Raw genomic sequence first — 51,681 nt, 5'->3', positions numbered from 1 at the left:
ATTCCGGAGGAGAAAACTGAGGCGCAGGGAGGTAAAGCAACTTGGCGGAGGCCACACAGCTTGGATTTTAATCCTGTGTTATCTGACCCCAGAGCCGCTCTTGACCACTTACGCTAATAATTAACGTTTGTATAATACTCAGGGCAGATCTAGTTTTGGTGAGGCCTGAAGCTTGTACAATTTGGAGCCCTCTTTAGGGAGAAGAATAAAGAATTAGGAGTACAAAATTAGATTCAGAGTCTGGGAGGGGCTCAAGCCTAACTTTACAGCTGAGGAAACATTTCACACGAAGACTCTCATGTCATCCTCCTGGTCTCCCTGTGAAGTCAGGATTGTCATCCTCATCTGATTTATAAGGGAACGTAAATGTCCAAGATCACGCAACTCAAGGAGGGCAGTTAGGACTGGCAGCCACTGGCCACAGCTGTGTCTTTAAGAGACAAACTCCAGGCAGATGTTGGTCAGACAGCCAGATATGCCTAAACAAAAGCAGCTGCGATAACAGTGTTCTCTGTGGTTTTGGGGAGTGGACACTCATCCCTGTCTGTCTGAGGACAGCATTTGTTCCAGAGCCACTCAGCCTCTCTCCACGGTCCACCTGTGGCCAAGAGCCTCCGGGGTTAGGAGGTATTGGAAGTCAAGGAACAGGAAGCTGACTTGGCTGGAAGTTGAACTTATCTTGCTCTCCTTATGATGGCTGCTGGCTCCTCCACCTTGTTCCAGGAGAAGAGGAGGCAGCCAGGGCCAGGAGCTCAGGGGCCAGGTGCACACTCAGTGTGGGCAGGGGTCCTGCCTATTTGAAAGCACTCTGATGACACAGAAGGGCTCCATGCCAGCGTTATCTCTTTGGCCATCCCCAACAGGAATGCCCAGCATGTCCGATCCCAGGGCTGGGAGCAGGAAAGGGAAGACAGTTTTTCCACTCCAGGGGAGTGTCCAGAGGGAATGTGGGAGCGGGAGCAGGGCGCCTGCTAGGGGGAGGGCCCAAGCTAAGGAATGTGGGGGAGTGTCAGACAGATCTGGGGGAGGTGGGATGGTGAAGGGAGACCTGGAGACTGGAAGGCCTGTGGGCGGGAGAGTTCATGCCGAGCACCCAAAATGCTCTGGTTTCAGGGAGAACATACACAGCCTCATCTCATCCTCAGTTGACTTCATCAGCTCTTCCCCATGGAGAAGGGACTCACCTAGAAATGTAGGCACAGAGAGAGAGAGACAGAGGCACAGGAATACCATGTGTAATGAGGCATCTGGGTCCAGTTTTTTAAAAAAAATATATTTTTTATTGATTTCAGAGAGGAAGAGAGAGGGAGAGAGAGATAGAAACGTCAGCGTTGAGAGAGAATCGTTGATTGGCTGCCTCCTGCACGCCCCACACTGGGAATTGAGCCTGCAACCCGGGCATATGCCCTTGACCAGAATCGAACCCAGGACCCTTCAAGTCCGCAGGCTGACGCTCTATCTGCTGAGCCAAACCTGCTGGGGCTGGGTACAGTTTTTGATGTTTGATTGCTGACAGCTCTTAAGCCATCACCTCTCCTTCCCCTTGCATCCCACACCTGGACAAGCTGACGAGAAAGCCTGGGTACTGACTGCGCTCCCTCCTTTGGCATCCATGGGAGGTTTGAACCATGCAGGCCCTGTCTGCCCACACAAACACTCACCCTGACCTCACTCCCAACCTCAGTAAAAATCCCGGGCCCGTCTCCTTTTTTGGCTCTCTCCAGCCATAGAAGACCTGCTCCCCCGGAGACCTCAGTCACGTAAATAAAACTTGTCACACCCTCTTGGGAGGTGTGTGGCGTCATCAGTCCTGACATTGATGGGGTCCATCTACCTCTGCAGTGACCACAACAACATGCCACTGTGGATTCTGCTGTAGGGTCAGGGAGGCTCCCTGGAGGAGGAGTGTCTGGACAAGGGAGAAGGAAAGGACTGGCAAGGGGGAGCTTGGAGTGGAGAAAACAGAAGAGGGGGGGCCTTGTTTGGGGTGAGGTTTTCCAGTTGCAACAGTGACGTCAAAGCTTTATAAAAGCACCTTTTGTTTACGCAGTGTTTGCCGTGTTCACACCAGCCTTCCTCTGCCTGCCCACCCCGCCCCCACCACCACCACACACACCATCTCTCTCTCTCCTGTCCACTTGTCTCTGGAGGCTCCCAGACCACACCACTCGCTCACTCACTCCTCCCAGGAAGGCCAGGGCGTGGACATGATGTACACCGGCAGTCAGTGGACAGATAGAGATGGAGTGGAATTGTGGTGCCGCCGGCATTGAATGCGGGCTACCTTCGGCCCTCTCACCTTGGCAGGTTACTTTCCCTCTTTGGGCCTCCGTTTCCCCATCCATGGAAGGAAGGGGCTGGAGAACATTTTTTGTTATTTCTCTGCTGGTATCCTTTGTGTCCCAAGGCTCCTAATATTTGTTGAACGAAGTGGAACAAATAACTGCCATTGAGCGAAGACTCAGGCCTCTCTCTCTGACTTGGATTGAAAATGGAAATCCTGAGCGGAGAGGGAGGAGCTGGGAAGCTTGAATGGGTTTATCAGATTTCCTTTCTCCAGTGACCCAGTTACAGGCCTGGGGTGGGTGGGGCAGGTGCCTAGTCCTGACAACTTCCCTGGCTCAGAATCTGTCAGACTCATTCACCGACAACCTACTATGTACAGGCCCAGAGCTGGGGACCCCCAGGGCTGTCAGAGATGAACCCAGGCATGGGGTGGGGGGAACCGAGGGGTTCTGAGAATAAATAGGCAGTAACCCAAAGAGGGGCCTGGTGTGCTGACCCCAAACACCAGTAACCTTCCCTGCTAGCCAACACTACTTCTCCCCCTCTCCCTCCTCCCCACCCTGTATTTCTAGTTCCTCCAACACTCTCCATGGTCCCCTCACTGCCATCCATGGCATGGCCTTGCTGCCCTGCCTGGGAGATGAGAGCTCTGGTGGGCTCTTCAGCATTCTCTATCTCATGCCAAGGTGGCCCCTTCAAGGTTGGGAGGCCATGTGATCACTCCATCTGAGCTGAGTCCCCAGCCCCCAGAGGCCTTGTCAATCCTGGGGGAAATGCCTTCTTACTGGCAAGGTTCTGTCCTCAGGTGGGAAATCTGGGCAGGGGGGCTTCATCCATGCCTCCTACTCCTACTAATTCCCTAGAGACCCTCCTGGGGGTGGAGGACCACGTGTGGTTGTCAGTGAAATGCTCCTATGTGTAAGTTGATTGGAACATGTGTCTGTGCATTCACACGTGTTTGCCTATGTGTCTCTGAATGTTTTATGCACATTTGAGTCCTGAAAGGGAACTGATATTTATCCATGTACGTTAGCATTCTCCTACTTGCTGATGACACTCGCCCAAGCTCCTTCAGGCTCCAGCCTTGATGTTCAACTCTTGCCAGCCCCTTGGCTGGCCACCCACGGGCCCCTCAGACTCTGAGTGTCCAGAAGGGGCTCGGCATCTGCTCCTTGTCCCCACAGCCGACTCTCCTGGAACAGCCTCTGAATCAGCACCTTGTCTCCAGCAGGATTCCACAAACACACCTCATCCACTTGGAAAATACCCACTTGTTCTTTTTTAAAAGTATATATACATACATATCCTATATAATAAAAGCGTAATATGCAAATCGACTGAACGGAGGAATGACAGGTTGGTGGGGGGTGGAGCTGGTGAGCAGGAGGCGCCAGGCCAGCCAAGGCACATGCCAGTAGTCAGAGGGAGGGGACAGCGATGGAGGTAGGGGTGGGGCCAGCCGCTCACCGGCCAGTGCTGTCCCCTGATCATTCACCCAATCGCCTCCCACAGAGGGAAGCCAGACTGCGGCTTAGGCCCACTCCGGGAGCAGGCCTAAGCCATCAGTCGGACATATCCTGAAGACTCCTGGACTGCAAGTGGGCGATGGCTGGGCTGAGGGACCCCCCCACCCCAGTGCACAAATTTTCATGCACCAGGCCTCTAATATATATATATACTTGTATTGATTTTTAGAGAGGAAGGGAGAGGGAGGGAAAGAGAGATAGAAACATCAATGAGAGAGAATCATTGATTGGCTGCCTCCTGCATGATTGGGAATTGAGCCCACAACCCAAGCATGTGCCCTGACTGGGAATTGAACCATGACTTCCTGGTTCATAGGTCGACATTCAACCACTGAGCCATGACAGCTGAACAATACCCACTGGTTCTTTAAAATCTTTCATGCGTCTTCACTTTCCTCCTTCACCCCTGGACCCTATACCACCCACACTCCACCTCACTCTTGCATGTAGTCCCTCTTGAACCTTCCAGGCCTTGCACTGACTTGCAGCTGGGCTGATTACAGCCTGCCAGGGCTGTGACCTTATACAAGTCCCTTCACCTCTCTTTGCCTCAGTGTCCTCACTGTAAATCGGACACCAAGGTACCAGACTCACAGGCCTGCTGAAAAAGAGTAGAACTGGGACCCAGTAGTTATGCTCATTGTTGATTACACCTGTATTTCCAGCACCCTCACACACAGTAGGTCTTCAACCACTGTGTATCCGGGACACCGTGTGTTCAGTTGGCTCTAAAAAAGGGAACTCAGTGGAGGTGAGTGAACGGCCAGCTCTGAGTTGTAAATAGCCTCTTGCTCCCGTCCCCTCCCCCACCGTGGGATCCTGTTGGGACAAATGTCTTGGCTCAGTGGGTTGAAAAGGAAAGTCAGAATTCTGAGGCATGAATCGCTGTGCCCACTGACTCACTTCCTCCTCCCCACCCGCTCCGGACGGGCCCGGGCCCTGAGTAACACAGGTTGTAGCTTCCTCCCAGCCTTCGTCCCTCATCCTGGCGCCCCCCAACCCCTCACTGTGGACCTCACCTCTGAGTATCCAGTAGCGGAAGGTGAATGGAATCAGTTACTGCTGATTTGAAACCTGCGTTCAAGCTGAGGAGTAGATTACAGGGCAGGCGGGGAGGCAGCGGGCGCGCTCTCGGATGGGCAAGGCAGTGCCCCCTTCTGGAACTTGATCTGAAGGGCAGCAGATCTCCCTTCTTTCCTGCCAGGATCACAGAAATTCTCATGAAATTGAGAATTTGGCCAACCCTCCAAAGCTTAAGGCTTCCCATTAAAACACAGGCAGTCCTACCTGGCAGGTAGCACCTGGGCACCCTGGGAGGGGCTGGGAGAATATTACAGCATCACCCACAGAAACCAGGCCCTGGGCTATGAATGACTCAGGAAGATGTAGGGTGAGGGCAGGGCGGGGAAGGGTGCTGAGGGAAGAGTGGGGACAAAGAATGATTTAGTAGAGGTGGGTGGCCCGGGCAGGGGTTCTAGACCAGCCTCAGGCACTGCCCTCTCCAGTTGACTGTCAGCACGATGGGTGCCATGAGGGAGATGTCAATCTCCTGCCAAACATACCCCCAGGTCTTGGCCTTTTCCCTCCAGGGGTCCCCTTCCCCACCTTGTCCAGGACCTCACCGGTTCCTCTGAGGAAAGGAGTCAGATGGGCCTTGGAGGGGGTGTAGGCCACCCCTTTAGTGGCAGAACTGCTCTGGGATAGTAGGAAGCAGTGAGGGTGCGGCCCGCCTCCGCTGCCCCTCAGAGAAGGGAACTGCGGGGACGGGACGGGGAGGGAACAGCCAGATGCACGGAGGGCACAGGGGGCAGGGAGATGCCAGGGCAGCGGGCACAGCTCGGCTGGCTGTACAGGCTGCCACCTTCCCAGGGTCCCTGGGTCCCTGGCAGGCGCTTTCTGCTCCAGGGTAACCCCTTTTTCTCACTCTGATAGAGCACTTGTCACAACTGGCCAGATGTCACTTATTGGCTCAACAAAGTTGTGCGCTCAGGGCCTCAGTTTCCCCACCTGTAAAACCAAGTTAAAAATTGCACCCTAACCTTAGAGTCATTGTGGGAGTAGATGAGAAGTGGCACAGTGCCTGCCACATAGCGATGGCTCGATCAGTGTTACTTTTTTATTGGAATGGGGGTGGGAGGGGCAGTGGCTATAGAGGGAGCCTCCACAGCCCTGTTTTCCAGGAAAAGCGAGCTCAGACCCCTCTTCCCACCCTGCCAATAGCTCCCACTACAGCGCCCCGCTTGGCGTGGAGGTCAGGGCTACGCATCAAATTGAATCTGGTTCTTGGAAAAACTGATGAGGTTCGCCGAGGGTTCCCTTCAGTCCCGTTCGCTGATATAGGCATGGGCATGTCTATCTCAGGGAAATGGACACCCAAGAGCTATTGGGGGGCGGGGGGGGATCAGCATCTGGGGAATTCTATCCTATCACCCTCACCACAAGCCTCCTCCGAGGTTCAGACTGGGACCCGGCACAGGAATGGGCAGACAGGGCAGAGTGGGCATCCTGGAAAACCTCCTGAAGGAGGAGAGTGGGAAGGGCTAGGCTGAGAAAAGGGATAACAGGTGATACCGGGAGTCTCGCTGTGCCAGGCCTCTTATGTAACGTGTGTCTTTTATTCTTCGTTCTGTGAGGTCAGTCTGTTATCCCCTTTCCCAGCAGAGGAAACAAAGGCCCAGATTGGCAACCTGACATGCCCGAGGTCACACAGCTGGTGGGGGAGTGGGATTCTCATCCTCATCCGGGTCTCTTGGGCTTCAGGGAGAGGACCCAGCGAAGAGGCAGCTAACACTGAGGATGGTGGGGAATTCCAGTCCCAGGCCAGCTGCCCACTCATCCAGGGAGGCTGTGGGTGGGGCGGAAACAGCCACCAGAAGCCAGGGGCACGCGGCAAACAAGGGTGCCAGGAAACGAACCCTACCCAAGGCCCTTCCTCCCGGCCCGCCCTGTGCCCCTGGCTGGCCGCTGGCCGCCTCCCATTCCCAGCGCTCCCTCCAAGGGAACGGAGACGTCCCTGGGGCCCAGAGGATGGCCCTGCACGGGGGAGGAAGCAGGAGTGTCTTAAAGGCCAGGAGGACCCTGCCAGGCCTAAGCCCCTGTCCCCGAGGAGAGAGACGGGGCAGGGTTCCAGGGTTCTTGTTCTGTGAACGTGTGTCAGATGGAGATGCAGCCGGCGTGGCGTCAGAACTGCCAGGCAGGCGGTGGAGAGACCTGGTCCTGACAGGGTCTCTGCCACCTTGTGACCCTGGAGGAGTCACCGAGCCTCCCACCCATCAGATCGAGTCGTTACCCTGGAATGTACGCCACCGCTTGGGTCCCTTCCAGCTCCAACAATGCAGTTCTATTAATTCTTTTACTCACTCGCTAACTTGTTATTTCAGCGAAACACATGGCAGAGCTCAGTAAATATATTTTGGTACCAAGGAAGCAGTGAGCAGGAGCGGTGGTGAAAAGCAAAGGTTGATGGGAGGGTAGTGTTTTGTTAAGATGGACTCAGATGGCCTCGGTTCAAATGTTCCCTCCATTACTTGCTAACTGTGTAACCTTGGGCAAGTTACTTAACCGTGTTGTACTTCAACTCCCTCAACTGTAAAATGGGGGTAATTAGAGTGCATACCGTGTGGCTAATATAAGAATTAAATGAGATAATACAAACGGCGTGCTTAGGAAAATGTTTGGTACACAGAAAGCTATTATGATTCCTTAGAGGAGAGTGGATTTCATCTGGCAAAGATGGATGGTGTGAGGGTGAGGGTGGGGGCGTCAGAACAATGCAAGTCTAAGAAACAGCAAGAGGCCAGTCCTGATAAATTGGGAAAAGGCAAGTTGGGGGCAGATGCTGAAAGACCTTGACCAGGCTAGAATGATCTTGTCAGTTGGCATTTCCCAATGGGTGTTCCATGAGATGCTACTGGATATTTTGTAAACATACAGGGGAGCTGAGGGGGAGGACTGAATATCCACATCCAAAAAAATAAAGTTGGATCCCTACCTCAGATCATACACAAAAATAAACTCAAAATGGATCTAAATACAAGTGCTAAACCTATACAATTCCTGGAAGAAAACGTAAGGCTGGTTCTTCGTGAACTTGGATTTGGCAATGGATTCTTAGATATAACACTAAAAGCGTAGCAACAAAAGAAAAAATAGATAAGCTGGATGCTATGTTCTGAATGTTTGTGTCCACCCCAAATTCTAATACCCAAGGTAATGGCTTTGGGAGGTTATTGGGTCATGAGGGCAAGGTTCTCATGATTGGGATGTGTGTTGTTATAAACAAGGCCCAGAACTCCTTAGCCCCTTCGTCACGTGAGGCTAGAACAAGAAGTCTGAAGCCCAGAAAAAGGCTCTCACCCAACCATGTTGGCACCTTGATCCTGGACTTCCAGCCTCCAGAACTGTTAGACATTCATTTCTGTTGTTTATAAGCTATAATTTTTATAGCAGTATGAATGAATGAAAACACTAAATTTAAAACTTTTGCGCTTCAAAAGACACCTTCAAAAAAGCTCACAGATAACCCATAGAAAAGAATAAAATACTTCTAGGTCCTATATCATATAAGGAATTTGCATCAAAAAATATAAAGAACGCTTACAACTCAATAATAAAAAAGACAAACAACCCAGTTTAAAAATGGACAAAGGATCTGAATAGACATTTCTCCAAAGAAGACATACAAATGGCCAATAAGTGCCCTAGCTGGTTTGGCTCAGTGCATAGAGTGTGGGCCTGTGACTGAAGGGTCCTGGGTTCAATTCCAGTCAAGGGCACATGCCTGGGTTGTGGGCTCCATCCCCAATGTGGGGCATGCAGGAAGCAGCCAATCAATGATTCTCTCTCATCATTGATGTTTCTATCTCTCTCTCCCTCTCCCTTCCTCCCTGAAATCAATAAAAATATATTAAAAAAACAAATGGCCAATAAGCACATGAAAAATGTTCAACTAATCATTACGGAAGTGCAAATCAGAACCACAGGGAGATACCCCTTCACACCCACAAAGATGGCTAGAACCAAAATCTCAGATATGTGTTGGTGAAGACATGGAAAAACTGAAGCCCTCACTCACTGTCGGTGGGAATGTAAAATGATGCAATTGCTTCAAAAAATAGTCTGGAATTTCCTCAAATCGTTAAACATAGAGTTATCATTTGACCCAGCAATTCCACTCCCCGGTGTATACCCAAAAGAATGAAAACATATAACCACACAGAAACTTGGACGTGAATATTTATAGCAGCATTATTCATAATAGCTCAAAAGTAAAACCAACCCAAATGTCCACTAACTGGTGAATGGGCGAACAAAATGTACAGATTCGCACAATAGACTATGATTTGGGCATAAAACGAAATAAAGTACGAATACACATTACAATATGGGTGAACCATGGAAGAACCCATTCACAAGAGGCTGCATATAGTATGATTCCATTTGTGTGAAATGTCTAGGACAGGCAAATACAAACAGAAAGTCCATCAGTAGTTGCCTGGGTTGAAAGAGAGAAATGAGGGGGCACAGGTTGGAAGTGATAGCTAACAGGTATAGGTTTTGGGGAGGGGGGTGATAAAAATGTCCTAAAATTGATTGTAGTAATGGTTGCATAACTGCATATACTAAAACCCACAGAATTGTACACTGTACATGAGTGAGTTGTATGGTATGTGAATGATATCTCAATAAAGCTGTGAAAAAGGAAATGCAAGGGGAGGGGTGTGGGTTTATCGTCAGATTCATTTGGGAAATGCTGGGTTACAGAGGGGATTGTTGGTTTTGGGACTTCTCTGGTCCAACATGCATTGGCAAACTCCTGGAGAGGATTAGAACGGTATTTCCCCAAATTTGGCCCATAGTTTGACCATAGAACCATCTGCAGATCCCTCACAAAACTCTTTTCACAGAGCGTAATTTGGCAAGTTTGGCTGTAAGCCATGGGGAGCCATTGAAGGTTCAAGCAGAGGAAGGGCCTGGCTCGAGCTGCACTTGGAAGGAAGACGGGCTGCAGTGGGGAGAATGAAAGGGGGGACGGTACCCTAGCAGCTCGGTGGCAGCAAGGTGGTTAAAAAAGCATTTGAATAGACATTTCTCCCAAGAACACATACAAATGGTCAAGGAGCCCTTGAAAAGATGATCAACGTCATTAGTCACCAGGGGGATGCAAATCAAAACCACAAGGAGATCACTTCATACCCACTAGGTGTGCAGACAGGGATGGCAGAGGTCTGGACCACCCTGCCCCCTCTCTCCATATTTTCTGGAAGGGGTGCTTCCCCTACTCCCTGGGCTCCATGACCTAAGGCCCAGGAACTCCCAGCCTCTATCCCTGACCCAGACAGGAGCCCTGGCCACCCTGGTGCTTCCGGAGAGGATGTTGGGGGCTTTCATCCTTCAGAACTATGTTTATGTCCCTCTTCCTGGAAGTGGGATGGGCACCAGCCAGCCCAGGCTGGAGGGGGGGGGTGGCACTAGACCTGTGGGCCCTTGAGAACCCAGTGGGGAGGGTAACAGTGGGTGGGAGCAGGTTGGCCTGATCAGGGCCAGGCAGGTTGAAGCAGGAGTCTGTACATATTTTCCACACATCCTTCCTCCCCCGGTCCATGAGAAACACACCGAGTTCAGGGCTGAGAGGACCTGGGGAAGTTGGCCTTTAAGTCTTATGTCTTAGTCATAATGGTTCACATTTGTTGAGTACTTTACTCTATGCTTTTTCCCATGCTACGTGTCCTGCGTGTATCGTCTCATCTGATCCTTAAAACAATCCTGTGAAGTAGGTGCCATTATTATTCCCACTTTAGAGCTGAGGAAACTGAGCCCCAGAGGATTTCGATAACTTGGCCCTGATATTACACAACAAGACAGAGACCCAAGGGACTCTCACGAAAGGAGGTGGATTATCCAGTTGTAGACCAGGGAGCGGGGTTGGAAAAGTGGGCCCCACTGCCTTCTTCCAGCCCCGACTCTAGCTTCCTGGCTCCACGGCCTCTCCCAAGGCCCTAGGAGTGGGCGCAGAAGGCCACTTCAGCCACCCCCCTGCAGCACGCGCTGGTGGTCCCCTCAAACTCCCAGCTTCCTGGAGTGGGAGCTGTTCAGACTTCCTTCAAAAGAGAGCCTTGTTGTCTGGATCAGAGGCTGTGGGAGAATGGACAATCAGGGAAGGTTGAGGGCTGCGTGTCCCCTGCAGGCTCCTGGTGGGGCAGGGAAGGGAACCCCCAAGGAGTTTCGGGGGATCCACCCAGAGCTGAGCCCTTTCAGACAGGGTGACAGCCAGTGGACAGGGCTCCAGGGAGGGCACAGAAGAGCAGGTTGAGGGCCATTGTTAACTCCCCAAAAGCCAGACAGGGTTTGTTTCCATCCCCTCCCAAGTAAAGGGGTCCCGGAAGGCCCAAAAGGCAAGGCTTGGGGTCCCCGGGCTGCATTGACACTAGAGGCGCTGGGGGGGGGGGGGGAAGGGGGGGCTGCAGTGGTGCTGCCCTGAGTAATGAAGAAGTGGTGTTCCCGTGGCCAGACTTGGCCGAGGGCCCAGCGGGCTGGACCCCGAGGTCTTTGATGCTGATCCCAGCGCGGAAGCAGAGTGAAGGACTTCATGGCCTCCTTCCCCCCCCCACCCCCCCATCCCACCACAAGCCTCTGTGGCTGCAGGAAAGAGCTGTGTGCGGAGGGGTGAGTACCATTCACTCCCCAAATATTTACGGACTGTGTTCCTAGCACTGGGCCTGGAGCCAAGGCCCTGGGGTCAGGCCCTGGCTGTGTCCATTACTCTTGTCTCGCTCAGGCAAGCAGGCCCTGGGCCTGGCTCCCCTGCATGGGGGATGGGCCCTGCAGAACAGTAGCCGCTGCCTGGGCTCCCTCCCACAGCCCACCCGCCTAACCGGAGTCTGGCTGCATCCCAAAGGCTCAAGCCTGCTCTCCCAGGAGAGACTGGGAAGCTGGGGGCGGGGAGGGGGCCTCCCAGGCTCCCAGGCTGGGGGTGGGGGCAATCACCCCTGTCCGCCTTCCCCTGGCTCAGATTATCCAGCCCCCCAAGAGCTGGACTCCCCCGGGGCCAGGCTGGGTCAGACAAGCTGCAGCCTGCCTTACATCCTGGGCGGGAAGCTGTCCCTGGAGGCAGAGCCGACAGGAAAAAATAATCAAGGAGCTTGACAGGGTGGGGGTTCTGCCCGGGGCCTGTCATTCCCTTGCTAGACAAGCAGCCACTTCCCAGAGCATGCTGTCCGGGGCGTCCCAGGCACAGCAACCCTCAGACCCCCGCCCCCCCCTCCAGAACCACCCCGGGCACAGAGAGGCTGGGGCGGCCCCCAGAAAGTTAAGATACCATCTGGGCCATGCACAGGACCCGCCCTGCATAGCTCCCTCCAGCTGGGCCGGGACATCGGCAGCCTGCCCCACTCCCCAGGCCCTTCTGGAGCTTCCTCCCTTGCCCCCTCTTCTGCCTCCATCACCTCACTTCTGTCCCCCCCCTCCCCGCCCCGTCCTGTCACCCTCTGTCTCTCTGTCCCCCTTCTCCTTGTCTTTCATCTCTGAACAGACAGGCTGGGGCAGGAAGGAATCCAGGTGCTGGCTCTCCCCCCAGAAGGGGTTTGGGGTTGGGGAGGGAGGAAGGGGTGAGAGCCCAGACCATGGGCCTTCCCTGTCCCTTCCAGTCCCACCCCCCCCCCCCACACACTCCCCCTAGCCCTAGGAGCAAGCTGCATCTCTCTCCCTCTTGGTGTGGTGTAAGTAGCTAAGCTTGCACTTCAGCCAAGCCTCTCCCAACCAGGTAAACACCTGCTCCTCTTTCTCCCAAGGCCACCCTTGCCCCACAGCAGCCCCTGAGGACAGCGGGGGAGCTGCCCCACCTACCTCCTGCTCATAGAATGTGGGGAGGGGCAGTTGGCCTAAGAGACTCCAGGCCTGGGGGCGGGGGTGGGTGGGGATGTAAAGGGCTCTGCTAAGGGATAGGCCGTCTGCCCAGTCATGGCCTCTCCTCTCCCAGACCTGGGCTTCCCCGGCTGGGACTGGTCCGGGGAGGAGGCAGGTCCTTCCACACCTTTAGGGGTTCCCAGCCAGGGCAGCAAGGGCAGGTCCACCCTAGAATGGGGCGTGTGGCGGGAAGTGTGGCTACTGAGGAGGGCAGAGCACCCCTGCAGCTCAGAAGTCAGTCAGGATGAAGTGGGGAAGAGGCAGAACAAACCCCTCCCACCCCACTGCTCAAGGTGGCCTGTGCTGAGGGAGGGTGGGGGATGGGGATGAAGATGGGGACAGCCTCTCAGATGAAGGCGTCTGGATGGCTTGCTAAAGAAGGTACCATTTGGAGACGGGCCTTGTTGAAGAGGGTCCTATCTCTCTTGTCGGCTATGTCCACCCGGGTGACCCCTTACCCCCACACCTGAAGCCTCCTTAACCACTGGGAGCAAAGCATGCTCCTTGCCCTCCTGCCAGCTCCCCCAGGGCACCGCCTCTGCTCCGCAGCCCCCACCTCCTCCACCTGCTTCCCAGCTGTGCACCGGGGTGTGTGATGGAGCCTCTGGGAGCCCATCTGTGCAACAGAGAGACCGAAGCGCTGCCCCTCGCGGTGTTCCTACCGATGGGCTGGGTTCTGCTGCAGACAACTCCCTGAGAGGTGAGATCCCACAGAGTGTCCCCCTGCGTCACCCTGGGCCCACGGGAAGCAGCAAAGACAGCAGAGGTTGGGGGTTCCAATTTGTGAGGGAAAATGCGATATTGCAGGTAAATGTCCCTCTCCCCCAGTGGCCGGGGTGGTGGGGGGCGGGGGGGCGGGGGGGACTGATGACCCTGGCCTTCAGTCTCGGCTTCTCCAAGCTCCCAGGTCCTCAGGGCCAGCTCTCTCCCTGGGGCCAGCAACCTGCATTTGACTTGTTTCTTTGGGGATCAGCGTCTTCCCCCCCCTCCCCACCCCCCCCGCCCCAGGAGAGGCCTGGAGTGGAGCTTGAGAAAGTGTCTCCTTCCAGCCTTTGACTATGAGTGAGGTGAGTCTCCTCGGCCTCCTCCAGCAGCCTTGGCCTTTGGCCACGTGTCTGGTGTCTGGCTGAGAGGGGCTGGGGTTCCACAGCCCTGCACCAGCCCAAGAAGGGGCTCCAGGGAGTTCACGGAGAGAGGTGGCCCTATACCGTGTCTAATCTCCCGCTCATTTCACATGAAACCCAAGGGTCGGTCACCCAGCACCCTGAATTCTCCAAAATTCCAGGCTCCCCCTTCTCCTCTTGCATTCAAACCCTGGGTGATTCCAGCTTTTGCCGAAATCTCCTAGCCTCTGCCTCTCACCTGCAGGCAGCCCAGGTGTGGAATGCAGCCCCCCTTCCTTCAATTCCTCCCTAAACACTATCCACTCGATGCAGAGAGCCTGGAGGATCATTCCTGAGGGATGGGGGTGATGCAGGAGGGAGGCGGCCTCCTGAACGTGAGATACCGCGGATCCTCAAGCACCGCAGTGGCCCTGTGCTCTCCCAGCCAGGTTTTCATCTCACCCTGGTTGCCCGCCATCTTGCCATCCAGTTGCTTCTCAGACCCCCTCTCTCTGTGCGTCTCTTCTCCACACCCCGCCCCTGTTTCACATCTTTCTTCAGGAACTCTCTCCTGAAACCCAGAGTGCCCCTGGGCTCCTAGCCAGAGCCACACTTCTCTTTATTTCATGTCCAGAGAGACCCAGGTAGAGCGCTCTCCCGCTCCCCAGAATGAATGGGAGTCTTTTCTTCCCACTCCACTTAGATGGAACACGGAGTCCCCAGAGAGCAAACGACTCGCCAAGGGCCTTACAGAGTGAGGAACAAAGCAGGAATAAGAACCTGGGACTTTTAACGGCCTGTTTAAGAGCTGTGAGACTCTGGGCAAGTTAATGAGTCTGTCTGTCTGTCTGTCTGGCCCACCGTCTTATTTCGTTTAACGTGAATGTTTTGTTGACGTGCCACAGACAGACAGAAAAGTGGTTGGGTTTTCACCAAAGGAACACATCTGTGTAAGCAGACCCAGATAGAAAAAGCAGTATCTCCAGTACCCCCCTCACCCCCCGTGCCTCCTCCCAATCTCTATTTTCCCAAAAAGAACTACCATCCTGACTTCTACCACCATAGAGTAGTTTTTCCTGCTGTTGGACTTTCTGTCAACAGAATCATACAATATGTGTTCTTTCGTATGTTCAACGTTGAGCTTGTGAGATTCTCTTTCTTTTTAAAAAATATTTTTATTGATTTCAGAGAGGAGGGGAGAGGGAGAGAGAAAGAAACATCAATGATGAAAGAGAATCATTGATCGACTGCTTCCTGCATGCCCCACATTGGGGATCGAGCCCGCAACCCGGGCATGTGCCCTGACTGGGAATTGAACCGTGACCTCCTGGTTCATAGGTAGACACTCAACCACTGGGCTATGCCAGCTGGGCATGAGATTCTTTCGTATGTTCAATGTTAAGTTTGTCAGATTCATCTGTGTTGTTTCTTGTAGCTGCTGTCTGCTCCTTCCCGTTGTACCAACATATGAATGTACCACCCCTTATTTATCTCTTCTGCTGCTGATGGACATCTGTTTTTTTCAGTTTGGGGCTGCTGACAATTGTGCTGTGGTGAGCGTGCTTGTGTGTGTCTTAGGAGCATACTGTCTGCTTTCCTGTTGGATACATGCCCAGACATGGGATTGCTGGGGCATGGGGATCGGATGTGTTCAGCTTTAGTTGATGTTTTCCGAAGTAAGTTGTGCCAACTTACATTCCCACCAGCTGGGTACAAGAGTGCTACATGCTTCACATCCCTGCCAATGTTTAGTAGTGTCAGTCTTTTTCATTTTAGCTCATTACAGGTTTTGCATTTCCTTGGTGACTGATGATATCACACACTTTGCCATATGTTTGCAGGTCATTTGGAAAGCCTTCTTTGTGAGGTGCCTGTTCAAGCCCTTCCTCTGTTTTCTATTGGGTTGTCCATCCTATTGATCTGTAAAGTTCTTTATATATTCCGGATACAAGCCCTTTGCATTGCAAATACCTTTATCAACTGTGTATCTCGCCTTTTACTTTCGTAATGGTGACTTTTGAAAAGCAGAAGTTCTTAGTTGTTGTTTATTATTATTATTATTGATGTTCAGAGAGAGAAACATGGATTTGTTGTTCCACTTATCCATGCATTCACTGGTTGACTTCTGTATGTGCCCTGACCGGGGATGAACCCACAACCTTGATGTATCAGGACCATGCTCTAACCAACTCAACTCTCTGGCCAGGACCAGAAGTTCTTAATTCTAATGGAGAATAATTCATCATGTGTGTGTTTTCTTTATGGTTAGTACTTTTTGAGTTCTGTTTAAGAAATCTTTGCCTACCTCAAAGCCATGAAGATATTCTGTTTTCTTCTAGTCATTTGTAATTTATATTTAGATCTAAATTTATCTGAATTTTATTTCTGGTATGGTATGAAGTAGGAATCAAGAGAACTATTTTCTGTATGAATATCCAAATGACCTGGCATCATTTATTGAAAAAAATAATTATTTTCCCAGTGCAGCACAGCAGTATAATCGGTGTCAAAAATCAAGCAGCCATGTTGGTGTGGCTCTGTTTCAGGGCTATTTTGTTCTTCCGGTCTGTCTTTGCACGAACACTACGCTGTCTTAATCTCTAAAGCTAGAAATCCTCCAGCCTTGCTCTTCCTCAAGAGTGTCTTGGCTATTCTTTTTTTTTTTTTTTTAAATATATATATATATTTATTGATTTTAGAGAGAAAGGGAGAGGGAGAGAGAGTTAGAAACATCAATGATGAGAGAGAATCATTGATCGGCTGCCGCCTGCACGTCCCCTACTGAGGATCGAGCCCGCAACCCCAGGCATGTGCCCTTGGCCGGAATCGAACCTGGGACCCTTCAGTCCGCAGGCCGACGCTCTATCCACTGAGCCAAACCAGCTAGGGCTGTCTTGGCTATTCTTGGTCTTTTGCATTTCCATATCAATTTTAGAATTTGTCTATTGTCACTATAAATTTTGAAAAATTTGTAAATTTGTCAACCTGTCAGTGCACACACATACCCACTCACATGCACACACATGTTCCTGCTAGAATTTTAACTTGGATTGCATTGAATCTATAGGTTGATTTGGGGAGGATTAACATCTTTACAATATTGAATCTCCCAATCCATGAACATGGTGTATTCTCTTTATTATGTAGGTATTTAAAATTATCTCTCAAGAATGTTTTGTAGTTTTCTGTGTATTGCGTGATCTTGCACTTTTTTAAGTTCAAGTTATTTCTAGGTAGGTATTTGATATTTTTATGGTGTATAAATGGTGTTGTCTTTTTAATTCCTTTCCTTAATTGTGCATTGGTAGCATATTGAAGATCACTTGATTTTTTATACAGGTCTTTTATCTAGTGACCTTGCTAAATTCACTTAGTTATTCTTTTTAAAAGAAATATTTGGACATTTTACTTTCTTTTGAACATAAATCACCCTTTGCAAGCTAGGGAACAGAATCAAACTAAGACAGTCTAGTCCCCTAGGGATCCAGGTCAAATCTTTTGATCTTCAGCAGAATGACATCATAACCAAGGTGCTAACAATGTGGTCATAAATTATAAATAACAACCACTTATCTACATTTTCCTTAAAAAAAAAAACAAACCAGCCAAAAATCTTGTCCTTAAAGGCATGATACACAGAACATCCTAATCTATAAAGGATAGAATTACCCAAATGTTATGGTACCCAACCTATTGGTGAACCAGATCAGAGTTTGAAAACTTGCTTTGAGGTTTAAAAAAAATTCCTGATTGTTCTTAGTAAGAAAGCAAGTAAAAAATAGTACAGAGCCAAAACCAGTTTGGCTCAGTGGATAGAGCGTCAGCCTGGGGACTGAAAGGTCCCAGGTTCGCCAAAACCGGTTTGGCTCAGTGGATAGAGCGTCAGCCTGCGGACTGAAAGGTCCCAGGTTCGATTCCAGTCAAGGGCATATAACTTGGTTGCGGGCACATCCCCAGTAGGAGGTGTGCAAGAGGCAACTGATCGATGTTTCTCTCTCATCGATGTTTCTGACTATCTATCCCTCTTCCTTCCTCTCTGTAAAAAATCAATAAAATATATTTAAAAAAAAAAAAAAAAAAAAAAAAAAAAAAAAAAAGAAAGGTCCCAGGTTCGATTCCGGTCAAGGGCACGTACCTTGGTTGCGGGCACATCCCCAGTGGAAGGTGTGCATGAGGCAGCTGATCGATGTTTCTCTCTCATTGATGTTTCTAACTCTCTATCCCTCTCCCTTCCTCTCTGTAAAATATCAATAAAATATATTTTAAAAAATAGTACAGATGTATCTACAATATTATTTGCTTTTGCCAAGATACTTAGATATTTTCAAAGTAAGTTACTTAGTAATAAGAAATTTGACATCCTGCATTCTTCCATTTGTCACAAGAACAAACTGACAATAAAGACTATTTAAAAGAAATGTGCAGCACTTCTAATTAACATTGCTATTCTTCCATGGTGTGTGCTCACGTGGTACAACTTGTCAGCTTTTTGTTGGGGCCAGGAGAGGAAAAACAGAGCATGCCCTAATTAGCTGATTGTAAGCTCAGTTAACATCTTTAGGATGATGGACTCATAAAATCTGGCCATTGTTCTGTGAAATGAAGGAAAACCGCAGAATTCCTTTGCCCTTAGCCATAGTTTCTGCTCAGCATCTTGAAGTTGAGCTCAGAACCACCTGACTCAGCAGCTCAGGGCTGAGGTGAGTGCTAGTCATCAAGGTCCGGAATGTCACTCATTGTAGGAGCAACCCTGGTAACTTTTGGATGCGTAGTAGGCGACGTGCAGGTGGTAAAATCCTGGCAGGAACACCAGGATGCCAATGGGCAGGACAGGAGCGGCTGGTCTGCTCCCTTTGAAATACAGTGGAACCTTGGTTCTCGAACTAAATTCATTTGGGAAGGCTGTTCGAGAAGCGATTGGTTCGAAAACTGAATCATTTCTTCCCACTAGAAATAATGTAAATTGAATTAATCTGTTGCAGACCCCCCAAATGATTCCCTGCTTTAACCTTTCTTATATACAGTACATGTCTAACGTACTGTTTAATCTATAAATCAACACTTCTTAAATTTATCGATCCACCCCTACTAGCCTTAACCGAATTTTCCATAATCACTGCCTCCGAAATGCTATCACCAGCTACCTGCTTTTTGTTTATCCGAGTCAACAACAATATTTCTACCTATTCAACTGCCTGTGATTGTTGCTTTGTGAGCACTTTCACGCCCTTAGCAACATTAGCACTCTTGATGGCCTCTTTATGTTTTAAAATTGGGCTAATTGTCGATTTTGCCAGCAACAAAAGCATTCTCTCCTTTGTTTGTTTCCTGAGAGACACTTTTTATCCTGCTGAGGTATCAGCAAGAAAGGGTTTTCAGGTTCAAAAACCAAAGCTTTGTTCGACAACCGAGACATTTTTTCCCATGAGCCACTAGGTTGAGAACCAAATTGTTCGAGGTGGGAGACTTTTGAAAACTGAGGTCTGACCGTACTTGACAGCCTTCACTTTCAGCTCCAGGGTGGCATCCTCATCGCACACAAACGTGGTGCGGGGATGCTCCTGGAAGGTAGACACGGTCCACATATGGTTCACGCCCACCTTGATGGCTTTGTACAGAGCAAAAACCTTGGGAGCCTTGTAATCCTTATGATAAGGATTGTCACCTCTCTCGTATCCGTGACAGCGCCCATGCCAGGGCCATCATGGGCATCTTGGAGAGATCTCCATCAAAGAACCTAGCATTGGCCAGTATGGTGTCCTTCACACGGGCCCTGGACACCAGACTGGAGCCCGGCTCATTGAAAGCAATGGGTCTGGGCCAGGGGTGGGCAAACTTTTTGACTCGAGGGCCACAATGGGTTCTTAAACTGGACCGGAGGGCCGGAACAAAAGCATGGATGGAGTGTTTGTGTGAACTAATATAAATTCAAAGTAAAGGAGCGGAGGGGAGAGCAAGAGAACCCTCCGCTCTTTCGGCTCCGCGGGCCGGATAGAACAGCCGAACGGGCCGGATCCGGTCCGCGGGCCGTAGTTTGCCCACGGCTGGTCTGGGCCGATGCCTCCAACAAACAGCTCAATCCCACCTGCAGCCTCAATCTTGTCTTCAAAGGCGTGGCTCTCAGTCTGCGGGTCAGCTGCATTCCCCCCAGAAGGTGGGTGTTTTCTGGGCGGATGTCAGTGTGCGAGAAGAAGCTGTTCCACATAAAAGAGTGGTGACTCTCTCCAGGAAGTACTCCTCAAATACGTTGAAGGTCTTCCCGTATTTGAGGGACAGGTCTCCATTCTTAGAGTACTCGGCTCACAACCAGCGCTCCGGTGGGAAGCCCCAGGATGAAGTACTTGTCAGGTCTTGGGTTAAACTGGATGATGCAGCTCCTGGTGTTTGGCGGCCCACTTGCTGGCCCAAGAATCCTGGTCCGGGATGATGAGCTTCTGATGGCAGATATCTCCCTCAGCAGCTGCAGCAACGACATGGGTCTCATGGCTGAGGGTGAACCCTTTGCAGATGTAACCTGCCAGCGGGAGGGAACCTATGATAATGAGAAAGGTGCCAATCAAAGACAGCACTGTAACCCTGGGCAGTGTTGGTTGAGCGTCATCCCATATATAGAAAGGTCACAGTTGGATTCTGGTCAGGGCACATGCCTGAGTTGCAGGCTCAGCCCCCAGTAGGGGGCCTGCTGGAGGAAGCTGATGGATGTTTCTCTCTCGTCCATGTTTCTCTCTCTCTCTCTAAAACATCAATAAAAACATTTATTTATTTTATTTTATTTTTTAATATATTTTATTGATTTTTTTACAGAGAGGAAGGGAGAGGGATAGAGAGCTAGAAACATCGATGAGAAACATCGATCAGCTGCCTCCTGCACACCTCCCACTGGGGATGTGCCCGCAACCAAGGTACATGCCCTTGACCGGAATCGAACCTGGGACCTTTCAGTCCACAGGCCGACGCTCTATCCACTGAGCCAAACTGGTTAGGGCAATAAAAACATTTAACAACAAAACACACACACACACACACACACACACACACACACACACACACACACACAGCACTGTAGCAAGCACCATGGCTTTATATGGGACCTTAGGAGGCTTTTCTTAAACTGAAGGTCAATGTAGCCATCATCTGAGTTGCAGGGGCTTGAGTATTTCATTTTTTTAAAATGTATTTCATTTTTAAAAAAATATATATTTTCTTGATTTTACAGAGAGGAAGGGAGAGGGATAGAGAGTTAGAAACATCAATCAGCTGCCTCCTGCACACCCCCTACCGAGGACTGAGCCCACAACCAAGGTACATGCCCTTGACCAGAATCGAGCCCAGGACCCTTTAGTCCATGGGCCGACGTTCTATCCACTGAGTCAAACTGGTCAGGGCGAGTATTTCATATTATTACTGGGGATCCCAGTAGCCAGGTTGGTATGAGATGGCATAACACATGGACACAGCTGACATAGCCACACCAAGTCACCTGTGTGCTGACAGCTCGCTCATGGCTGGAAACACAGATGCTCTTACCTAACTGCCACCCACCCCACCTAACTGCCACCCACCCCACCCTGCCCAGACAAGGTTAGTACTGGAAACCCACTCACTTGTTCGAATAGTTTATATCTTTTTTAAAATTTTCTCTGTGTACCCTTATGCCATATTGACAGTTTTATTTCTTCCTTTACAATTCTCCTCATGTTTTTTTCTGGCCTTAGTGCTCTGTCTGGGGCTTCCATTGTAGGGCTGGACAGATGTAATAGAGAGATCCCTGTCCAGTTCCTGATCTCAGTAGGAACGCTTTCCATATTTCACCATTAAGCTGGATGTTGAATCTGTGTGTGTGTGTGTGTGTGTGTGTGTGTGTGTGTGTGTGTGTGTGTCTACTCTTCATAGTACTACTTTTTTTTTTTGGACACACTTTTCTGATAAGAGAATGGTCTGAGGAGCACTGGGGCGAAGGGAACCCCTGGGGTGGCCTGCTCCTCACTCAGAAGACAAAACAGACTTGTCTCCAAAGGGGGACACCTCCCTGATGATTCCTCTCCACGTCCTCCATCAAAACCTGGTCAAAACTTCAGTCTAGTCTGGGGACTCAGTGGGCAGTTCTCTTTGGCTCTGGAGCATGAGGCCAGCAGTCTATTCCTGCCATTTCCTAGGGGCACTGAGACTCAGATCAGGATAATAACTAACTTCAGGTCACACAGCAAGTTAGCGGCTGAGTCAGAATTAGAACTCACGTTTCCTGGAGCCTAGTCCTTCTTTAGCCACCTCTCTAGGGTCAGGATTTGGGAGGTGGCCAGAGGGCAAAGCAATGTGCACATATGTGTTTTAGGAACAAGACAGCTTTGTCCAGGAGAGAAACAAAGATGGCGGCATAGGTAAACACCTAAACTGCTGCCTCGCACAACAATATCAAAACTACAAATAAAAGACAAAATGGACACCATCCAGAACCACAGGAAAGCTGGCTGAGTGGAAATTCTACAACTAGGAGAAAAGAGGAAAGCACACTGAGACGCAGAGGAGTTGCAAAAGGCTGAGGTACAGAGACTCGCACACGGAGAGGATGGGCGGCTGTGTGCACGGGCGGCTGAGTGCGCGGCTGGCTTTCTAAAGCGGGAGGGAGACTGAAGCTCCCGACTGCACTGAACTCCAGTTCCGGGCAAGTTTCAGGGAGACTGAAGCTCCCGACTGCATTGAACTCCAGTTCCGGGCAAGTTTCTGGGAACCCCAACTCATTTGGGGAGAAACTGGACTGCCTGGCAGTGGGCGAAACTCGAGGGCGGCTTTCTCTCAGAGGTGCTTGCAGCGATTACCGAGGGACACTGAGACCCAGGGGCCTCATAGGGCAGGGCTGACAGGAAACCAAGGCTGTCTGCTCCGCCCTGAAACTCCGCCCCATCCAAGCTGAGCACAGAGGCTTTTGCAATTTTGCAAGTCTTGTCTCATAAGAGTGTCTCCAGCACAGAAGTTCTCCCAGCGTAGACACAGCTGATCCTCACAGCCAACTGGCCTGGAGGTCAATTCCTCCCAGTGATACCAACAACAATCAAGACTTAACTACTACAAGGCTGAGCACACAGTCCACAAAGGCGTGCACCAAGAGTGTCTACCTCAGGTAACTGGGGAGGCTGAGCCACTGTGCCCTATAGGACACCTACCACACAAAGCTACTCTACCAACTCAGGGATGCAGCAAAAATGCAGAGACAAAGAAACAGATCACAAATGAAAGAAATGGAGGAAAGCAAACGACTGGATATAGAGTTCAAAACCACAGTTATAAGGTTTTTCAAGAATTTCCTAGAAAAGGCCGATAAATTTAGCGAGACCCTTGAGGATATGAAAAAGGACCAACTAGAAATTAAACATACACTGACTGAAATAAAAAATATTATACAGAGACCTAACAGCAGACTAGAGGATCGCAAGAATCAAGTCAAAGATTTGAAATACAAAGAAGCAAAAAACACTCAGCCAGAAAAGCAAAAAGAAAAAAGAATCCAAAAATTTGAAGATAGTGTAAGGAGCCTCTGGGACAATCTCAAGCGTACCAACATCCGAATTATGGGGGTGCCAGAATAAGAGAGAGAGCAAGATACTGAAAACCTATTTGAAGAAATAATGACTGAAAACTTCCCCCACCTGGTGAAAGAAATAGACTTACAAGTCCAGGCAGCGCACAGAACCCCAAACAAAAGGAATCCAAAGAGGACCACACCAAGACACATCATAATTAAAATGCCAAGAGCAAAAGACAAAGAGAGAATATTAAAAGCAGCAAAAGCAAAACAGTTAATTACCTACAAGGGAGCACCCATACGATTGTCAGCTGATTTCTCAACAGAAACTATGCAGGCCAGACGGGAGTGGCAAGAAATATTCAAAGTGATGAATAGCAAGAACCTACAACCAAGATTACTCTACCCAGCAAAGCTGTCATTCAGAATTGAAGGGCAGATAAAGAGCTTCACAGATAAGAAAAAGCTAAAGGAGTTCATCAACACCAAACCAGTATTATATGAAATGCTGAAAGGTACTCTTTAAGAAGAGGAAGAAGAAGAAAAAGGTAAAGATAAAAATTATGAACAACAAATACATGTCTATCAAGTGAATCTAAAAATCAAGTGAATAAAAAATCTGATGAACAGAATAAACTGGTGAATATAATAGAATCAGGGGCATAGAAAGGGAGTGGACTGACAATTCTCAGGGGGAAAGGGGTGTGGGGGATGCAGGAAGAGACTGGACAAAAAGCGTACACCTATGGATGATGACGGGGGGGGGAGGGGAGCTAAGGGCAGAGGGTGGGATGGGAACCAGGTGGAGGGGAGCTATGGGGGGGGGGGAAAGAGTAACAATTGTAATAATCTAAACAATAAAGATTTATTAAATAAATAAAAAAAGACAGCTTTGTCCAAGTACTGGGCCCAAGATCCACAGTTTCTATGTAAAGAAGGTGGGCAGACAGCCCCTCATTCAGCCAGACAGGAAGGGGGCTCAGGGCTCATGGAGGTGGGAGGCAGGTGGAGGAGCTGGCCCTCACTTCTCATCCTGTGCCATTTAGAAGAAGGCTTTGGGAAACTTTCTCCAGGTAGGACCCAGACCACCTGTCTGTGCGGGCCTTAGAGGTCAAGGACTTGGACCCCAGGACCTCAGGGCTCCAGGGGGTGGGAGAAACCCATGGCCAGAGAGGGCAAATCTGGACTCGTGCACAATGCACAGGACGGTGATGCCGAACCGGGGGCAGAACAAACCCAGAGTTCTTGGATGCCTAGAATAGAGACAAAGTCCTGGCCGAGAACCCTGGCCTGGTCCCCTCACTTCCTACCACAAATTCTAGGGGTGACAGAGAGGAGAGGGCTCAGAGAGCAAAGAGAAAACGGAGGGAAAAGAAGAACAGAACAGACCAGAAAAGGTAAGAGTAGAGATTTAGACATGAGTCCAAGGTGCAAGGGCCTGGGAGGTCCATGGAGGAAACTGAGTCGGTGGCCTGGGTCTGAACTAGGGAGAAACAAGCAAATTGAGACACAGGATATCCAAGTCAAGCAGCACTCTCCTCTCTGGCCACCCCTCCCCCACTCAGGGGGAATGTTTGGAATGTGATGAGCTGATAAGATCGGGACTCCTACTCCACCTGGCACAGAGCACTGGCGGTGGGTTCCCCTTTATTGGAAGAGATGGGGCTGGTATGAGGAAGTTTTCAATGGCCATACCCTAATGGAGGACTTCATGGAAGGACTGAGGGAGGGGTGCTCCTCTTGCAGGGCCAGTGGGCCAGCTGCCAGGGCCATGGTCATGGCCAGATGCTTTCCAGCCAGCTGTACTGTGAGTCAGAAGGCACGGCCCGGGTTGAGGGAAGGTGCTCCTGGTTGCCAGGGAAGCTGGGACAGGAGGAGAGGCGAGAGGGAAGGAAGGCAGAGCTAGGGCTCCATGGCTGCTGGCCAAGGAAACCATCTAGGGGGCCCTTCTAAAGAGGGACCCCAGGAGGTGCTGCCCCGCTGCTGGGTCTGGAGTCAGTGCATAAGAAGCAGACTGGTCCTTGTTGAGGTGGGTCCACGGGGTCCTCTGGTTCAATCCAAGGCAGTTACTTGGGCGTATGGACACTCTCAGGTGTGTCCTTAGCACCCAGCTTCCCCTTCCCTCCTTCCTGTGGCTCCGTGGGGCTTCCCCCTGCAGACCTCGAAGCCTTTGCAGAGCTGCTTTCCCTCACCTCCTCTGAGAGCTTCAGCCACGTTTGTTGAGACCTACAACCTTCCAGCCACTGTGCCAGGTCCCGGGGCTTTGATGAGCAAGGTGGCATACCTGCCCTCCTGAGGTTCTATCAGCCAAGGCGGTGAACACTGGCACTGGGAGCTCAGAGGAAGGGGAGGGGGAGGAGCAAGGCTTGAGGAAGGCAGGAGGGGTACAGCAACCTCAAGCTGGGACCCAGGTCTGCACCAGGTGCCCACTTTCTGCTCCCTGGATGAACATTTCTGAGACAGATTGCCAGAATAAAGGGAAAGGGGGGCGGGGGTGGGGGCTGGTGGTTTGAGGTTGGGCCTGTTTGGAGGAGCAGCAGAGATAGAGAAAACCTCAGCCCCAGGGACTACTATGCAGCTGCACTTGTGACCTGCTGTGGGCAACCTGAGACCGGGTGGGAGAAGATCCAAACCTGGCTCTCACTCCAGAACAGAGGGCAAGGGCACCATCCCACGTGGCTGCCGTGGGAACAGGCCCAGGCCAGGCCTGCCCCGCAGACATTGATCAGTGGTTACGGACCCTGGCCTGGGCGTATGACTGGCGGCTGAGTAGAGAGTTGTGCTAAGGGCCGTTTCTGTTTTCTCCTCACACCCAGCACAATGCCTGCTGGCACATATTAGGAGTCCAAAGTGCTTGGGGAATAAAAGCCATGAATGAATAAATGATGAATAAACAAATTCATCAGCCAATCTGAGTTCCCAACAGCCTGAGTCCCCATCTGTTAGAAATGGGCAGGCCTGCCACCTGGTGGCAATTGAGATAACTGCAGCCCACATTTAGGGCCCAGTATCACCCTTCTCCCCAGGGCCAATCCCCTGGATTGTAACCATTAAGACAGATCCAAAAAAAGCAGTGGCGCATATATACAACGGAATATTAGTTGGCCATAAAAGGGAATAAAATCTTACCATTTGCAACAGCATAGATGAATATAAAGGGTACTGCGCTAAGTAAGTCAGACAAAGACAAATAACACGTGATTTCACTTATATGTGGAATCTAAAGAACAAAACAAACAAATAAGAAACAGACTCATAGATACAGAGAGCAGACTGATGGTTGCCAGAAGGAGGGCTATTAGGGGGGCTGAGTAAAAAAGGTGAAGAGCATAAGAAAAACTTATTGATAGATACAAAATAGTCATGGGGATATAAAGTACAGCATAGGGAATATAGTCAATAATACTGAAGTAACTATGTATAGTGCCAGGCAGGTACTTGAACATATTGGAGGAATAACTTGGTAAAGTACATGGTTGTCTAACCATTACACTGTACCCCTGAAACTAATCCTATATAACGAATGCCTAATATGCAAATCGACCAAATGGCAGAACAACTGGTTGCTATGATGCACACTGACCACCAGGGGGGCAGACGCTCAATGCAGGAGCTGCCCCCAGCCCGCAGGCCCCAGGCCAGCCAAGGCAGGTGCCAGTCCCCCCCCTCCCCCCATCGTCCTGCCAGTCACCCCACAGATTGGCCCTGATTGCCAGCCAGGCCTAGGGACCCTACCCTTGCACGAATTTTGTGCACTGGACCTGTAGTATAAAATAATACTGAATGTTAAAAAAAAAAAAGACTGGTCCACAGGCTGCCTTCACTGCTCCCCCCCCCCCCCCCCCACTCCTGTCTCTAGGCCATACCACCTTATTTTCCAGCACATTCAGGCAGTTTTCTCTTATTTTTTAAAACCTCAAGGAAAGAGATACCTCCCTCACCTTTGCTCCTTGGAAAATCCTACCTGTAGTCTCACCTTTAAGTTTTTCTCCTTGGGCAGAGCAGCAGGGGCCAGAGCCTGCAGGACCAAAACTGCTGATATGGGTTTGAAGGTGAAGGTGAAGGTAAAGGTGAGGTGATGAGAAGCATGGAAGGTCTTTGAGCTGGGGCATAGCTACAGATGCAGGACAGGCTGAGGGAGGCCTGGTGCAGGACTCTGAGGCCAGGGCAGGTAGGGTAGTGAGGGGGGGAGGGACAGGGGATTGAGAGGTATCTGGGAGGCAGGATCAATAACACTTGGGGGATTGACTGATTGTGGCTGATGAGAAGGTAGTGAATTGAGTAACTGGTGGTGCTGTTGCTGAGAAGGGGAGCAGTGGAGGAGAATGTTTAGGGATGAAGGTGGCAAGTTCAATTTTCAACAGATAGTGTTTGAGCTGCCTGTCGGATGTCCAAGTTAGAACATCCAGAAAAACACCAGGATTGCCAGCCCTGGACTCAGCAGCAGGTCTGTGCCGGAGCTGTGGATTTAAAGGCCATAGGATGGAAGTGATTGTGCAGGAAACACGTGAACTGCAAGTAGGGTCCCAGGACTGCTGAGGGCAAGTGCTGGAGAAGAAGCAGGAATCAAACCTGGTCTCTGCCTTTGAGAAACTCCCTGTCCAACCAACCGGTACGAAAGACAGCTCAGTAGATAATCCTATATAATAAAGAGCTAATATGCTAATTAGACTGAACAGCTGAACAACTGTCCGGACGACCTTCTGGACGAATGCGGGGCTATAAGGGCCAAGCCCCTTGCACGAATTTCGTGCATCGGGCCTCTAGTCTCGATATAATATGTTAAGTGATAAAATGGATGCATGTTTGTTTGGCTCCAGGGATCTGGCCAAAAACAATTTAGCAGAATGCACTTTGGCTCCCAGCCAAGGGAGTAATGGACAGCTGAGGAAGCTTTTGCCTGCACAGCATCTATTCCCTCTTCTGGTAAGAGCCACGTCTCCACTCTCTCAACTTGTGTTTGAGGGAGCGGCCCCCTCCAGCCTCCCTCGCTGCAGTGAGTGCAGGACCCAGGCTTAGCCATCCCTTTAGACACAGCAAGTAGTGCAGGGACAGGCATGTGACCCAAGGGCACCGGCTGAGACTCGCCCCCAGGCCTGTCTGGGGATATGCTTTCCTGGCTAAGACTGCTGGATGAGGAGCATGTCAGCACAGGCTGGGTGGGTGGGGGCCCAGGAAGCAGACGGAGACAGAGTGGACCTGGTGACATCATTTGAATTCTGTGAAGTGAGCCAGGAGCCCTGGGTTTCATTAGGCAATGAAACCCCTCACGCACTGTGACGGACTTTCAGAGGGCCAATCTGGGACACAGCCATACCAGACACACCCCCAGATATACACTGAGTGGCCAGATTATTATGATCTCTGAACGCATAATAATATGGCCACTCAGTGTGTGTGTGTGTGTGTGTGTAGTAGAGGCCCAGTGTATGAATTCGTGCATAGGTGGGGTCCAGCCAGCCTGGCCAGGGGAAGGGGACATGGACAGTTGGCCGGCCTGCCTGCTGGTCGAACTCCTGATCGAGGGGACAATTTGCATATTATCCTTTTATTATATAGGATATACACTGAGTGGCCAGATTATTATGCATTCAGAGATCGTAATAATCTGACCACTCAGTGTAATGTAGCTGTTTCACAATTTTAACATAGAAATATGAAAACAGGTACTTATTTGAAATTATATACTATTCTCTATTACTTTTCTGGTCCATAAATGCTACTACTTAAACAAAAGAACAATAAGAGGCAATGAGTACTAATGGATAGTAGGACTAATTAAACAAATATATGTGTGAGAAAAATATAACAATATCTTTGTAACATCTCTTTTTGTCCTCTGATATGATTTTATACATTTATTTTAACTCTTTTTTAAAATTTATTTTTAATTATAGCTGATATGCAACATTATATATTCATTTTAGATGTACTTCAGAGTGATTCTACATGTCTTAACTCCTTAAAGTTCTTTATTGGATATTTAAATTCTGTGAGCTATGTCATTTTGTGTTCTTAAGATACATAAATATAAGACTATTAAAAAAGAGAGCACAAATCAAACAGATAGTACCCACATTTAATTTTAAAAAAGAGCAATGACCCGTTTCTTTCTGTCCCATGACATGGAAGGATAATTTGACTCTGTTTTCTATCCCAATAATACTCTGAACTGCCTGCCAGCAGCCTTAGAACGGCCTGCTTCCCTCTTTTTAAAAAAAAATATGGTTTTATTGATTTTTAGAGAGAGAGGAAGGGAGAGGGATAGAAACATCGACAACAGAGAAACATCATCTATCAGTGGCCTCCTGCCTGCAGCCCAGGCATGTGTCCCGACCAGGAATCGAACTGGTGACCTTTTAGTTCCTGGGTTGACACTCAACCGCTGAGCTGCACCAGCCAGGCCAGCCTGCTTTCCTCTTACGCAGACAATCAAACTTACCACTCATTTTGACCTACAGCTCTGCTCTTGTCAAGCCCACATGATCCCGAATCCTGTGTCAGTCCAGTGCGATGACATAGAACTAAATAGCCTTTGGACAAAAACGTGTGAGCATGGAATACTTAGGAGTTTACTCATGGCAACAGCAGGTCTTCCGACTTGTGGGAATTAGGGCTCTTCAAACATCTCTGGCCACCTGTAGCTACAGGCCAGCTGCTGATCCATCTGGTCCTTTGCATCTAGAAGTTCATCATGTACCAGGGGTCCTCAAACTTTTTAAACAGGGGGCCAGTTCACTGTCCCTCAGACCGTTGGAGGGCCAGACTATAGTTTAAAAAAAAAAAACTATGAACAAATTCCTATGAGCACTGCGGGCCCGGGACGAGTCGGCTGCTAAGCAGGACAGGCAGCGGCACCCGGCGGGCCAGATAAATGTCCTCGGCGGGCCACATGTGGCCCTCAGGCCGTAGTTTGAGGACGCCTGAGACTGTCGATGGCTGAAACACCCATCATTTTAAATACTAGGATGTCATCGGAAGTTTAACTTCTTTCTCAGGGAAAATGGTTTTAAAGCCCAGAGGTAGTCTGAACTGGTTTTGAAATGGAAGTTGGAATAGGTGAGAGTTAATTTTATGTGTCAGCTGACTTGGGTCATGGGGTGCTCACTTGATTGGCTAAACATTATTCTGGGTGTGTCTGGGAGGGATTCCTGAATGAGATTAACATTTGGATAGGTAGACTGAGGAAAGCAGATTGCCCTCCCCAATGTGAGGGGTGAATAGAGGCAGGAGGGGGACTCATCAGTCCCCTGGAGGCCTGAGTATCGGACTTGAACTAGAACTTATACTATGGGCTCTCCAGGGTCTCAGGTCTTGGGGCTCAGGTCTTGGAACTATCCCGTCCAATTGGTTCTGTTTCTCTGGAAAACCCAGGCTAACATAGATTTAAAATAAAATAGTTTCAGTAAAGAAATTAAGAAAGTCTTACTTAGCTTGGCTGTCCTTTTCTGTTAACTTTTTTGTTTGTTTGTTTGAGTTCTGAAACAGTCTTATTTCCAAAATACGTCTTCTTTTTTCTGCATGTGTCTGTCACAGGCTACCCATGACACTGAACAAATCAGATGTCAGCCCATCCTTTTCTAGGCTCCTTATGGCCTCTCCAAAGATCATCAAAGAGTTTTGGAAAAATAGCATACGCATTCCTGTTTTATGATACCGCCTCTCTCCATTCCCATCTTTAATGTACTTCCACATTAGAGAAGGGCATTCTTTTGATCTCACCCTTTAAAAATAGGGTTTTACAGCAGGTCGACATTTGACATCTCTGCCAGGGACAGCAACACCGAGGGTCATCTTGTCGGCACATGGCTGAGGAGGACGTCCTTCCGTTTACAGAAAGCCGATAATCGCGTTGAGTGCTTCTGCACATGCTGAGGAAACTGGAAAGTGACTAAAAACAATCATTACGAAAGCCTCCGTGTCACGGAGAAGCGCGGCGTCTCCGTTTCGCAGCACGGTGCACAGGATGTGCAGGTCATTTAGCCGATAAGATCGTTTCTGTTTGTTCATAAGAAGTTTATGGACTGAAAGGAATTTGCTAAAATTTGCATTTGTCCTGTCTGCTGAATCCGCACCCTAGGTGAGCAAGATTAATTTGCATTGGGATAAGATATCAACAACCCATGTTTTTAGTTTTATTACTTTTTAAAATTGATTTTTAGAGGGAGGGAGGGAGAGAGAGAAACATCCATTTGTTGTTCCACTTACTTATGCATCCATTGGTTGATTCTTGGATGTGCCCTGACCGGGAATCGGACCCCCGCCCCCTCCCTCCAGGGTTTAACATCCTGTGTAGTGTTTGCTGTGGATGTGTGAAAATCTTCATAGAAACCAAGGTGACTATTTGAAACTCCATTTTCCCCCAAAAAAATCGAAGTACCTAAGAGCTAGGGAGAACATCTTGTTGCCATGATTTGGACTTGATATACTGAAGTAGCATGACTGCTGGTTAGAAGGAACAAAAATGCGCTCTGCACTGTCGGAGGCCACGACATGTGTCATAAAAACGTCTTCCTTTGTTCTCCCACAGGACACTGCAGCCTCGACCCGTGAATCACACAGTGTGACTTCACTCCGTTTCAGAGAGCAATCCAGGGAACAGTATGGTGACACGTGCTTCTTCGTGTGGTACGCCCAGGCGAATCCAGCGGCCACTGTTTTGGACTGAGGATTGGCGTTGTTTGGGGCGGTAGAAAACTTTCTGGTTGAATGAGAAGTGCTTGCCTGGCTCACCTGAATTTGTGAGATTCCCTATATGTGCATCTCCATATGCGCTTCAGAGCCCCTTGGTCATTGTGCTCAGGCCCCACGTCTTTCCGGCACATTGCGCAGGCCTCTGTTGTGGTTCTTTACCGCCCCAACCCAGTGCCGAGGTCCTGTCATCTGCCGTTCAAATAACAGTCATGCCCTAACCGGTTTGGCTCAGTGGATAGAGCATCGGCCTGCGGACTGAAAGGTCCCAGGTTCGATTCCGGTCAAGGGCATGTACCTTGGTTGCAGGCACATCCCCAGTAGGAGGTGTGCAGGAGGCAGCTGATTGATGTTTCTCTCTCATCAACATTTCTAACTCTCTATCCCTCTCCCTTCCTCTCTGTAAAAAATCAATAAAATACATTTAAAAACAAAACAAAACAAAAAACAAATAATAGTCATTTTGCCCTTTTGTCCATGCGATGTTACTGGGACTGTATTATATTGTAATCATTCTCACTTTCATGATCTGAGCTCTTAGAAAACATGCTCACAATATTCGCGTTAAAAACTGGACCAGCACCCTCTCAAACCACAGGCCAGGTCAAAGCGAACTGTTAAGGCTCAGATTGCAGTCACTGAGGTTGCACACTTAGGTCTGTCACTCGGGGTGTTATGATAACAGTGGGCCACATAGCACAGTTGACAGCATTAGCGTCCTGTCCATGCTTGGTTGTAGTTACACGTATGTATTTCTCTTGCTCTTTTCTTTTTTGTTAGAAATTGTAAGTGATATTGTATTTTTAATTTCAGTTTTCACATGTTCATTGCTAGCATACAGAAGTACAATTGACTTAAGAACATTTTTTTTATTTTTCAATTACAGTTGGCAGACTATTACATCTCTGCTCAAAAGTATGCAGGGGCCCCTCGTCTCAGAGTAAAATTCAGAATCTTTATACTATCCCCAAGACCCTACATAATCTCCCTACCCCTGCCACATCACCACTCTAACTTCATCTTCTGCCCTCTCCCCCACTCTTTCTCCAGCCACACAGGCCTCCTTGCTGCTCTTCAACCACATTAGTAAGTCATACCCACGAGAAATTCAAACTCAGTTACTAAGGAAGGAGTGTTGAAGCCTCCAACTATAATAGTGTTTCTTTTCCACAGTTCAAATACTTTTTGCTTCAGATAGTTTGACATTTTTATTAGGTACACATACATAAACAATTGTTGTGCCTTCTTAGAAAACTAAATCCTTTATAATTATACTAGAGGCCCAGTACATGAAAATTCATGCACTGGAGGGGGGTCCCTCAGCCCAGCCTGCCCCCTCTCACAGTCCGGGAGCCCTCAGGGGCGGGAGGCGACCCAGAGATCAGGGGAAGGCGATGCCCCATCACACCTTTGCTGCTGCCACTGCCGGCAGCACAAGCCTCAGCCAGCCCTGGTTACCTGAGCCTCGGGCAGCCCTGGGCGGCTGGGCAGCCAACATCTGAAGCTTGCCTGCACCTCAGGCGTTGGCTGGGCAGCCACCATCCAAGGCTTGCCTGTGCCTCGGGCCGGCCCTGGGCAGCTGGGGGGCTGAGGGGACTGGGGGACTCCAGAGGCAGGCACCCCAGTGGGGCTGAGGGGACTGGGTGCTGCCATCTTGTGGCTGTGGGTGCCACCATCTTTGAGGGCGGAGCAGTCAATTAGTATATTCCCTTCTAATTGGCTGTGGGCACCGCCATCTTTGCGATGGCGTGAGGGCCAATTAGCATATTCCCTCTTTATTAGATAGCATAAGCCCCTCTTTATCCCTGATAATTTTCCTTGTTCTAAAGTCTGCTTTGTCTGAAATTAATATAATTACTCCATCTTTCTTTTGATTCATGTCAGCAGGTATATATTTTTCCATTCCTTTGTTTTTAATCCATTGTATCTTTGTAGTTAAAGTGGGTTTCGTGTAAACAACATAGAGGTGGCTTTTGTTTTGTTTTTGCATCTGCTCTGTCAGTCACTGTCATTTCACTGGTATATTCATACCATTCACATTGACTAGTAAGTGATTATTGACACAGTTGCGTTAGTATCCACCACATCTGTGGCCATTTTCTACTCATTGCCTTTATTTCCTATTTCCTTTTTCTGTCCCCACTTTTTCTGCATTCTCTGGCTTTAGTTGAATGCTTCTTATGATCCCATTTTCTCTCCTCCCTTATCATACCAAGTATACTTCTATTTCTATAGTGCCCTCGGTGGTCCAGATCTGTCTCCTGCTTCTACAGTGTTTGGACGGAACAGACCCAGGGACGCCCCTTCTTCCAGCCTCCGACCTCTCTCCAGCCTCTGATCCAGTCACCACCTCCAGAACCACCTCCAGAACCACCTCCGAGACCAGCCAACACACCGGGGTTTTTCTACCTTAATTCCTTATTGCCGAACAACCATGAGCTCCCAAAGTCGTCGGAATTATTCCACCGAGGAGGAAGCTGCGGTCAACGGCCTGGCCAACCTGCATCCGCGGGCGCCCACACCTACCTCTCTCTGGGCTTCTACTTCGACAGCGACGATGTGGCTCTCGAGGGCCTGGGCCGCTTCTCCTGCGAGTTGGCGGAGAAGAAGGTCAAGGGCGTTGAGCGTCTTTTAAAGGACGTGCTGAAGCCAAGGTGAGTGGGCAAAACTCAGGACGCCATGGCAGCCGCCTGGCCTTGGAGAGGAGCCTGACCCAGGCCCTTTGGAGCTGCAGGCCCTGGTTCTGCCCGCGCAGACCCTCAGCTCCGTGACTTCCTGGAGAACCACTTCCGGGGTGAGGAGGTGAAACTCATCAAGAAGATGGGCGACACCTGACTCACCTCCGCAGGTGCCGGCCCCCAGGCTGGGCTGGGCCAGTATCTCTTCCAGAGGCTCCCCCTCACGCACGACTAGGAGCCTTTGGAGCCCAGAGGCCTTGGAGGGGCCCCTCGGCATCCCCCTGGTGCCTGGCTCCCACCTGAGCCTCTCCCCGGAACTACCAGCCATTCTTTTAACCACCCTGGAGCCCTCTGCACTGGACCAGATGGGAACAATAAAACTTTCTGCAGAAAAATAAAAATTTTTTTAAAGTATTTTTAGTGGTTGCCTCAGAGTTGTGATGTATATTCAAACTGATGTAAAGTCATTTTCAAATAACACCATTCTGCTTTATGGCTAGTACAGGTGCCTTCTGACAGAGTATTCCCTTCTCCTCCCTCCTGATAGCCTGGCTGTCATTTATTTCACTTATCCATAAGCTGTTCACGTATCCAGTATGTTGTTCTATTACTATATGAACGGTTTTCTATTAGATCGATTAAGAATAAAAAATAAGATATTTTATTTTACCTTTATTTATTCCTTCTCTGATGTTTTACTTTTCTTTATATGGAACTGAGTTTTTTTGTTTGTTTGTTTGTTTGTTTGTTTTTTATCTATATCATTTTCCTTCTCTTTGAAGAACTTTTTTAAAACATTTTTTTTCCCAGGCGGGTCTACTAGCAACAAATTCTCTCGGGTTTTTTATTTCTGTTCACTTTTGAAGGATAATTTCACTGGATACAGAAATCAATGGTGTAGTTGTTTTCCTTTCAATACTTTAACAAATTCACTTTGTTCTTGCTTGCATGGTTTCTGATGAGTCTGATATAATTCTTATATTTGTTCCTCTTTATATAAGGTGGCTCTTGCCCCTCTGGCTTCATTCAAGATTTCCCCTTTTCTTTGTTTTCCTACATTTTGAATACATTCTAACCTCCCACTCTCCGACCCCAAGAACACGCCCTGTATGATCTCCTTGCTGGCCACCTCTGACCTCCATGGGGACCTTCAGCCTGGACCTCTACTCTACTCCTCCACCTGTCACTCCACTCTTCCCTGCCTTCCTTCCTGCTTGGCTTACACTCCCCTAGAAACCACCTGAGCAACCTTTGCTAATGTCTGTTCCTCCCTCGCCTGCCAAGCAAACGTCCACCCTAGTCAACCCAACTGTCTGTCCACAGCTGGCCACTGAGCCCGACTGGAGAGCACCCACCACCTGGTATGGCCTCTACCATGCCTCCTGGGGTCCCTACAACCTTAGAGTCCTCCACCACAGAAAGGGTTGTCACCCCCAGAGATTCATCCATGTCCCTGGTATGTCCTCTTCTGGTCACCATGGCAGCAGGCTTGCCTGCCTTTCTCCATTCTCCTTGAACCTCTGGTGCCACCTGCTCCCCTCTCCTCAGCTGTGAACTTCACACCTACTTTATGAACCCACCCAGGAATCTCCTAACATCAGGAACAATTCTATTTACTCTGACATGTTTCAAACATCCCAGAAACACAGAGAGCACTCATGTGTCCAGTACCCAACTCGATCAAATTACCTTCTGACCCCAAACCTGCAAACAAACCTGCCCGCCCCATAGAGGGTAACAGAATGCCCAGGTTCAAATCTCAAATCTACCGTTTACTTATTTGCTTGGTGACTTGGTTTCCCCTTCTGTCAAAAGACAGAAAGGGCCAAAACCGGTTTGGCTCAGTGGATAGAGCGTCAGCCTGCCGACTGAAAGGTCCCAGGTTCGATTCCGGTCAAGGGCATGTACCTTGGTTGTGGGCACATCCCCAGTAGGGGGTATGCAGGAGGCAGCTGATCGATGTTTCTCTCTCATCGATGTTTCTAACTCTCTATCTCTCTCCCTTCCTCTCTGTAAAAAAAATCAATAAAATATATTTTTTTAAAAAAAGACAGAAAGGAGAGTGCCCACTCCATACGGTAGTGTGAGGAGTGAATGAACTCATCTGTGCAGAATGTTTCAAGCAGCCCCTGGCACATAGCGAGCGCTCGATGAAAGCCAGTATTGATGGTCTCATCTTCCCTCCTGACTCAACAGAAGGAGAGAATCTGCTGCAAGGCTAACCCCTTGCGCTGCTTCCAGATCCTTCCCCTCCCACCTACTGAGGGGTGGCCCTCTTGATGAACCCTCCCTCCTGGCTGCTGTCATTGACATCTAAACAGGTTTGCTCCCATTTAAAACACACACACACACACACCCCTCTCAATGCCAATGCCCTCCAGGCACCACCCTCTCTGCTCCCTCGGGCTTTGCCTGCACTTGTTCTCTCCTTTTCCTCCCCTCCTTCTCCCTCCCACTCGCCCCTCAGCCAGTGTAAACAGCCTCCCAGCTTCCCCTCCGCCTCCCCGTGCCACCAAATGTGTCATCCAGTGAGCACAACTGAGTCTTCATTGTGCTCAGACCACACGTCCACACAGGATTTGACCTTGCTGACTACTCTCTCCTTTAAAAAAATATTTTTTATTTATTTCAGAGAGGAAGGGAGAGGGGGAGAGAGATAGAAAGATCAACGATGAGAGAGAATCATTGATTGGCTGCCTCCTGCACGCCCACACTGGGGATCTAGCCCACAATCAGGCATGTGCCCTGACCAGGAATCGAACCGTGACCTCCTGGTTCATAGGTCAACACTCAACCACTGAGTCATGCTGGCCAGTCCCTTCTTCTTGAAATACTCACCCAGCCCCCTCTCCAACACAGGGCCACCTCTCGGCGCTGCCTCACACCTCTCTGGCCGCTCTCTCACAGGTGCTGCCCTGGGACCCTCCTTGGCCCTCTGTTCTCTCCCTCCCTTCCGGGGCCATCTCACCCACACCCATGGCTTCACTTACCGTAGGATGTCCATGACCCCCACGTTACAGCTCCAATCCCAGTCTTCACTGATCTTTCAGATCCATGTAGCCAGCTTCTGCTGGACAGCTCCTCCCAGATGCTTCAAAGACACGAACGCAAACACAATCGAAACTGAGCTTCTGGCACATCCACTTTGGAGAACTATTTGGCAGTATCTTCTAAAGTTTAACACACGCACATCCCGTGGCCCGCAGTCCCACTCTTAGGTACCCGACAGCAGTGTGTACATACGTGCGCCAAAAGACATAGACAAGGATGCTCACAGCAACAGCATTCATGATACCCCACACAGGAAACTACCCAAATGCCCATCAACAGTAGAACGGGTAAATAAGTGGTGGAATATTCATATGACGGAGTACCCATTGATGGTTCTGAAAGTGAACGGTCTACAAATATATTCAAGGATACAGATAAATGTCACAAACTTGATGTTGAGCAAAAGAAGCTAGACATGAAGGTGTACATGCTGCATGCTTTCATTCACAAAAGTCAGGACATGGACCCAGGGAGCCAGGAGTTAAGACTGTTTACCCTGCCCTAACCGGTTTGGCTCAGTGGATAGAGCGTCAGACTGCGGACTCAGGGGTCCCGGGTTCGATTCCAGTCAAGGGCATGTACCTTGGTTGCGGGCACATACCTGATAGGGAGTGTGCAGGAGGCAGCTGATCGATGTTTCTCTCTCATCGATGTTTCTAACTCTCTGTCCCTCTCCCTTCCTCTCTGTAAAAAATCAATAAAATATATTTTTTAAAAAAAGACTGTTTCCCCTTGGGGAGCAGTTACTGGAGGGAGCAGGTGGGGGCTCTGAGTGCTGGTAACACTGTTTCTCAACCTGGCACTCACCCTGGGTGCAGGCACACGGCTGTGTGTGGCTTCTGATGATGATTTCTGCACTTCTCTTCATGGATGTTATACCCAAATGAAAAGCTAAAAAAAAACACAGGACACATCTTCTCCATCAAGCACCCTCTCACCCCAGTGTTCTCTCTCAGAGAAGGTTCCAACTTTCCACGTAGTTGCCCAAATCAGAAGTTGGGGTTATTCTCAGCTGTTCCCCTCTCCTTATTACTAACATCCAAGTGCCATCACCAGACCACCTTCCATCTCTTAAATTCACTCCTCCCCCCGCCACTGCCTCCTCCTTAACCCACACCCAACTCCCCTCTTGCTTGGCCTCTGCAGTGTGTACAGCCTCTCAGCCTCCAATCTTGTCACCTCTGGTTCATCCCCACACAGCAGCTAGACCAGCCGTGGGCAAACTACGGCCCGTTCGGCTGTTCTATCCAGCCCGGGGAACCGAAAGAGCGGAGGGTTCTCTTGCTCTCCCCTCCGCTCCTTCACCAGCAGCAGTGTTAACATGGCAACGTCGGGAAACACAGCCGAAGCTCCTTCTTCTGAGTGGGCGGATTTATATCCACCCATTCAGTAGAAGGAACAACCTCTCAATCTTCCAGAGGCTCCTTGTAATGCCCGCGGACGTGTCCCCCGACATCACCCTGGGAATGCGGAGACACGTTATCGTGGTGATGTAGGGAGACACGCCCCTGGAGAGCACAGTATCAGAGCATTAGCTAAAAAGGAGACCAACAACACTGTTCCCACTGAAGTTGATGTTTTAAAGACCAAAAACCTTTCAACCCAGTCTACATTGCCATCTACATCTACGTCCCGGGCATAATTTGGAAGTTGCACTAAAGAAAATGTTTAATTTACTGTTTACACATTTTGTTCTTTTCTATTTGTTTTAGTTTTAAATTATTTTATTATATTTAAGTTTAATTTGAAAGGCTTTTGTACCTTTCCTTTGTTAGGCAATTTTATTTTGCCTTTGCCATCTTCAATATAAGGTATGTTATTGTGCTATGATTCCTCCATTTTTTGAAGTTTCAAATTATAATAATTAGTGTTTACATTCTTCTTGTTAAAATGTTTGAAATGAATAAAACTATTGAAATAAAAAAAAAGACCGTACCCTTTTATGTAATGATGTTTACTTTGAATTTATATTAGTTCACACAAACACTCCATCCATGCTTTTGTTCCGGCCCTCCGGTCCAGTTTAAGAACCCACTGTGGCCCTCGAGTCAAAAAGTTTGCCCACCCCTGAGCTAGACGGACCCTTCTAGAATGAAAATGCAGTCACGTCTCTCCCCTGGTTGGAAATGTCCAGCGCCTTCCCACGCCCTCTAGATCAAGCATGTCAAACTCGTGGCCTGTGGGCCACATGCTTCATTTATTTGGCCCGTGTTAGCCTTTGAGTTTGACGTACTTGTTCTAGATGACAAAGCCCATTCTCCTGCTCGTGGGTTCCAGGCCACTCCAGCTTTACCCCTGGCCACCACCCCCCAAGCTATGCCCCAGGCAGTCCTGTACCTGTGACTAGAAACCCTCTCCTCCCTCTCATCCCTGCTTTTTTTAAAAAATATTTTATTATTATTATTGATTTCAGAGAGGAGGGGAGAGGGAAAAAGAGATAGAAACATCAATGATGAGAGAAAATCGTTGATCAGCTGCCTCCTGCACCCCCCACACCAGGAATCAAGCCTGCAACCTGGGCATATGCCCTGGCCAGGAATCAAACCATGACCTCCTGGTTCATAGGTCCATGCTCAACCACGGAGCCACACCGCCTGGGCCCTCGCCCCTGGCTGCTGTCAAGTCCCATATGGCCTTCAGGTCTCAGCTCAGATAGCCTCCTGCCTCCATGAAGGGTTGGAGCCCCCCTTTGGCTGTCACAGCAGTGTGCGCCACCCCCATCTGAGCCCTTTGACCTCGAGCTCCATGGTGGGGCACATTGTGTCTGCCTTGCTCATCACTCCATCCTTGGCACCCAGCACAGTAGAGGCTCAGAAAGTATGTGTCGAATGGATGAAGGACCCCAGAAGGATGTCCAGGCTGCAAAGGATCGGAGGCCTGGATGTACCTCCAAGGGAGCCGGCAAGAAAGTAGAGGGGGTTCTCCCTGAGAGACAGAAGTCCTGGAATTTAGAATCAGAGAACAGCAGAGCTTGAAGGGACCTCAGAGGACACGTTGATTTACAAATGAGAAACCTAAGGGAAGGAGCCCTGGATAGACAAGGGTGGGTGGGAGAAGGGAGAGGTGGCAGCTGCAGAGTAAGTCAAGGTAATGATGAAAAGTGAATATTTAGTGCGGATAGGGCTCCTAAAATAAGTAAAATTAATAGTCCTTCTGGGTATGAAGTGGAGCTGGCCTCTGGCCTTCTCACACAGACCACTAGATGGCGCCAGATCCCCAGGAAATGGAGGGAGCAAGGGCTGGTCCGTCCACCCTCTAGGTTCATCCTTCCTGAGTTCCTCCCTGGCACTCTGTGAGCCCAGTTGTTGTGGCCGTGCCCAGGTGGCATGACACTTGGTCTCTAGGAAACAGCTCACTTCAACAGGGTACCTTTCCTCATGCCAGGTAGAGGGTGGGTAATGGACCAGCCCTGACCTTTCTCCCTCCTGCCAGCCCCCTAGAGGCCGCTGACAGGCTGCCCTGCATCACCCCGCCACCAGGGGCAGCAGTCTGATCAGGCTGACACCTGCTCTTCTTGTTGGTCCAGACAAGATGCAGTGGGTGGCACTGGTCCCACTACATCCTCCAGGAACCTCACCACCCTGAACCAGCAGGTGCCCGCCCAGCGGCTGGTGGCTCCAGTATTGCTGGCCTGACAGGCCCCGTTCAGGCCATCGTGGCCTCGTCTGGGAATCTGCTCCTGCTCCTACCCGGGAGTGGGGCAGTTCGATGGCAGTGCTGCTCTGTGCCTCCCCCTTTCCTGACCCTGCAGCCTACCCAGCCAGGATGATTCAGCTGCTCTCCAGTATGAGGGAGTCTCGCTTATTCATTCAACACACGTCTATTCGCACTGAGGTTGTGGGTGCCAAGACCTGCCTTAGAGCACACAGTGCAATGGGGGACCAGATGCTAACCTCACATTACCAACTGCTCACTAAGGTCCCTAATGGTGACATTTTAGTCCATTTCTAGACCTTTTAGCTTTTCAGAGCAAAAGGGAGCATAGAAATTAGTCTAATGTAACCCGCCACCAACATCACGACTGTTTCATCATTCCTGGACTCCCAGTCCAGTGCTCATTCATTCATTTTACTCGGGAGCCACAGGTAGGAGAGGGAGTGAGGAGGGGAAAGGAGTGAGCTTCTATGAGGACCTCAAGAGGAAGGTAGACACCCTGCCATCTCTGAATCATCTGGCCTTCTTCCTGTAGGTTGCTGAAAGAATGAATGAATGAATGAATGAATGAATGAATGAATGAATTGATGGACGAATGAATGAATGCTAGAGAAGGGGCTTGTCTGACGCTGTCCCTTCTCTGTAGGGAGCTGGGGCTCCAAAGCAGGCCCTGCCTGCCTCTTCTCCTTCCCCCTCCCCTCCCATCCTGGGAGGGGAACCGGCCTGCCCAGTGCCCTTCCTGCCCCCGACGCCGTGGGCTCTCTTGGCACCCTCTTGGCAACAGAACAGAGGGCATCCAGAGCGGGTGGCAACTCGCCTCGCCACGGGCTCGGAGCGGCGGGCGATAGGCGCTGGGGGGACGCGGAGATAGACAGACAGATAGCGCTCCCCTTTCCTGGCCCCCGCCCCCACCTTTCCCATGCCGAGGCCTCCCCGGAGCCGCTCAGACCTGGCGGGCACCCCTGCCCCTCGGCACGCGGACTATGACCCTCAGTCTCTGCCAACTGCAGCTCTCAAAGCCCTTGGAACCCCTGGCAGCCTGCCCGGGGAGTCTGAGTTTGGAAAGGCGCACAGATCCCGCTGCACAATTCTCTGCCAGACTGAGTCCACAGGAGCGACCCCCTCCCCGGGCTTGGGAAGGCTGCAGAGCCCAGGCGTGACCACAAGGTGGCGCGCTGGCACTGCCTGTCCCGGGATGGTTGCGAAGATTCAAATATTCTGCTAGGAACTGAGATTTATGGGAACTCATTCTCATCCCAAAGAAAGGCAGGAGCAGAATTGGGGGTGGAATGGAGAAATGGGCTAGGCGTTGAGAACAAGTTGGATGACCTGAAGGGCTGGCCCTGGGTGCCAAACAAGACTAGGATCTGGGGAGGTCCCCAGGTGGGGGAGCCTCTTCTTTAGGACCTTTTGGGGTTGGGAACGGGGTTCAAAAAAGCATCATGGTTCCCAGGTACCGGGTATTGGGAAGGGACTGAGAGTTTTATACACCTCTGCACACAACCACACATTCACATACAGACACGCCATCCCAGGGCCCTCCACTCCCACAGCTCACACACACACACTCACATACACCTCAGCATACTGAAGAATACAGGAAACCCTCACATTGCACACCCCAAGTACACCTGTCCCATACACCTGATCTCTAAAAATGCCCACAAGCCCCAGTGCTGTCCCAAATGCACAGACTCTGCCCCCAAACTTATGGAAACACAGAGAGCCAGCCTGTGTGTCACCCAACTTCCTGCGGACCCCAGGTCCCCTGCTCCTGGTGATCTCTGAAGCTGCACACACATGTTCAGAGAGGGCTCTAATATCACCACAGCGCCGTAAGCCCCTACTTCCACACACACCTGCCTCCCTCCGCCCTCTCCCTCCCACTCTCCCAGGGCTGAAGTATGACTGTGTAAGCTCAAGGCACATTTGCCTGATGGACCCCTTCCTCCATTAAAAAAAAAAAAAAGCTTTAAAATTACATTTTATGACTGCATGGTTGTAAAAGCAATATATATTAATATCATATATTCAAACATTTTCTTCAACCTAAATTTTCTTTTTCCTTTCTTTTGACTTTAAAAGAAATTAAAACATTTTCATGGGCCCTGGATCTTTCCCATTTGGGCAGGTTTGTCTGCCTGTCATTTGTGCCCCCCCACACACACACACCCATCCCTTTAGACCACCTCCCTCCACAAGCACCCAATGGGCAAATCCCCCCGCTTCCTCACCGCACCTGAGCCCCCCTTCCACCCCCCAGCTAGGGAAAGGGACACACTGATAGATTCTGGGGTCTCTTCACAAACACCCTACCCCCACTCCTGCCTTCAGAGACACTGGGGTTTATCAGGGCTGGGGGAGAAAGCCACAAGAGGAGGAGCGGGCGGGGGGGGGGGGCGGGCTGTGTGTGTGTGTGTGTGTGTGTGTGTGTGTGTGTGTGTGTGTGTGTGTGTGTTGGTAACAACAAAGAATGGAGGGGAGAGGAGAGCAGCAAACGCAAGAGCACTAGAGCGTGTTTTGCCTCGAAGGCAAGACTTGCAGCCAATCAGCGCGCTGGAGCCTCCCTCGGCGACTCCTCCGAGTCTATAACCGGCTGGCCGGGCGGAGCTGGCGGCATTGGACTGTGGCTGGGGACGCGGCGAGAGGCGCGCAGCGACCGTCCGAAGGCCGGCGCTAGTCTCAGCGCCCCTCGGCCTCCCCTCCCCCGAGACGCTGCCGGACCCTCCTCCCGCCCGGCGAACACACCCCCCGCCTCGGCTCCTCCGCCTCCCCGCGCTCCCGCCGGCGGCCGAGGCCAGCCCCGGAGTGGCGCGGCTCCCGCCACGATGAGTGGCTCCTTCGATCGCAAGCTCAGCAGCATCCTCACCGACATCTCCAGCTCGCTGAGTTGCCATGCGGGCTCCAAGGACTCACCGACCCTGCCCGAGTCTTCCGTCACGGACCTGGGCTACTACAGTGCTCCCCAGCACGACTACTACTCGGGCCAGCCCTACGGCCAGACGGTGAACCCCTACACCTACCACCACCAGTTCAATCTCAACGGGCTTGCCAGCACGGGCGCTTACTCGCCCAAGTCGGAATACACCTACGGAACCTCCTACCGGCAGTATGGAGGGTACAGGGAGCAGCCGCTGCCCGCCCAGGACCCAGGTGAGGACCCAGGGATCGCGGGAGAGGGGAGACACTGGAAGGTTCTCCCGGGGAAGCAAGGCGGGGAACTGGAGCAGAGATCTAGAGACGCGTCGGCGATCCGACAGGTACCGCCGGCGGCTAGAGAAGGTGGGCGAGGCGACCCCAAGAGGAGGCAGACGACTTTCCAGTCCCGGGACCGCGCGCGTCTGGGGCGCGCTGCTCGCTCCGCGCCCGGGTCTCGGAGGAAGATCGGGGAGAGTTCGGGGAGAACGAAAGGGGGCTGTGGATGGTCGGGGAGCCTCCTAATGGAGGTGCTTTCGCGGGGACCTCAGCGGACAGGCCTCCATCTGGCTGCAGAGGACTTGGGAGTAGGCATCGGGGACAGGAGGCTCCAGGGACGCTCTGGATTTGGGCTGGGAGACGGGGAATGGTGAGGGGCACATGCAGAGAGAGGCACCCCAGAATTACGGGGAAACAGAGGGGAGCAGCGACCGAGAGAAGTGGAGGAGCTGAAAAAGAGAAAGGTGAAGACAAAGTGAGAGAAAGCACAGAAGAAAGGAAGGGAGGACAGGACGGAAAAAGGAGGGAGGGAGGGAGGGAGGGCGAGAGGAAGGAGTTTGTACTATGCTTGTAACTTTTCAGAAAATCGAAAATTATCCTAAAATAAAAATTAAAAAAAAAAAAAGAATAGGGAAGAAGGGACGGGAAAGAGGAAAGAAGCGAGACAGCAAGATAGGGAGAGAAGGGAGGCGAGCCGGGAAGGCGCCGTGAGCAAAGCCTTGGCGGTCCTGGCCCGGGAGGTGCGGGCGCCGGGGACTCTGCTCCGAGCCGGGCGCTGGGCGCTGGGAGCGCCGCGTCTAGGGCGGCCGCCGGTCGGCTCTGCGGCCGCCGCTCCCTCCCCGGGCGCCGGCGGCGGAGCGCGCAGCCTGGAAATCCCGGGGGAGTTAGTGGGCCCGAGGGTGGGGCTTCCCGCGGGGCCCGGGAGGTGGCCGGGGCCGCAGGCCGAGACTAAGCCACCCCCCGCCCGGTGCGTTGCTCGCAGTGTCGGTGAAAGAGGAGCCGGAAGCCGAGGTGCGCATGGTGAACGGGAAGCCCAAGAAGGTCCGCAAGCCGCGCACCATCTACTCCAGCTACCAGCTGGCCGCCCTGCAGCGCCGCTTCCAGAAGGCCCAGTACCTGGCGCTGCCCGAGCGCGCCGAGCTGGCCGCGCAGCTGGGCCTCACGCAGACACAGGTCAGTCTGGGGGAGCTCTAGGGTTGCGGGGCTTCGGTGGGGCCGCGCGGGACCCCGGACTCCCCAGGCACTACCGAGCCTGGACGGCCTTTTAAATTCCCTGCAGCCCCTTGCAGCCCTTGCCTGTGGATAGAGGGGCCCCCCAAATCTCCACTTCTGTCCGAAGTTTCCAATTAGCACGTGTACAGGCATGAGTGTTTGAGAACCTGTGCGACTGTGTATGTCTGTGGCCAGGAGAGGTGTCCTCCTTCCTCTCTACTCCAGAACCCCAAGCTCCCACAGTCCCCCCGACAGTGCTGGCCCCTCGCTTGAGAGGAGTCCACATGTGTCTTCTCAGCAGGCCAGCATGTGTGCAGAGGTATACATACATATGCACACGCATGTACAATATTGGCACACGGGCTCTTGTGTCTGGGTACACGTGGGAATGCTCCCATAAGGAGGGTGACCTGTCCAGGGTCATGGCGTCCGTGGAGGGGGGGCTGAGGACGTGACTGTGCACACTGGTGAGTGCACGTACAAAAATGCATACTTGCTTCAAAACACCGCATTGCCGCTCATCCTCCCAGCGCTCCACCCTTCCTCTGCCTGGAGCGGAGAGGAGAGATTCCCTCCAGAGGGGGACAGGGACGCGAGGTGGGAGCCCCGCCCTCAGCCTGTCGCTAAAGCCCCCAGCGGCCTGTCACTGCTCAGGGGAGGAGTGGTGGCTGCCTGGCTCCCTGCAGGTGTGGACAGGCTGGCCTGGGCTGCGGCTGCCTGCGTGGGGCCCCGTCCGCCCGCCCGCTGGGAATCTGGGTCACCCAGTGAGAAGCTGATTCATTGTTTGTACCAGTCATGGGGTGGGGAGCTGCAGGGGGAGGGGGAGGTACCCCGGGGGGAAATGTGGGGAAGCGTGGCTCACCTGCTCCCCAGTCCCCAGGTCACCCCCACTAGACAGCCCCGGAGGTCTCCTCCATGCCTGGGTGTGTGAACACGGTGCTCACGTCTGTGGGTGTTTATCTGGGAGTAGTATCTGCGTGTGTGTGTGCGTGTGTATCTTTATAGTCTGGTGTCTGCATGTGAAGTGGTGAGTGGGTATGTTCCTGCACATGGAGATGCTTGTGTGGGTGTGTGTTTGTCTCTGTATCTGTGTGCCTCTGGGTTTCTAACGTGAACCAAAGGCCACAAACTGCCCATCGCCCACCTGGGTGCCTCTTATTGGGCGTTTGCTGTATACCAGGCTGCTCTGAGTTCTTCTGTCTTAACTTATGTGAGCATCACCATGACCCCAGGAGGTAGGTGATCGTGCTTGGACCACCCCACTTTCAGACAAGAACCAGGGAGGTTATGTGACTTGCCCAAGGTCACACATGTAGTCAGTGGCCGAGTGGAATTTGGACCCAGGCGGTTGCAAGTTCCTGGCACAGCTCTGTCCCGGGGAGAAGGAAAGGTGGTGGCCTGGGAGTCAGGGTGCCAGGGTTTTGCCTGGGTCCTGATGTGTGGCGTGGGGACTGGCCTTGCCCACTCTAAGCTGGATTTCGCACGGGGTTTTCACTCAGCATTCTGAGAGGCTAACGAGCTCCTTCTCTCTTCTCGGGTGCAGGTGAAAATCTGGTTTCAGAACCGCCGCTCCAAATTCAAGAAGCTCTACAAGAACGGGGAGGTGCCCCTGGAGCACAGCCCCAACAACAGCGACTCCATGGCCTGCAACTCGCCACCGTCACCCGCGCTCTGGGACACGTCCTCCCACTCCACTCCGGCCCCTGCCCGAAGCCAGCTGCCCCCGCCGCTCCCATACAGTGCCTCCCCCAGCTACCTGGACGACCCCACCAACTCCTGGTACCATGCACAGAACCTGAGTGGACCCCACTTACAGCAGCAGCCGCCTCAGCCGGCCACCCTGCACCATGCCTCCCCGGGGCCCCCGCCCAACCCTGGGGCTGTGTACTGAGCACCCACCTGGCCTGAACCTCCCACGAAGGACTCCTGGGACCAGACAGAAGGCGTCTCTGTCCTAGCCGACACTCAGGAATCACCGAGGAGCACACGGGGAAAGGGAACGCCCCTTCCCCGGCCCTTGTCCCTTCCTCCAGGGACCCAAGAGCTCCAGATGAAATTTGCATGGGCCAAGGATGTCCCCTGAACCTCTCTCCCCCTGCCTAGACACTGGGGTGCCCTTCCAGATGTTGGGGCACTCCACTCCAGCTGGGACAGTTGTTCTCCTTCTGTCCCAGGAGCCTGGATTGGCGTTAATGGCTTTCACCTTCCAGCCTCTAACACTGAGTACTTGTTTCCCAGACTGGAGACCGTGGGGCCTGGGGGCCTGGGGAGTGCTTGCCGGTCGGGCCTGGTCTGGGACACCAGGCCTTGTGGATGCTGGGACCTGCCAGGTCTGGTTCCTCCTAAGTGAACTGTGGCTCCCTCCTCCTGAGGATCCCCGCTGCCCAAGACACATTGGACATGGAGACTGGGACTCAGGGTGGGACCCCAACCAGCCCCCGCCCCGCACTTGCAGCCCTCGTTTACGATTTGAGGGTTAAAGCAAAGAGAGTGTGTGTGTGTGGGGGGGGGGGGTGGATATTTTAATATTTGTGGCATCAGAGGGAAGAACTCCAGGAGTCATCTCTCTCCTCTCCCCGCGCTGGTCAGAGAGGAGGAGTGGGTCGTAGAAGTCTTTCCTAAGGACCCATTTCTTCTTCTGTGTACAGGACTTTGCACAACTTTGGTTTTAAAAGCTGTTGAAAAATAGGAAAACAAAGGGCATTGTTAACAGATAGGATCAATCTCCCCTAGGTAGGCACCTCTGCTCTACCCCCCTTCAACCCCCCCACCTCTTCCTCTCCCCCCACCCCACCTCTTCTTCTCCTCCAGTAAGCTGGCAGTTCTGGTGCCAAACCCCAAGTCTCCAAGGAGACATACCAGGCAAGACAAACCCCCAAACACCCCCTTTCCGGCGGCCTTGGAAACAGATTGCATGGGGTGAGGTGCACAAGGAGAGAGGGGAGGTTTGTAGCTTGGTGCCTTGAGGGGTGAGGGGGTGGCGATCGGGAGGGCTGGTGGCACTGCCCCTCCTGGCCCAGACATCCCCCCAGAGCTCACTCTCCTCCACCCCTGATGTGGTCAAACCTTGAAGAAAAGGAGAGGTAGGAGACTGTGGCTATATATATATAGTCTGTATTTTTCTAAGAGCAACAGAAAGAAGCAGCCTCCTCCCTGTGTGGTTTCCTATTTATGTGGCCCTTTCCTCCTGGATGTACCTGCCTGTGCGTCGTGAGCTGAGAGAAACAGGGATGGGAGCTGGCTGGATTGGGGTTCGGTGGGGGGTGCAGAAATGAGAGGAGAAATGATAGATCTCCAACAGTCCCACCCAGGGGGCCAGGAACGGAGCCAGCTCCCACTCCCTCCCAGCCTTCTCATTTCTGCTTTCTTACTGGACCCATCTTTATATATAATGTTAATAAAAAAGAAGGAAATAACCACCGAGCTCTTTGAACTGGAGGCAGGAGGCAGACGGGGCTCTCGGGGAGGGCCTGGAAGCTGGGGAAGGTGTTTGGTGGGGAGAGGGCGCTGAGCCTCCAGGAGCTCTGCTGGGGCTCTGGGCTCAAGGGCCGGGCTGGGCTGGGCCAGGCCCCAGGCGGCAGGTGCTCCTGACCCCGTGGCTGCCCCCAGGTCTGGGTGGGTGGGAGGCTCTCAGTGCCGTGGCCTCCCTGACTCCACTCTGTTTGGTGGCTTGGCGTTCCCTGCCAGCCAGATGCCCTCCGCCACTGCTGCCGCTGGGTCACCTCAGGGCTGTTCTTTGATCTTGGGCTCACACGCAGACATGCTTACACACGCGTGTACACCCCTTGCCTCCACGCCCAGGCACTCCCCGGCCCCTCACCCTCCTGTCTATCCTTTCCAGCGTGGGGTGAGGTTGGGGCCTCAGGCAAGGGGAATACCACTGCTCTCACAGTTGGCAGGGACCCCAGGCCACTGGGATCTAGGCTGGATGATGAACGCCAACAGACGAGGGGTTCTGTGTTTACTTCTCGGGGACAGCGCAGGCCTTGACTCGGTGCCTGTTTGCTGCCACCACCCTCCTCTTCTAGCTGCCCGACTCCAAGACTTTGGAGACCGAGCCGGAGGTGGTAGAAGGAATGGCATTGTGAGTGAGGGACACATCTTGGCACAGATGGGAGGCACCGTGAATGTGGATGTATGCACATGATTGTGAAGCTAATGCTCTCCTACACACACACACGTGTACCAAGATACACAATGACACCTCTGCATCATCACACACCCATTGACTCCCACTTGAGACAAACGTCATCTGTAGGCACATATGTAGACACATACACACACCTGAGACCCCTTAGCATCACACATGTACAAAGCCAAAGCCATAACACTCCAAGAGATGGAGGCCCCCCAGATGCACAAACACGCATCACTCAAGTCACACCACACACACACACACACACACACACACACACACGCACGCACACACACGGTGGCAGAGGCAGCTCCCTATAATGGAAAAGATCTTGGATGGAGAACCATCCAGCAGCCAAGGTGACCCAGCTCAGCCTGTCAGGCCCTCAGTTTCCTCATCTGTCAAATGGGGACAACAGTCCTCACCCTGTTGACCTCTGGGGCTGTTGTGAGGTGGGAAGCAGAATGAGTCTGGGAAGGCAAATGGAGCTGGTCTCACCGAAGGTCCTTGCTAGACAGCCGTCAGGCACACACTGAGGGGTTCTCGGTAAAGGGCTCCGGAACAGTGGGGACTCCCAGCCCCCACATCACCCTTCCTCCTTTCAGAGAGCAGGCCTTCCCCTCCCCCTATGCCTGAGGGAGACAGAAGGGAGGAGGGCCTTCAGCCCAAGGACGCCAGCCGGGTTGGCAAGGGTTAAGTGGCAGCTGCCAGGCGGGGCTGAGCTGAGCAGTTTGGTTTGAGGGCTGCGTGCAGGCAGGAGCAGCGAGGCGGCAGCCGGGCAGACTTGCTGGAGACACTGCATTTTATTAGGGCTGGGCTGCCAGCAAAGGGAGGGAGAGGGAAAAAAAGGGCAGAAAGAGAGAGGAAGGAAGGAGGGAGGCTGGGCGGGCAGGCTGGCGGGCGGGCTGCTTCGGGATGAAAGGATGTTGTAAGCTCCTAATTCCACCCTGCTCATCCCTGCTCTGTCAGGCTGGATTAACTGCCCCGTGACCTCCCTCAGGGTCAGCCCCACCCCTGACCTCCCCTTCCTCCTCTCCTCACCTCCAGGCTGCTCAGGTCACCTTCTTCAGCAGCACTGGTGGGACACAAGGACAGGGGCTTGGGTGGGGGGCCTGGGTGGGGCCAGGTGCTTCTTGACGACACCCATCACCCTGTGAAAACCTTTGGGGAAGAGGCGGGCTAGAGAACCCCATTCTGCCCTGAGGGTCTCTGTTCTCCAAACCTTAGTAACAGCTGGCATTTGCTAAACACCTGCTCTGTGCCAGGCACTTTGCATGTGGTCCCCACAACAACTGGGGGCGCTTAATAGGGGAGGTAGAGTACCCGTTTGGGACACGGAGGCTCTGAGAGGTCCCGTCAGTCACATAACTAAGACTGGGCAGTGCTGGGATTTGAACCCAGGTCTGTCTGAAGAATGGATTCTCTTAATGGGCTTTTCTGCTGTTCGGTTTCCTAAGATGCCCCAGGGCAGAGCGTCACAGAGCTGGAGCCACCGAAGCTCCGCCCACCTCAGCCACCGGCGCTCCTCCCCGGGAGAAGTGGAGGGGGGCGGGGCTGGGTTTCTTCCCCAGGGCTGGTCCTAGAAAAAGCTTCCTGCTGTGGTCTGGAATGTGCACGCTGGAGTCAGCTGACGCGACTGAATCCTGCCTGCACCACTTCACCGAGTGTGTGATCTTGGGCAAGTCACTTAACCTTCTTTCTAAGCCTCCTCGGTTTCCTCATCTGT

The 51,681-nt window shown here is 51.4% G+C and overlaps 1 protein-coding gene and 1 pseudogene across 2 annotated transcripts; one reads left to right on the top strand and one right to left on the bottom strand.

Annotated features, from left to right (window-relative positions):
- Positions 1-18,548: 18,548 nt before the first annotated feature.
- On the bottom strand, positions 18,549-25,032 carry LOC308254770 (glucosamine-6-phosphate deaminase 1-like; annotated as a pseudogene). Its single transcript has 4 exons — positions 24,951-25,032; positions 19,862-20,333; positions 19,308-19,634; positions 18,549-18,616 (listed from the first exon to the last, which is right to left on the bottom strand). The product of its transcript is annotated as a glucosamine-6-phosphate deaminase 1-like (transcript).
- A 19,209-nt stretch (positions 25,033-44,241) lies between these two features.
- DLX3 (distal-less homeobox 3) lies at positions 44,242-47,711 on the top strand (the record flags this gene model as incomplete). The annotated part of the gene is made up of 3 exons (XM_080680135.1): positions 44,242-44,566; positions 45,591-45,781; positions 47,364-47,711. 3 exons carry the CDS (start codon positions 44,242-44,244, stop codon positions 47,709-47,711), a joined length of 864 nt encoding a protein of 287 aa, XP_080536261.1.
- Positions 47,712-51,681: the final 3,970 nt, after the last annotated feature.

The sequence above is a fragment of the Plecotus auritus genome, assembly GCF_963455305.1.
Source record: "Plecotus auritus genome assembly, chromosome: 7".
Classification (NCBI taxonomy): domain Eukaryota; kingdom Metazoa; phylum Chordata; class Mammalia; order Chiroptera; family Vespertilionidae; genus Plecotus; species Plecotus auritus.
The sequence above is the reverse complement of the archived record's forward strand: the minus strand, read 5'-3'. Positions and strand labels throughout refer to the sequence as shown.